The 72,089-nt window shown below is 41.3% G+C and overlaps 2 protein-coding genes across 3 annotated transcripts; one reads left to right on the plus strand and one right to left on the minus strand.

The window, feature by feature from the left end:
• The first annotated feature begins 1,602 nt into the window (after positions 1 to 1,602).
• LOC142151342 (occludin-like) lies at positions 1,603 to 19,482 on the plus strand. The gene is made up of 8 exons (XM_075206881.1): positions 1,603 to 1,890; positions 3,183 to 3,911; positions 4,021 to 4,182; positions 12,868 to 13,022; positions 13,861 to 14,025; positions 14,557 to 14,728; positions 14,842 to 14,883; positions 19,215 to 19,482. Exons 2-8 carry the CDS (start codon positions 3,198 to 3,200, stop codon positions 19,314 to 19,316), a joined length of 1,512 nt encoding a protein of 503 aa, XP_075062982.1. The 5' UTR covers positions 1,603 to 1,890; positions 3,183 to 3,197; the 3' UTR covers positions 19,317 to 19,482.
• Positions 19,483 to 28,683: 9,201 nt separating this feature from the next.
• Positions 28,684 to 43,580, minus strand: NR2F6 (nuclear receptor subfamily 2 group F member 6). Of its 2 annotated transcripts, none has more exons than XM_075206893.1 (4): positions 42,167 to 43,580; positions 38,431 to 38,552; positions 31,216 to 31,743; positions 28,684 to 30,999 (listed from the first exon to the last, which is right to left on the minus strand). In XM_075206893.1, exons 1-4 carry the CDS (start codon positions 42,436 to 42,438, stop codon positions 30,725 to 30,727), a joined length of 1,197 nt encoding a protein of 398 aa, XP_075062994.1. In that variant the 5' UTR covers positions 42,439 to 43,580; the 3' UTR covers positions 28,684 to 30,724. The 2 variants fall into 2 exon arrangements, with proteins under 2 accessions (XP_075062994.1, XP_075063002.1); XM_075206901.1 differs by having other exon boundaries at positions 38,458 to 38,552; positions 42,167 to 43,579.
• Between the last annotated feature and the right edge of the window lie 28,509 nt (positions 43,581 to 72,089).

Genomic DNA, 72,089 nt, shown 5'->3' on the forward strand with positions numbered 1-72,089 from the left:
ACAGGTCACATTATTATTTTCATACACTTTAGGACAAATTCTGCAGCGACCTGGCTGGATGCTAAGCGACAGAGCAATGACTCAAACACAAGGCAGTTCCTACCATATCTAGGACACATTGGCACACAGCAGTGGCAGAAAAGAAAAGTCAGAAGAAAAGCCTGCAAGGCCTAGTATTTGTATTTCGGCAATGATAATTAGCAATGGAGCAATGGAGCTCTTCTCTCTAGGTGTATATAACACCATACACTTTTTTGTGCAAATTTAGAAGAAAAGCCTGCAAAGACTAGTAGTTGTATTTCTGCAATGAGAATTACCAATGGAGGTCTCCTTTCTGTGTGTTACCTATATAACACTGTAGAATTGGACTGCAGAATTACATCAACCCTGTAAGCACTATTATTTGTATTTTTCTGCAATAAGATTTAACACTGGAGCTATGGAGCTCTCCTGAACGTCACTGATAACTTTCTTTAACACTGCTACCCCCTCCTCTTTCAATTCTATTTGCCTGCCCAACTGCTCTACACTCTATGCTACCCCTTCTCTGTCCCTCTCTCAAATGGCGCTAGATCACCGTGGAGGGCGGTATTTATAGAATCCAAAACTCGCGAGATCCGACGACGTCACAATGATGTTTTGCCTCGTTTTCGATTCCGAAATAGTGGGAAAGTACTCGGCTCAGTACTCGGATCCCCGAAGTTCGGGTGGGTTCGGTTTTCAGGAAACCAAGCCTGCCCATCTCTACTATTAACATACAGCATGTAATGTATAGAAAGAGCATACGTACACCCAGATTGGATAATAATCAGGCACGTTGGGTTCAGTTTTTCCTGTGTTTGTGCCTGTGATTTTTTTGTAACGAAATTTAAAAACTACATCTATATTGGCAACACTGAAGACTCTAATGACTAAAAAAACACAGCCTAGAAATAAACACATGAAAAAATTTAATCGGTAGTTAATAAACACAGGTTACAAAAGTAACCAAAAAAGGACAAAACCAAAAGCAACCGAAAATGTGTTTAAAAAAACAAAGCTGTAAATACATTTCAAAAAACGCTCATGTAAATAAATCCTTAGTGTAGTGGCACATTGGTATTTTTACACTAGCACATTTCCAGCTTCAGATGCACTCATGTCTATTATGGCGTTTTTACTGCAGCTGGAAAAGCTGAGCGTTTTTACTGCTTGTACAGAACGCTAAAAACGGTCTATATTCAATTAGAATGGATTGCAAATGGTGTTGCCAGTGATACATTCTCTGCATTATTATTGTTAAAAAAGTAACAATTTTAATTTGGAGCAATTAGACTACTGCGCTTTAGACATGGTGATTAAAGTACCCAAATGGCACCAACGTTTGTGTTTGTATCCCAAGTAAAATAATGCAAACGTTAACAATTGCACCACGCTTTAAGCGTATTTCACTAATATTGCTATAAATGTGACATTTACGAAGAACACCTCTTTTCTGCATGTTGTACCTGTAAGCCCGGCAGCTGGGGAAGTAGAGGTTAAAGTGTGTCAATGCCAGCCCTGCACAATGCACTTGTTCCCAGGGAATTGTGAAGTTATCCAAGGGCTGACCAGCCCTGAAGGGAGGATTTCACAGTGTGAATGTGGGCAGAGCTGGATTCTAATCATTAATCCAGGAGCGCCATTACCAGACAACAAAGAGAGGTGAGAAAGTAAAGACAATTTACACGGGACACGGAAAAGTTATAGAAAGAAACTAACAACAGAACTAAAGGATAAAGGCAAAGAGAGAATCCCAAGAACAAACAGATATGAAACAAACATGTTGGGATGAAAGAAGATAGGTAACGGTATGCGGTAACCAGAGAAAGCCACGAATCAATAGAGGACAGCAGAAGTACAGACGGAGAGGTAAGGAACAGAGGAGGTAGAGTGTACAAGGAAAGGTGAGAGTAGGTGAATTTATCACAAATACATGGGAGAGGGAGAAGTGGTACAGCAGCCACATACATATGCAAAACAGTAATATGGGGGAGGGGAGCAAAAAAAGTGAAGTGGGAGCATTAACAAGTGAGAAAGAACACAGAATATGAGAGTTATACCGAAGTATGTTTGTAAAACTTCAGAGACTGCGATCTGTTTCAGAGATATGTGCACCTGAAGTTACTTTCTAGCAAATGTGTAGTAGCTCTAAGCAACCTATCAGCAATTATATATATGATGTATCTAGTACAAGCAATACAATGAAAGTAAATACCTGATTGGCTGCCATAGGTTACTGCACTTTTGGAATTTTTTAGTAATTAACCCCTTTTATTTAAAACATACTTTGATTAGAAAACCAGGAGAAAATGGATATCCTTATGTTTTATTTATTCTGCATATCATCATTAATTTTTTTTAGAGCCGCTCAAAGCTGGAATCAGCAGCTTTATTTCCACAGTAATTAAAACACTTGAACTTAAGTGTTCTCATTACAGAAAAACCTAATCATTTAAAATTAACTTTTAACAGGCAACTGAATTGTTAGCTTCATTTGTGAGCACCTGTTGTAGAGTGTATTCTCTGCATAAAAACTGTCACAGAGTTCATCAATTATTCAGGACAGAAAGACTAAAGTAGATCAAATTCAACATGAGAAAGGGGTATGCCTTGTGTCTACAAACAGACGGTGACATTATTGTAGATTTATGTAGGTGTAGTAAAGATGGAGAGGTGCAAATAGGTTAAGGCTTTTCAAATTCCTAGCAGGTGAAACAACAAGCTGAATAGCAAACAGGTAAAGAACGTGTGATAAGTGTGATCAGCAAAAAGACTGATATAAAAGGCAATGATGGAGAGAGCAAATAGAAGGGGAGAGGTAGACATATAAAAGTGGAGTAACCAGGGTTCCCCGATGGCCTCTTTTTCGTAGGAGCTCTTACATTCAGTTTGGTTGTTTGTATAGCTTATTCATGCCTGATTATGTTATTTACTGACTGTGTTGCTGTGTACCTCCCCCATTTTGAACCCTCACCGCCCATTAATGCTCCCCTCCTTCCTCTTTTTTTTTGGGGGGGGGGGGGAACGTCGAGTAAGTCATAGGACCAAAATAAGGTTGACGTAACATAGAGGAAGCAAAAGAGAGGCATTTGCATAGAAAAAATAACAAGCAAAAATGTTTTAAGAGGTAAAGAGTGTATATTTTTATTGTTATTCCACAGGATACATATATCAAAATGTACAGCCAGAAACGCAATGACAGCCCCCCAGACTACAGCCCACCAACTTATATTCAACAGAACAGCCATCATCCTGGATCCTATGCTTACCATATTGATGCTGCACAACCTGAATCATTATATCAGGAAGATATCCCACCACAACACTTCTATAAGTGGAACTCTCCTCCTGGCATTATCCGAATTCTGCAGGGTATTGTCATCTTCCTGTGTGTGGCAATCTTTGCCTGTGTAGCCTCAACGCTAGCCTGGGAATACAATTATGGAGGGATGGGATACATGGGTGGTATGGGTGGTATGGGTGGCATGGGTGGGTACATGGGTGGCTATGGAGGAGGATACATGGGTGGCTATGGTTATGGCTATGGGATGACCAATCCTCAAGCTGCAAGTGGATTCATGATGGCCATGTGTGTGCTAACATTTATAGCAGTGCTGGGGCTGTTTATAGCAAGTGTATCTAAAGCCCATGGATCACGCTCACGCAAGTTCTTCATGGCTGTGGTGGTGACAAGTGCTATATTAGCCACCATGGACCTGATTGCCACTATTGTCTATGTTGTTGGGGTGAATCCAAGGGCCCAGATGGGAGGCAACATGTACAATATGCAGATTGCAATGTTGTGTAACCAGGTCTACAGTCCTGTGTCTTCTGGAGCGGGCTTCGTGAATCAGTATCTGTACCACTACTGCATGGTGGACCCCCAGGAGGTGAGACAATATTTATTGTATTGGGATAGGCAAAATTAATCATTGTTTTTAAAATTCTCTCACTGTTATTTTAACTTCAACTATTTTGTTATATGTCTCCCTTTGAAAGGCCATTGCTATAGTATGTGGTTTTGTCATAGTCATTCTTCTGTGCGTCACCTCCTTCTTCGCTCAGAAGACAAGAAGCAAGATTTGGCGTTACGGAGACCCTAACATTTACTGGGAGAAGCCCTTTAGGACGTTTCAAGAAGGTCCCAATGTAGAGGAGTGGGTAAGAACGAAAAATGATTGGCCTTGTCGAGTAGTTGATTGGTTAGTTGTTCCTGACATTTTTATAATCATAGTATTAGAACATTATAATTTCCATATTGATCTTTTACATTTTCATAGTATTACAAGACAGTGATTTGTTTGTTGTATGCTGCAGAATCAGTGGCGCTATATAAATAGCTGATGATGATGATGATGATATAAAAGTAGGTGAATGCGTGGAATAGGACTGTGATAATCTTTTTTGATATTAAGGTATCATAAATTGGAAGAATTATATTGCAATGTACTGTATGCAGGAGCTGTTGACTTGCATATTGGTTAGGCTGGTATATTGTATTGGTGTTATAGGTTTAGATTTGAGCTTGTGAGGTTCACACTGGTAATAGGTGAATGAACTGTAGTATATATAAATGTATAAACAGATGAAAAATGTACCTGAAATGAAGTGTTTGGAAATTTATGACAGAACAAAATGTGTGGAGCAAAAAGCCATTAAATCCTGCTCATATTTTTTGTATTGTTGCACCTATTTAGAGGAGGAATTTGATAAATCTGACCAGACATCGGAGGACCGGGACATTTTCTAGAGAATATAGAATATCTGCAAAGATTTGTCTCATCTGTACATTTATGGATATTATGATTAGCTGCAAGGGCATATTTAGAAGCGTTCACAATTGACCCCACAGGGTTTCTATAGTCTTTAAATTGTATTTAGGGGCTATTTGTGAGGCTCCATCTAAGCACACTTTATAATTAAAGCACACTAATATGGGTGGATAAATCAATCATGGCAACGTGACTGCCTTATACTGTGTTTACCAGAGAGTCTTCCCTCACAGCTAGTAGGTCTGAGGATGTGGCTGTATAGAGGCCTTGCAAACAGCCCCCGTCTTCCACAGCGCAATAGCTTCATTGTGTCACACAGGGCATTGTAGAGACCCCCATCCTACCCACTTCACTTGGAAATGGGCAGTATGCAGAGGATAGAGACTGCTCTCACCTACCCAAAATTTGGGAGGCTCCTAGACATTTCAAGAGAGTAGGCAAGACGTAAGACTAGTGCTAAAATTTGCCAAGGATAAGTTGTCTGTTTTTCTGCGAGTTGTCTGTCTTCCTGACAAATAAAGTAGATAGTGTTGTGAGCATCATCTTGAAGTGTTATAGTCACAAAATCAGAATGTTTAAAGTGATGAAACTTACCCCTTAGGCTGGGTACATAGTACAGGGCTTTCAGCCGATTATTGAGCCAACCACATGATAAACAACCGTTCGACCAGATATTGCATTGGTGTTTACACTCCAATGATGTATAATTATCGTTCCAAAGCACATCATATCGTTTGAATTTTAAACTGAACTGAAAACCTTGTTCAACGATAGAACGATGTTGCTCTAATTCTGCAGTGTCTATGCACTCAGAGCCAGCAGTGTCCATAGATCTCTATGGAGTGTTGTGGGTCACAATCTTTTCATCCGATGGTTATGACAGATAAAGAGCAGATCTGAAGGTAAATCGTGTAAAACGTGTTTAGTCTGCACACATGAATCGGCATGCTGACGGGGACTTTTTTGTTCAGTCGTTGGTACAATCGTTAAGGATATCGCATTGGGAGAAATGTTATATAGTATGTACCCAGCCTTACTGTAGGAGTTGTATAATACTGAAGGACAAAGGAGGAGCATTTTAGAATGTGACAGAAGGCCGTGCTGTAAGGTGATATACGGTACCTATATATGTTCTATGTGACAAAATAGACACAAGTGGACACCCATATTTTTTCCTTCTCATAAATAACCCAATTGTCTCCTATTTACTTTGAACTTTTCAGCTACTGGAACTGTAATTCTGTAATTTGCAGTGTGTACTTTTATACTGTAAACTCAGATTTTCGGTGGTAGTTCTTTATAGGTTTACTGCAATGTACTCACTGGTCTAATTTGTACTAATCTTCCTCTTCCTTTTAATTGAAATTTCAAGCTGCAAATACACCTAGATTTTATTTCTTTACATAGTAATTGAAGTATCTTTTGAACATGTCCTACTGTGAACAATTATCTCCTTTTCAAAAGCTCTCTGGCAGAGAGAAACAGTTTGCTATAGAGACACAGATACACAGCTCTCAGGATGTAATGTGATGGCTGACGGGAGAGAAGGAGGGTGTCACAGTGCAGTCATATGTCATTAGTAGCAGCCTGAAGGAAAAAAAAAACAGGGGGAATTGTAAATACCAACATTCTTTGTATAGATACAGTGATTTATGTAAAAATAAAAAAAATAAAAAACATCTAAATTTATTTTTCATGGGATTGCTGCTTTAAAAAAAAAAAGTAAAAGAAATAACTGTTATAAACATAGGTATATATGGTATGGATTAGTTATTGTGTAGTTCTTTATTGCAGAAAAACTATAAACTAGCTGTGCTGTAGGACGTCTCTAATCATAAACAGGCTGTAAATATTACATTAAAGTGTTGGTAAATAAGATTAAAGTATAAAGGTGTGTAGCTAAATGTCAAGTGCACTGAGCCCTGCGTAACTGCCAGTCTCTATTCATGTGAATATTTACTCATTGATATTACCAGTTTCTGTTTGGTGACTCATTAACACCTATCTTAATAAGAGCCAGTGCAGCATAGAATACTCACCCCTCATATCTGGGTGGAGAAGAATAACCTCCTTCTTAATACAGACCAAATAAATGGACAGCAACATACTTTGCTCCTGACCTTGTATGTCCAGAGATTTAACGGTACACAATGTTCTGTACACTTGGGAAATTTTTGCATCAAAATGTAACAACCATAACCTAAAAAGTAACAAAGCATTTTCCGTTCACGCACGCATCTTATTTATTTTCCTGTGTGATTTGGAGCTGTTCCCAGAGATTACTTTCTTAGCCAAAGTTTGCAAGTTTGGTTCATTTTTAGATTCACGAATACAGTTATCTCACTTGTCTAATGACTCCTGTGATAGTAAGAACGGCAGCAATGTAGAAGCCCAACAAATGGGTCGCACAGTTTGTATATTCAAACATTGAATCAAATGCAAAGCAATGTAAAAATGCATATAAATGCTATGCGTATGCATTTCACATGCCGTATCCCCATGATTGATGTGCAATAGATACAATCGCAGACTCAAGTCTTTGCTGAATAAAACACTGTAGTATGCATAGGGACCCCCTGCTAAAGTGAAATCCAGCACCTGGCTGTATAGGCTTGGCCAGTCAAACTATAACAGGGAGGCCCACTGCATGGGGTTCCACGGACATGGCGTGAACCAGCATTAGCCTGCTTAAAACGGGACTGTAGCCTCTAAGGAGTGAAGATATCTCTAAAAATACCACCTCCAGGCTGAAACACACTTGTGCTCTCCCTTGCGCCGTAAGACTGCTTGTATGGTGGTAATGGGAAAAAAATGGGACCTTTGGAGTGACAATTTTGCCATCCCATTGGTCCCAGTATAATGGGAATGGGGTTCTCAAGACCATTATACAAATATAGTATAAAAAAGTGAATACACACATATTTGTAAAAAAAATTGTTTCATTAAATAAAATACTCCCTGCTACCCTCATTCACCACTCAATGACACTGCCATAATCCAATGGGAAAGCATGCATATTTAATCCAAGAGGGAGTGTCCATATTTTGTAATCCAAAAGAGAAAGTCAAACCAGATATTCTTTTGATCCAAAGAGTAATCTATAGGAAAATCTTCTTCTGGGAACTGTAAAAAAAAAAAATACGATAACAGACGATGCAAACTACTCCTTTCAGAGCCCCATCATAGAATGAGCCACTCAGCCAATCACAAGTAGTGAGTATGTACACAAAATGGTCCCATAGAGATTAATGGACTATTTAAAGGTCAATGCCATGCTTTGAAAGAAAGAAGCAGCGTCCCAAAAATCTTGCTGCAAATTCACACCGACTTGAATGCAAATAGTTATGGACTTTAATTTTTAGATAGCATGCATTGTACTTGCATTAATAGAAAAGTAAAATGTAGCATTTAAACACCAGGGTAATCACTCTATTATGCACCAAATAAGTAGATTAATGAGATTAAAGTATAAAATTTGATACAAGGCAATAATAGTATTAAAATGTGGTTGACATCAATGGTTTAGATTATACTAATGTAACACAGAAAAAAAATAGTGACAAGTTAAGTGTATATTGATTATCTCTCTACAATGGCACCTGTCAAGGGGTTGGATATATTAAGCATCAAGTGAACAGTCAGTTCTTGAAGTTGATATGTTGGAAGCAGGAAAAATGGGCAAACATAAGAATTTGAGTGATTTTGACATGGGCCAAATTGTGATGTTAAGACGACTGGGTCAGAGCATCTTGAAAATGACAGGTCTTGTGGGGTGGGGTGTTCCCGATATGCTGTGGTTAGTACCTACCAGAAGTGATCCAAGGAAGAACAACTGGTGAACCGGTGACAGAGTCATGGGCGCTCAAGGCTCTTTGATTCACTTGGGGAGAGAATGCTAGCCCGTCTGGTACAATTACACAGAAGAGATACTGTAGCACAAGTTGCTGAAAAAGTTAATGCTGGTTATCATAGAAAGATGTCAGAACACACAGTGCATTGGAGCTTGCTGCATATGGGGCTGTGTAGTTGCAGGCCGGTCAGAGTGCCCATGCCGAGCCCCCTCTACCAACGAAAGTGCCTACAATGGGCCTGTGTACCGCCAGAACTGGAGCATGGAGCAATGGAAGAAGGTGGCCTGTTCCAATGAATCACATTTTCTTTTACATCACGTGGACAGCCAGGTGTGTGTGCTTCATCTACCTGCGGAAAAGATGGCACCAGGATGCACTATGGGAAAAAGGAAAGACGGTGGAGGCAGTGTGATGCTCTGGGCAATGTATTGTTGGGAAACCTTGGGTCCTGGCATTCACATGGATGTTACTTTGACACTTACCACCTACCTAAACATTGTTGCAAACCAAGTACACTTATTAATGGCAATGGTGTTCTCTGATGGCAGTGGCCTTTTTCAGCAGGATAATGCGCCCTGACACAAATTTTTCAGGAATGGTTTGAGGAATATGACAAAGAGTTCAAAGTATTGACTTGACTTCCAAATTCCCCAGATCTCAACCCGATTGAACATCTGTGGGATGTGCTGGAAAAACAATTCAGAGCCATGGAGTCCTCACCTCGCAATTTACAGGACTTAAAAGATTTGCACTATGGACAAAATGGCTATTTACTATAAAAGAGCACTGGTGCTTTCGGTACTGGTCTGGGAACACCTGGGCAGGCGGATGGGGGGGGGGGGGGGGGGGGGGGCATTTTATTTTGCAATCCCGATCTCCCTCCTGGTCTGCATTATTGCAGGGTGTCCCTGCTCTAGTGCCACCAGTCCTGGCAGGTGAGGCCTAGTGCAGGTAACAGTAAAATTAGGAAGGGGGGGGCATGCTTTTTATTCCACCAAGTTTGCTAGTACCAGCCTAGGCTGGTAGCACTAGGTTTAGTTTAGCTGTTTGGGGGGTAAGGGTAAAACAGCATTTTATACATTTTTTAATATGTATTGCCTTTTAAATATAGTGCTTTATGTCTACATTTTATCTGTCAAATTTACAACCCTGTCTAACTTTTACATGTCAACCTTTTACCTGTAGAAAAAAACCAAAGAGCACATAAACTTACCAATCAGCGCGGCGCCGGGACCCAGCAGACTCCTCTCTCCCGCAGCTGTCACTGACACCGACGTCGATATTCAGTGACAGCTGCGGGAGAGAGGAGTCTGCTGGGTCCCGGCGCTGCGCTGATTGGTAAGTTTATGTGCTCTTTGGTTTTTTCTATGGCTGGCTCGCCGCACCCCAGTGACGGAGCCGCGGCGCACACTTTGGGAACCGCCGTACTAAAGTACTGTTTGGAGCTGTATGTATCTCTTAGTGTTTGTGAACCACTCTGCTCGTCACATCAGAAGGAGCACAATTTGCAAAGGGTGATGAGTACCTGACCATAGTAAATTGCCCACACTCAACGATTCAAAAAAATATAACTTTATTGGACAAATTAAGTCTGGAACTATCCTAGGAAAACTGGGGCATTACATGTAAAACAGACTATAAGCCGGAGCTGGGTGGGCCGGTCCCATAGTGGGCTACCTTGGGCTGGGTCACTTGCATTTTTTTTCCTTTAAAATGTTCCTACTAGGCTGCTGACTCAAGTCTTGCTCACATTTGCCAGCCCTCCACTGACGATAAGACAGCTACCAACAGTGTCAATTCCTTAAATAGAAAAAAGCCTGTCTACTATAATAACATATACTATATATGGACTTCCATTTCATGCTGTGCCTGTAACTTAATACGATTTGTGTAATATGTAACCATGAGCTATGGACTCTACTCATTCCCAGGGTGTATATGTAACCCAGGAGTTAGCACACAGGTAGTGTGACTAGCACTAACACCAACCTCATTTAACATTTTCACATGCACTTTATCTAATAGAGTTATACAGTTATATGTATATAAAAATTTGTATGGAATAGCTCTTAGTACATTCTGTGACAGTACCTGTTACAAACAACAAACAATACATTTGAAGCACCGCCATTATTTTGTTGTTTTTCCAGATAAGTTCTTCTCCAATATGTGTATATTAAAAACCTTCCTCCCCAATACCTCTATCTGCACTGCTCCCCTTCCCAACGGTATGCAGGATTACTAACAGTCTTCTAAGACATCCGCTAAGAGCAAAGGTGGGTGAGATAGCAGAGGGGTGAGGGACCTCTGAGGACCACTCATGGCTGTCTGCTGTGAGCAAACAAACTCCCACATAAATATCTTTACTAAAAGATCAAATAATAAAAACAAACTTTTTTTCACATTTACATCCCTGTTCAAAACACAAATAGAGGGGAAAGAAAACATTTTGGGGATTAGATTCAATAGTTACCAACATTTTAAAATGATTTCCTGGAACAGTTTTTTTGCTGAGCCAATGCCTCTAAGCACGTCATCCGCAGTACTCTCTAGGTGAACCGTTATGGACTACAGTCCCTATCATATAATCTTTGCTGAACTCGGTAGAAATCTTTTTCTTTCAATAAATATTTACTTAATAAACATAGAATAAGAATAAATAGTGGTAATGGCATCCATTATGCAAAATAAAACAAATAGTACTGTGCAAGTTGATCAATATCGAAAAACCAGGACATTTTCAGGGACATAAATTTCCAGGAACAAATCTTTTAAACCTAACAGAACTCTGAGTAGGGGCAGATGACCACTATGCAGGGGCTGGCTGCTCTGTGGGGGCATGTGGCCCCCAAGCCAGTCCCATAGTGGGCTACTTTGGGCTGGGTCACTGGGCTACATGTATTTATTTTCTTTTAAAAAGCTCCTAATAGGCTCCTGAGCGGAGTCTCCCACCCCCGGGCTAAAGTTTGCTAGCCCTCCCCTGCGACTAGGAGGGTCCCTTTTCTTCAAAGTGTTTGTTCAGTGGTGTAACAGATGTATAGATTGTACAAATTAAATAAATGGTACTAGCATCTTCAGTTTTATCAAAATGATGTGTCAGCTCTCCATACAATAACATTTAGAGACTTAATCTGAATTATTTTAACTATTTAAAACAGGTATATATTATCTGAGCTAAATAAATACTGTATGCTAAGTCCTGGGTCTGCGATATGATCTTCATAATAAGCACAACTACTTTACAATACATTGTGTGGAAAAACAATCAATAAATGGTAATAACAAGTGCTCTACTATTTATTAAACCTGCTCCCATTCCCTTTGCATATCTGCATTTCTTTAATCTACCTTGTATGCCCCTGCATTATATATGTCCCTGCGTTATATATGTCCTGTTATCTGCACTGTACGGTGCTGCAGAGTATTGTGGCGCTATACAATCTGTTAATAACAACAAAACAGTAATTATTAAATTACAATTACTGAATAATTAACCTGTTCTGTTAGTACACTTTTAATATTATTATATTATGAACTGAAGGTTCCAACTAAGCATGTTCTTGCCAACAGCACGGTGAAAAATTAAATCGGATGTGTGTGTAATGGTGAAAAAAGATTTACTTATTGCAGCATGAAAATGAATATTTAGTCAACCCACTATGGTACAAAGGATATACTCTTTTTGCTTGAATGACATAAAAAAATATAATACCATAAGATTCATAATCCCCAGTAGCATTATATGACTGCATATCGCTTCACATGTCATCATATATCCTTGCATGCAAGTATATAGCCCCATATTCCAAATACAGCACATTATAGCCTTACATGCCGTCCTATGGACAATATTCCACCATTTAGTTCCATATAGGCCAACACGAAACCATATGGCCTCATATACTTTCACAATGGCTCAAATGTTCCTGTTTAGCTTAATATGCCCCTGTATAACACTAACTACTCACAGTCTTTACTATTCAATGCAGCCTCCGCCATATTCATAGAACCGGAACAGCATTAACGCACAATGCAACTCGATGTAGTATAATGAGTGGTTTCACAGAGTGCTGGAAGTTGTATGTCTGGTTGACTTACAGATTGTTGGAGTTCTGTAGGAAGTACTTCCGTAGCATTGTGAAGCCATCACAACACTAATTATGGTACTTTCTCAGTTTGCTAAAGCAAATATCTGTGGTTTTAAAAGCTCTGTCTCTCTACAGGTAAAAAGTGTTCCAAATGGCCCTCCTGATGAAACTGCCACCATGATTTACTCAGAGAAGTCACAAAACCCGATACAAGCTCTGAGCAACAGCAGCATCTACAAACCACCCAGGGATGAGATTGAAGAAAGAACCAACAGCCCTGTTACCAGCAGGTGTGTATCTAGTGTGTAAGCAGTCACAGGCCTGGATTATGACCATGTGCAATGCACAGTTATACAACTCTCTGTTAAATAGTTGTCAGCACTTGATTACAGGTTCCAGGCATACTTTGTTGTTGGGGATAGGCATAAACACAGTGCAAATGTGACCTAGTGTGTATATTTCTTATCATTACACAATCTAACACATTGTAAATTACTTGCATTTTTTCCATTGACATAATTATGTACATGAGGGGATAAACAATTAGATGTAGTTGCAGTCATACATAGACATGTAGATAGCAGGCGATACTGTCCCTGCCCTCAAGGACTTACAGTGTTTGAAATAAAGGGCGAGAGAAGACACAGAGAAAGGCGCAACTACCATAACAAAATCTGTTCCAGTAACATTAATTTGTTAGTTAGGAACACAAAATACAGATGTGGTGTCAGGTAGGGAATCGTCATTAAAATGATTGGGGGTGCTCAAGGCCTGCTCCCACCCCACATAATTGAAACATGCCATTCATAGACATGGATAGTAGCAGCACAAATATTGGGTGTGCTCAGAAAATACTTAGATTTTGATTATGGTAGAGTGTCATATTTCGAGATATTCCAGTTAGAGTTGGATGCAAGTCCACAAAAAATGTGCTTTTCTGTATCGCGCATGCGCAGTAAAAAGGGGTATGTCTCAGGCTCTATGCAGACTGAGACATATCTTGACATTGCGCTGTCTGTTTAAATAAAAAAAAGTTTTAGCCATCCAACAATTTACAAATTAAGGCCAAAGAGTTTCACAGTATATTTATTCTTGTATTATATGAATGTCATCCTGTGTTAAAAACAGCCCTACTGTACCGGTCAATGAGACCCAGGAGCAGAGCAGGGGAAGACCAGTCCGCAGGGGTCGGCGATGGAGGAGGAATCCAGAACTAGATGAGTCTCAGTATGAAACGGATTATACAACAGCGGTGGAATCTGGAGATGAAAGAGATCTGGAGGAGTGGGATAGGTAAGTAGTTGGCCTCTGTAGTGAACAATGCAGGAACAAGAATTGTGTAGCAGAGCAGCAAAACAGCATTATTCATTTATTGGAGTAAAGGTGGGTGACTATAGAATATAACTAGTAGAATAGCACAACAAGAGCAGTGGAACATTAAAAGGAAGGGCTACAGAAATAGGATTGTACAAGAAGAACAGGACAGATTTCAGGAAGAAATGATATTAAAAATTAGAAATATGCTATATAAAACTTGTAGAAAAAATGGGGTACAGTACAGCAACTAGAGACAACATGGAAGACTAAAGTCTGGACAGCTGAAAGGAGAGCAAATAGTTGAATAACAGATCAAAGTGCAGGGTAGGGGGGGCAGCTACGGACATAGCAGATAAGGATGCAAAGAGGAAAGAAACTAAAATATCATAGACCTAGGAGGAAAGCGGATGCTTGTATTGAAGTCACACAGTAAACCAAGATTAGCAAACTTGCCAATGACCACAGCAGAGTTATGTTATGTTGGACTTTTTTTTTTTTTCTTTCCAGCCTATACCCACCAATTACTTCAGACACCCAGCGCCAGGATTATAAGCGAGAGTTTGATTCTGACCTCCGAAAGTACAAGACAATGTGTGCAGAAATGGATGATATAAACAACCAGCTGCAGCAGCTCAGCAAACAACTAGATGGACTAACTGAGAACACTGCTAAGTATCAGGTGCTGCACAATATTCACAAAGAATCCCCATACTGCTCTTCACAATAACCATCCAACCCATAGGCTAAGGTGTTGGCTAGTTTACCTTTTTAACTTTGCATTTGTGTTTGCAGGGAGTCGCAGATGAATACAACAGACTGAAGGATCTTAAGAGAGTAAGTGACTATAAACCTCATTGCTGGTGCAATTGATTTGCCTGAAACCTGGTTTATGTTATAATTGTCTGTAATATGGTTTTACATAAAACTTTGTTTACCTGATGACTCTTCAGTCTTTTTGCTTATACATGGACCTAACATTTAAAGTAGGACTTGGTTTAGCGGTGCAATTCTATATTTGAATTATTGATTTTTATACTAGTTTAAAACTTCCCTAATAAAGTGCTGCTACTTTACCTTTTCTGCTCACATTGTGGTTTACCTCTGCATTATTTTAAATGAATCAGTTAGATATCCACTAAGGCAAACAAATAACTCTACCTAAACAAAAAAAAACAAAAGCAAACTAATTTGCTAAAACACAAACTATAGTTCTCATTTATGAAGCACAAAACAGCAGAAGAGCATTGCAATCTCTGTGGGTGATGTCTTGCTTATCAATATTCCTAATTTGCGCCCCCCTTCAGCGTTGCGCCCTGGGCGGTCGCCCCTGTCGCACAGCCCAAGTTACGGCCCTGGTCTCCATAGACCTTAAAGTAGGCATGTACATTCAAGTATGCTGGATGGAAAAAACACACAATGTGGTGGAAACAAAAGCAAATTGTGGTGTGCTTTGTAAATGAAGTCCACGGGGTAAACAGATCGCCAACGGAAATTGAAATATGGTTATGGGTCTGATTGTGGGCTTATTATGAAAACAACATGGACAGAACAGAGTACTGCATGCTCTATTCTGTTTGGATTCTATTAATAGTTTATTTATAGGGATAACTGGTGACCACAACTGCGCTTGGACATGAGTAGAAACGCCCATATGCATGTACTCTAACATTTATGACAAAAAAATACTATTTTATGGATAATGAATGTTTATTTGCACAGGATTATTAACTAAAATATTATATCAGGTTTAGGAATATAGTAATACTGTTATATTTACATTCAATTTGGCACAAACATTCATGGATGTAGTTACTTTGTCATCCCCCACATGTGATTTAGGAGTTCTTTTCAGTAGTGTTACCCACATTTGTCCTCAGATTCCTCATAGCTCAGGACTTTTTTCCCCCCTCACATTTACGCAGTTAAGCGTTCCACTTCTGGCTCTTGATTTTTCTTCCCTCTCTCTTCATTAGCTATTTCACTGTGCACAAGCTTTGCAGAAGCTGGGAAATTACTCATTCTAAAGGTTGAAAATGTTGACACTTCTGCTTTTGCAACATTGGCATATCTTTCTTCCACAACAAATCAGTTCATGCTGCCTATTTGTCATAAAGCATATAGATCTGCATAGGTACACTCAGTTTACCAATACTGGGCAGCACAGTGGCCTAGTGGTTAGCACTTCTGCCTTACAGCATCTGTGTGGAGTTTGTATGTTCTCCCTGTGTTTGCGTGGGTTTCCTCCGGGTGCTCTGGCTTCCTCCCACCATCAAAAACATACTTGTAGGTTAATTGGCTGCTATCAAAATTGACCCTAGTCTCTCCCTCTCTGTCTGTCTCGTTCTCTGTCTGTCTGTGTGAGTGTGTGCCTATATTAGGGAATTTAGACTGTAAGCTCCAATTGGGGCAGGGACTGATGTGAATGAGTTCTCTCTGTACAGCGCTGCGGAATTAGTGGCGCTATATAAATAAATGCTGATGATGATACTGTGTGTTTGGCTAATAAGTTCAACATAAATATACAGGTTCTTTGTATGAACTGCTTTTTGAGGAACTGTATGGAGTCAATATTTAGAAGTATGCATTCATTCAATCATATATACATACAATTTTGATATTCTAAAACACTCCACAATGTTATGCTTAACCTATTATGCTGCCTGCACCACTACCATACATGGCAAGATTGTTGTTGTATGTTAACAATAGCTTCTAGCTGCAATAATGTTTACAGGAATAAATTGGATAAATCTAATTAACATGTAAGCCTTTGTTTGGTCACTTTCAAACTTTATTTAACACATGACATGTGGAATGAAAATTAAGTTATTTGGGAATTCGTACCACTGATCAACACAAAATGCAATGTACTGTCAAATAAAACACAACTATGATGCTTGTTCTTAAAAAAATAAATAAAAAAAGCAGACCATTAATCACTATCAGTAATCATCCCTTTTGCTAAAATACACATAAACTCTGATGCAATCAGTTGTCTTCAGATGTAACAAAATTAATTGATTGAGGTCTGTCTGTGCACAGCAGTGGCAGATCCAGGGGTGGGGGGCGATCGGGGCGATCGCCCCCCTAGCAGGGGCTAGCTGCCGACGGCTGCACACTGTGCAGGTCCTTTCAGAAGGGACAGTGTGCTGCCCGGCTGCTCCGATTGTGTTCAATCAGAGCAGCCGGGCAGCACACTGTCCCTGCTGAAAGGAACTGCACATACTGTGCTGCCGCCGGCAGCCTAAGAAATCAGAAAGGGGGTGGGGCCCAAGAAATCAGAAAGGGGGTGGGGCCCAAGAAATCAGAAAGGGGCGGGGCCTAAGAAATCGGAAAGGGGCGGGGCCTAAGAAATCAGAAAGGGTGGCGGGGCCTAACCCCCCTCTAAAATCGTCCGGGGTAGAATAAATGTCTAGATCCGCCCCTGGTGCACAGTTAAAGTATTTCATTTCCAAGCAAGCATAATCATGATCACAGAACATTCAAAGCAAATCCAAGAAAGATTCTTGAAAATCACCAATTAGAACAAGGAGAATCTGTGGAATTATTTGAAAATTGCTGTTTACTGCTGCATACTATCGGAAAAGTGAAGACAAAAAAAAAACAAGAGACACACAATACAAATGGCTTTGTGTTATTATAGATTATCCAGTGATGTTGAAAATATAGAAGGTGCGAAGTAAAAGTTTTCATCTTATTAGTTCACTGATGACAGAATAGGCTACACATTGTCCTTAATTTGCATGCCTAAATTTGAGGAAGGATGAGGCAAATGTGAAGAACCAACAATAAATATATTACTTCAAAGTCCTGTCTGCTCACTGAAACCTCTTACGTCTTAAACAAATTCACTCATTTGGCCTCCGGTACCACCCCTACACTGATGACAGACTCATCTACCTTTACACTCCTCACCTCTCCTATTCTCTATCTGCTGTAATCAACTGTCTTTCTATTTCCACATCGATGTCCCAATGCTACATACAGCACAAGATGTCCAAAACAGAGTTTATCATTTTCCCTTCTCCCAGTGCCACCAACAACCCCCCAAATTTTCCTCATTGGTAAGACCACAATTTGCTCAATCTTGCATTGGTGTCACCCTTGACTCTGCCCACTGCTTTACTTCTCACAACCAGTCTCTCTTGGAGTCCTGTTGCCTCCACCTTTTAAATATTGATAGAATGTTCCTTTTTGTTCCCAAGGTGCAACTAAAACATTTATTGAGTCTGTCATCATCTCCCTCTTCCTACCTGAAACTCCTATCTGGCATTCTTCTCACCCATCTGTCCCCCTTCAATCCATCCAAGGCAAAACTGGTCTTCCTCTCTTGCCGCTCTACACCCTCACCTACAAAGCCCTCAAGAACACCACCCCTTCTTATATTTGAAACCTCATCTAGAAACACACTTGTTCTATGGTAGCACAAAATCGGGGTGCACAACATTTTTGGTCAGAGGATCTCAGATGGCTCACTTTAAAGGTGGCTACAATCTTAAGTTACTTAAAAATGTAAAATATATAGAATTTACTAAAGCAAAAAGGAACCTCTTTATAATTATGTCATACTTCTCAATACTATTAAAAAGTCCCCATGGAAATGTTTGCATTGCCAGAGGGAACATGACCGATCACAGTGAGCATGATATGGTGGTAGCGATGTACCTATCCTCCCACTCCCCTATACCACATTTCCACCATCAAATACGTCCACTTACCTCTGTAGTTAAATATGCCTTCTCCCCTCCTCTCCCATGGACAACAGATGAATGGCTGGATCTCACTGATGCAGGGGTAGACGACTGAGTCCCCATACTGAGACCTGGTACAATGTGAGACAAGACATATACAAGGGGACTTGGGGTGCTGGAACAGTAATACTACTATAGTACTTCTCCCTCTGAATCTGATTGCTTCATGGAGGAGGCAAAAATTACTTTGTAAGCCCTACGCAACCCACAGGCCATCGATTGTGCATCAGTGAATAGAGATGTGTGTGTGTGTTGTGTATAATAAATATATATATATATATACATATACACACACACACTTTTACTAGCGGTAACAGTATACAAAGTAACTATTAGGTAATTTTTCTTAGATAAGTAAAGTTACTATGCCCCCACATGAAACTTGCTTGCTAATAGTTTCCTTTTCTTTTGTAGACTCCTGATTACCAAATAAAGAAGACTGAAACAAAACAACTTCGGAACAAACTGTTTCATGTCAAGAGGATGGTGAATGCTTATGACAAAGGGAGGGGTTGATATAGCAAGAGGCAGGATGGCAATGCCAAAAACAACCACAAGAGAGCAACCAACACCACCATTTAAAATTACATTGTAAAAGAGACTAATTGAAGTGTGGGGGAAAAACACAAATATTACATTCTAATCCGATTGTTTTATTAAAAGTTGGCTCATTTTTTTTAAATTGCAACTTTTAAATTTGTGGTCTAGTTGGAGACTACCTTGATTTCATCAGATTTGTAAATATGAAAGCTATGACCTACTGGTGCTTGCTGTAGGAATAAGGCAAATATGGTTTCACTTCCTCTATACAGAACCAGACTTGCACACAAGATGCAAGGTCTTCCTCAGCATGCATTATGGCCATGGTAAGTGCATTTTTCTTTGAGAGACTATACCTAAGATTGGCCTTATATTTTTATTTTAATATTATTACCATTATTTTACATTCACTTATAATTGCCTCAAGTTTTTTTTTAGTATTTCCTTAGTATACTAGATCATATCCCTCCAAATTAATATGAATACTTTATTAAATGTTTAATACTTTGCGTTTATTAGCAGTGTACAGAAACTTTTCACATGACGAGTGTGTGTGTAATATACACACACCACACACATCTTTTGGTGTTCCTCTTTAGACATTTAAAATGTTAGTTGGTACGTGATAACACTATATTTTAAATATGTATTTTATGTAAAGTAGAACTGCCCTATTTTTTTTTTTTATCAAACATGCTTTAACTCAGTGCTACCCAACATTTTTTAGTCTAGGCCCGCCTAAAACAAAGTTTCTGGAACCACCCCCCCATCGCATAAATATGCAGGAAAGCAAAATACAGCAAAATCACAATAATTAAAACGTGTCATAATCACTACCCATATGGTTACTACAGTTAAAAAAAAAAAAAATCCTCCATCCCAGCCTCCTCCACCCATATAATTTCATCCCTCCCTCCAGTCATACTTCATCCTTTCCTATCATCCATCCTCCTCAGGGGCGGGCTGGACTGGGGGGCAGCGGGCACCCGGGCCGCTCAGTCTAGTGGCTGTTCGGGCCAGCCGCCTCCCCCCCGTCCCCCGCTGTGGATGCAATAATTTGTTTTATATTACCGGCGGCCGCATCACGTGACTCACGATGCGGCCGCGTCATTATGACACGGTCGCATCGCGTGTCATGTGATGCGGCCGCCTGTGCGCCGCCCGGGCTGATACCTCCCAGCCCGCGCCTGATCCTCGTCCAGCCATATTATTCCATTCCTTCCTTTTATCCTCCTCCAGAGCCGTAACTTAGAATTCTAGTGCCCTGGGCGAGAAAGACAAATGCCGCCCCCCTAGCCCTCAATTTTAACCAAATTAACCTAAAATATTCCTAAATTGCTCCCCCCTTCAGCATTGCGCCCTGGGCGGTCGCCCCTGTCGCACAGCCCTAGTTACGGCCCTGCCTCCAGCCATATAATTTAATTCCTTCATCCCATCCTTACAGTCATTTAATTTCTTCCCTCCCTCAAAATCCTAATTTCACCATCACATTTCATTCCCATCCTCCTCCACACATACCAAATCCTTTCATATCCCCTTCTCCTACACCATCACCACTGCCTACTTGCTGTTCATTGCTCCAGTAACATGCCCTTTCTTTTCCTTCAAGTGTTGGTCACCACAGGGAATGGAAAGGAGAGCTCACTCATCCCCCTATATTACTCCACCACAAGAGGCTGGCTACTTGGGGGGGGGGGGGGGGGGCAGGAGAGATATTGCACTTGTGTTAAATAAACACTGATTTAATTAATATCTTTCTGGAACCATGTTTAAAGTACGAATGAAAAAAGTAAAATGTAGTGTCATCCTCCAAGTAGTACTGAAGCAGGGCTTTATAAAAGTTTACAATATATTGTATTGTACATATATACATATACTGTTGGCAATGCCCCCATAACCATTTAATTCAATCACTCCAGGTTAATGGCCTAGGCAAATAGTAAATTCACAAACATTTTTTTTCCCCACCAGATTCCGATTTTGCAATATAGTGGACATTATATTAATAGTATATTATTATTATTATTATTATTATTATTATTAATAATATTATTAAAGGGGTGGAAGATTTGAGTATAAAGGGTCTACTATAAAATAGACAGAGGCCTACTGCTGATTCCTATACAAGCACAAGCACAAATATTTTATACTGTAAGAAATAATGAATAACCTTTACTACAATGAGATGATTTTGGAATGTTTTGCTTATGCTAAATCAAGTAATTTTGTGTGAGGTATGTGACTGTCCATAAGGGTTGGAAGACTCGGTGGATTCTGGTAACTTTAATGGCCAACAAAGCCTGGTGCTAGAAAAAATTAAGTGGGTTATTTGTGTAAAAGCCAAAAATAATAAATATAATAAAAATGTGATATTATTTATTTACTTTCTCTTATTTTCAAAGTATCACAGTGACCACAAGTGCAACATCAAACACTGTCCTTATAATCTAGTCACAAGGTCATTCTATAGAAACCCAGCACCATCTCATCCTGTCTTCTTAAACTGAAGTAAAAAAAAAAATCACATTATATAGAAACCCAACACTGTCTGATAATCTGTGATCAGTTTCTGTCTTACAGCATCTGCACAACATCATATACTAAAATTTGATCTCAGCGGGAATTAAAAACAAAAACTTGTTTATAAATGTGATTGGCTTACTGTGCCATCAAGATAATTGGTGTTACCACCAAGGTTCTTCTGTCATCTGGAACCGCTTACGCATATCAGGCAGTGTATAATTGCTGCAGCAACTGGTTCTCTGACTAAAACCTTTCTGACCACTTACTATGGATGAGGACTGCTAGTTAGTAGGGAGAGTGGTGCCGCCAAACAATGGACTCAATGCAGTTGCGTGTCCTTTAATCTATTGGGCACAGGAAAAAGTAGTATCTTAGTAGTAATAGTGTTTGTTTATTGGCTCATATAACTGCTGTTATTTTAAGATATACCATATATATTTATTAAACACACACCCCATTAGAAAGTGGTTTTGTTAAACAACTTTCAATTGGTTACGAATACCTTCTTTTATACAGTGTTTGCTGGGTTTTTTTTAACACAGGACAGGAGTTGGGTAAACCCTGTGTGTTTAACAGAAAAGATGGTAGATCAAATATAGTTATCCAACATCATTGCCATCTATCAGAGTGTTTATGCAAAACTGTGCGTGTGTCCGACTTGGAGGGGAAAATGTGTGCACGCCACCACTAGAGGTCAGTGGAACATATATATATTCGACTAAGTGCTAAAGGAGAAGGAGATTGCAGGTTTCCAGCCCTTTTACACCAAACTCTCAACAGGAGAAACGGATGTGACTGTCTTGTCAAAGTAAAATAGGGACAGTGGGGCATGACACAGCCCAATAGTATCTCCGACTACAGCCCATACAGCAGTATAGAGGATTATGGCCCTAACACTTTAGACAAGAGTGGTTCAGACACCAGCAGTGATGGGCCACTGCACAGCAGTGGATCAAAGTGTAGGTAAACGAATGTGTTCTATGCACAACAATTCACGAGCAGATGGCAGCGGTGGTTGAAACACAGAAGGCCAGAAAGGTGATGTGGAGTCCATCCACACAATGTGTCCAAAAACAGTAAAGCCTGTACTGTGAGCACCTCTCAAAAATAGCCTGGCACATGGAGCATGTTCACCATAATAAGATTGAAGTAACCGGGCCATGAAATTTCCAAGCACTCGAAAGAACGGTGCATGCAATTGGTATATCTTCCTAATAGAGGCAACTTTGCACACAAAGTTGAGGTAATTAAAGGACAGAACACGGCATTCTAATACCATGCAATCTTCCAGAGAAAGAGATGGTTGCCGAAGGCATCAAGCACTGTGCAGTCTACCAAGGCTTGTTTGCAAGAAAATATCTGTGGAAACACATGAATAGATGTAAGCTAAACTGAAGGGGCAATATGCCCACAACTAGCAGGAACAGAACCCAGTCTGTGTGTGCGTTTGCTCAGCCTGTTCCACCTGACATCAGTGGTGGCTTTTGGAAGCTTTTGAGCGAAATTTCCCCCCCGCAGCAGCTCCATTTCTTCAGCGCTGTCCTATACAGTAACCGCGGCGCTGTCTAAGAAGCGCCCGCGGCGGTGTATACACTACGCTTCTTTGACAGCGCCGCGGCTGCTGTATAGGACAGTGAAGCTATAGCGGCCACTTAGCGCAGGGGGGGGGTTCTGAAGACTCAGAAACCCCCCCTGTGTGCGCCACTGTCCCGTCCCCCCCCCCATTTGTTCCCAAGTTGTACTGTCTCACATTTTTCTAGTTTGTAAAAGTGTCATTTAGGGTTTAAATTAACAATAAATAATTTACAAACATTTTACAAGTTCATTGAAGAAAAACCGCACGTGATATAACCATTACTAACCGATACAAAAATCAACTTTCCTACGCTCTGCCTGAAGCTGCTCTTATTGACTAGTAGATGTCCTTCGCATTAGGACGCTACAAAGAGCAACTATTAATCATGTTTATTTTATTTTTATTTTTTTTCCCCCAAAAAGTATTAAAAGTAGGAAGATCCTTCTGGAGTTAGGTGACTAATAAATTGGTAAAAAGTGTGTGGGGAAGTATTTATTGTAATAACAGATATTGAGGTGCCTTTTAATACCTGACTGCCCAGGTATTCAAAGACATGTAAAAGAGCTCTTGCACACCTTGGATTTAATAATGCAAAATCCATGCAGGTGGACTTTCACAAACAGACAAAGCCTAAATTATGTAATCACAATAACTCCCAATTCTCAAGGTATGGAGATTCAGCCTAGAAACACCTGAGGCCTTCCTCCTTGGTCTGAAAATTCAAGCTCAATTTTAAAACCTCATCTGCGACCTTAAACAATAATTTGAAGTTTGAGTTACAAAAAGCTGTCACATCAATAAAATCAGAATACTTACCTGGCGGCTCGAACAACCTAGTTTGGAACAAGGCAGGGTTTCCAGAGACTTCTACAGGATTCTAATAAAGAACTGGACCACACTGTTACGAAGTGGAAAATTTTAGAACCAAGATTGAGAAGCTCATGAAAAAGTAACAGAATAACATCAGAATAAAAAACTTACCAAAGAGGGTCACTCAAGACAGGCTTGAGCCCTACCTGCAAAGCATATTCATCTCCCCGCACATTTTGCATGATAACATCAAGCTTCAATTCTTTCAGCAGCTATCCCCAGTGACCACTGCATAAAGACGTAAGCTTAGGGACCTATCTAAAGCCTCCCAAGAGAGATTCGTTATAGATATGGATATGAAGCCAAGTCTGAACCTTGGCTGAAAAACTGTCCTAATCAGGGTCCCCAGAGCAGAAAAAGACATGCCGACGCACCTGCACGAGTTAAGGCCCAATTCAAGGCATTCTCTGCATCTCCTCATTCTTCCAGGTTGCGCTCTCCAACCCTCTACATCACCAAAACATCAAGGTGTAGTGTGAACATCATCCTTTGATTTGATGCTGTACCTCTGCAGAACTTCATGGCCCCTTTTTTCATTCACCTTTGCTTTCATTCTCTCTCTTCTTCATTTCTCAGTTGTATAGTCCCTGATGGGGTGATGGACTTGTCACCTTCCACATCTGGACAATTAAGTCATATAGACAGTCGCAAATTATACAACGTTCATTACACCCGCTTACTTGACCCTGTTTGTCTGTTTGACAGAGATGGGTGAGGGAGAGGGGTTAGGAGAAATCACCCTTTCACCCCAGTTTACACCTTACGAATATAATTATTGATTATAGCTAGGATCTTATTTCTGCACCTTCTAAAATAGTCTCATAAACGAGAAAACATCCTTCTGACTATGTGATTATATATAAAGTCATAAGTTCTACTATCATCATTCATTCGCCAATAACATCAACAATACACCATCCGCTTGATTAATCCCAACCACACATAACATGCGCAGCACCACACATCTTGAATGCTACCGCTCAAAAACATAGGAATGCCCCACCCATTGTATGGCCCGAACCATGACCCTCCCCTACCCCACCTTACTCACCATATTCTCGCAATAACTCCCCGATTGGATTTCTCTGTTACCCATCTTTCACCCCCCCCCCCATTCAAAAGTCGCAAGTTCAATTATTGAGTAAAATATGTTTGTCAAATACCCCAGGAACAAGAGAACATTCTCGACTCATAATACTCACTTCATCCATAGCATAAGTTCCCTAAAGTACATTCATCCACTCACACGTCCAACTTCTAAGTCCTCTGACATTTCCCTCCAATCCTACACCCCATAATTATAGGGTATGTTTACATATGTTTGGACCCCAAAAGTCTTAAACACTCATCACCACCTTCCGCTCTACCTCATGGGAAACTGTGCCTGACCCTTCTCCCACTGTTCTCTCCTTGAGCCAGGGAAAAGCACCCCCCAAGTCTGTTAAGCCTGTACATTCCACACCTTTAACAAAATAAATCAACAATCTTTCTCCAGGAAACCCATTTTAAAGACCCCAAGCACCCATCACTGACCACCAGAAGATATCCAAACGTATTCCACTCCTCCAGCGCAACCAAATGCAATGGAGTGGTAGTCCTCTTATGAACTAACCGCTGAGCATAAAGATAAAGACAATGGTTACATTCTCTTAACATGTATACTCGGATCAACACAGAAATAACTCTAGCCAATGTATATGCTTCTCCCCCATCCTGGTTTCAATAAACACAGGGGAATCTTCATATGAAAGAGGGTAGTTTATTTCTTTTTCGTGACAGTGCAGACTAATGGCATTTCCGGAAAACTCAAAGTCTTCAGAAAAAAAAGCAGGGTAGAATTTATGTGGGCTTTGCATAAACAAATTACTGATATTGATGTTGGAATGTTACCAGCCTAAAAAGTGCTAAATTAGACTCAACAGAAAGGCCTAAGCTGCTAACTGGTTAGAAACCAGCCTGTGTACCACTCTAAATGAATCCCATAGTCATAGGTAAAAGAGAAATTTTGACGCTCTCTTTGGAATTAACAAATGGGGCACAGAGTCCCTGACTACACCACAGACAACTTTGCCCTGCTAAATATCTATAAAATATTCAGTGAGGCTTCCTTGCTTACATTGTTCCACATTTGCATTGTTTGCCAGTTGGGAAAATAAACAGGCAAAGTGGTCCAGATTACCAAAACGTATCTACAAAATGGTTGCATAACAAATTTAGCCCAATTCTCTCCAAGGCCAAGACTTAAAGTAACACAGGATACTGATTGATGTCTATTTGCTGGAAATACAAATTGGTTTTTATTGAGGCATATTTGATGCCATGATCTTCCTGCATCAGGATCTAGCTCTGTACTGTTGGGAGGGCACCGATACTTATGGGCATATTCAATTGTGCACTATTACAATAATAGTGCGCGTAATTACAGTTATTACGGTACCTTTAACGCCAACTTTCAGCTAGCAGCTCAGGGAGAAATCCAGGTAAGAATTACCGTAATAACGGTAATACTTTTAACGCGTCGTTACTTTTGTGAGTAACGTGGCTAATTGAATATGTCCCTTACACTTTTTAGCTCTACATATAGGACTTCCTAATTCTCTGCATTCCCACCTTACATCATGCCAGCAGTACTGCCCTCACTTATATAATCATACGAGTATACAGATGACTGTCTCCCATAAAGTCAGCACACTCCTATCTTAAAACAATCTGTGCAGTGTCCATGGTCAGATTGGTTATTGGTTATATCATCCCCATCTAGTTCAAAACTGGCAACATGAAAGACAAACAGGAGATGAAGAATGAACATTAAAAACACGTTTAAAATACCTACCTTGTGTTTAAATTTACTTAATATTTTGCAGACAAAATGTCAAGTGACATAGTGGAGTAAGCATTGCCAAAGGCAATCCTAGAAATATATTTACTCAGAATTGCCCTGCATGGATGCTAGACATTTATCCTTTATGTCTATACTGCAGAAAAGCATTTTATATTGCAAAACAAGGTGAGGGAATGGTAGATAACTTTTTATCAAATACCCAAATAGACTCAAGATTTATTTGGAAAACCTTGAAATAATTTTAAATGGAATACACAATTGGCAAAATTGGAATACTTGATGAACCAGCTTTGGTAACATAAGTCACTTTGGCAAGTTATAAGAAGCAGCTTGGTAAATACCATTTTCGTTTTCAGGCTGCTATTATTTATTTACAATTCAGCACAATTTCCACACTGTCATGTGACTACAATCATGGCACATGATGTAGGGAGTAGGAAGGCTTTGGAATGTAAATAAATGATGATGAATGTCCCTCTGAGCTGGGTCTGCACTAGAAAATCCCCTGCTTTCTGCAATCACATGACGTGCTGAGATTCTGAGTCCATGTGTAACTAACAGCCATACTTATCTGCCCTTCAGCAAAAAAAATTAAAACTAGAGATCATGATTTGAGAAGGACAGCTAAGAAAACATAAAAAATGCTTAATAGGTACTTAAATTGCTATTAAAACAATAAAAAAAAAATGTATATGTGAGATTTCTGCTTTAGACACAATTTACTCTAATAAAGCAGGAAAGTATGGCTACTGGATATATGGTATACCAAAGCCTTATCTGTTGCTTCCTCTGCTGAAAAAACACCAGCTCGATGCAATCAGCTCATTATGCGGCTGGATTTTCTGTACACCGATTGGAAACAAGCCATACTTACTTGCTTTTGGAATAAATCATCTTTACTGAACATTTTATATAATACTGAATTTTGTTCCATTTATGCTCCAAGAGACTTATGTTCCATTTGTTACTGCTAGTGAACAGTAGGTGTACACAGGTGAAGCTATGAACAAAGTCTACTACACAGTGGATTATCCCTGTTCGTATTTATAATCATTTTTTTTCGTTTTCTGTAGTGAGGCAGAATAAGAGTACAGGCAAATTCCTACATCCTGAAGGGTACACATTCAGGTATGAGGATTTTACATACATATCTATGTTACAAGATGACTTCATAGTGAATCAATTTGTGCTTAAGGGTAATGACTTATAAAAAGCACTAATAATGTTAAACATGATACATTTCTGTTCTGAAATGTGCCCCCTTCTGTAGAGCATAGCATTGCTTTCAGTTGATAGGTATGACGGTACAGTCAGAAACACAGTTCCAATGATTGCTAATGTAGCTCATAATGGAACACTTTCATTCCAAACCCTTACATCCAGTTTTTTGTTTGTTTGTTTTTTTACACAGCTGTCAGATGTTTTAACTATCAGCATTCAATCCATGAATAAGTAGCTAAAAGTGTGGTTTACTCCTCACCACACCAACAATCATCCACCGATATTAATGCAACAAAAGAGAAAATGAAAAATCAAGTGAACTTCACACCTTGTGTATTTTGGTGTATTTTTTTATTTTATTTTGACATTCCTTCTTTGGCAATATTCCCTTCCACCCATTTTTGGCATTAGCAGAATGTTTATACATACAAAATTAAGAGTAGAAACACACAAAAGAACATTGGCTTTGCTAAACCACAATAGTCTCTTTGCTTGTCTGAGCAAACTGTAGTTCTTCAGTTCAGTCAACCAAACACAATTTATCAACTTGTGTTCTGGATCTTTGGTGCCAAAAGGGCCAACTCAAGGGATTCAAAACTGAAGCAATAGACAAGCTGGGACTTAATTTTCAAGATATACATATACATGATTAAAAAAACAGAAAGAAATAAACATTTTTAAAAGGTATATACAACAATGAACAGTGGTCATCCACAGTACCATTAAGAGCATTTGGAAGAGGAATAATATTTAACTTTGAGGCAGAGAGTTGCTAAGATTACTTTTTTTTTTAGCTAGTATCTTTTTATCTCTTCAAAATATTAGCAATTGATTTTTCAATTAGCATCTAGGACCATGGAAAATCAGGCAAAAATCATTATTCCCACTGGAACGCACCAGTTACATGAAAATACACTTTAGATTTGTAAATCACATCACAGAGCCTATGTGAACGTGTGCTTTATAAGCACTTTTAAGGACAGCACAGACTTAGCACACCAAAAAATGATGACGACATCTTACTTTCATCATCTTTTTGCATGTGCATCTCTAACCTGCAATATATCACTCACAAACACACTTGTTTGGAAAAGTAACACAAGTAAATTCGATTTAAAAAAAAAAAAAAAAAAAAAAAAAGTGCTCGCCTAGATGAGCCCTTAAAAAGAAAGTACTTGAAATGTTTAAACCAAGCTGTGACTTTTGGCTTCAGTTATTGTATTGTGTTCATTAAAGGTCAGGCTTGTTCTATGTATTCTCTCTCACTAGGTCATCTGATCAACAAAACAAAACAAGCCTTTTTCTCCACGATAAATGAGGGTGTGAGAAACAAAAGTACATAAACAACCACCAACGTGGATCTCCCCCTTCTATCCATTTCAGCCTTACAGAACAAAACCAGCTTAGGGGACAAAATGATTATATATTTTTCAGTTTATATATGTGGTACTTCATAAATAGATGTCGTGCTGTATTGTATTATTTTGTATAGCACCATAAACCACGTGAGTCATATGATTAAGAACTTAACTTTACATTATTCTTAAAAAGTAAAATAATAAAAACACAGTAAAATGAAGGAGCAGACAACCATATGGCAACATTTGTAAGGTACATTTAACAGCCTAAAGATTTATTTTAAGAGGACAAATGATTGTGGCTGATTTGTTAATCGGGTATTAAGAGGAGTAAGAGCGTAGAAAAAAAATACGAAAAGAAAATAATCATTAAAACTGTCATAATGAAAAGATTCAGCCAATTCCTTTAAAGGGAAAAATACATTTTCAACCAACTTATGTGTAGAGAGAATCCTACTCTTGACATACAGAGTTCACAGCCTCTGCTATAGGACAGGTTGCAATGAGCTCCATTTAAAATATTAAGTAGACCAAAGAAAACAGCATTTCCTTTCCATCCTTGGAGCAGCTTTCTTCTAGGACATTAAATGTGGACATTCAGGAGGTAGAGAGGATGTAGACTACGCTATGTAGTCAAAATTAAGTGACTCTCCTAGGGCCTTCATTGGAACAGTGATAAGGATGTGTTCTAGAGTGTCACTATAACTGCTAGAAGCCTATTTAGTGCTTTCATTATTAGCTACAAGCCCAGGAATATAAGAGACTGCCTTTCAAAATAGTTACCAACACCTGACAGTAACCAATATCCTATTTGTTTTATGGACAACAAAACCATCCTGGGGAAACTGTAAAACCATTTCTCCATTAATTTTGGAAGTGCCTTAGTATTTTGCAGCAGGGGAAAGGAGCATACACTCAGAAAGGTACAGTAAGCTGTCCCTATGTAGTGTACATAACGCAGCTAGATTAGGAACCAACCTCATTACAGCTGCTGCTACTGACCAGTTGAATAGGGCCAATTGAAACTGCTCCCAGAAAGGAGCATGTCCCGAATAAGTGTCTCTATGGGAGTTTTGCCCACAAGCCTCATAAAGAAGAGCTGGGAGATGAGGGATGCAGGCACAGCTCTGAGAGCAGGCAGCCGCAAGAGAAGTCGTCCAAAACGTTGGGGCTGAGAGGGGTACTGAGCACGGACATACTCGGTGAGTGCCACTTGGGCTTTCTCCTGTAAGCTCTCTACGTGGGCTGGGTCAGTGAGGTTTCTGGCATCTGAGGGGATACAAAACACAGATTTAGAACATAAGGCTATAAAAAGTTTAATAAGAATCACAACAAAAAGTATTACGATAAATTATATTGGCACCACTACAGCTCTAAATAATCTGCAAGACAAAATAAAAGGCCAAAAAAGTAAAACAAGGAGGAAAACATTAACTTTAATATGGATTACAATCCTTCCAATTAAAATAAAAACTCCAACATTACCTGAAGTAAAGAGTGCAATTGCTTTCAGACAGGCATACTCCGCTGAGTCCACCTGAAGACGATTAAGCTTCTCCACTTGATCCTGGAACACCCGTATCTGGTCCATGAAGGAGACCACCCTCTCAGCAGACATAGGGGAGGCATGGAAGCCAGCAGCAGCCAATAACGGAGCCATGTGCAGTGGGAGGGCTGATTGGGCTGCATTTAGTACAAACAGTTCACTCCAACTCAGACGAAGCAGGGAAACTTGGTCTGCCATAGCAAGCTCTGGGAAGTAGGGTATGTTTCTGGACCATTCCACAGTGCTGAAAAGGAGCCTGGCAGCCAACTCACAGATGTTATCAATGCCCATAACACTGCCCTGCTGAGCATACTGCGATCCATAACGTGATGCTGGGTAAGGTTCTGCCCGGAGGAGTTGGGAGATAAGTTCAGAAACTGGCTGTCCATTAAAATACTCGCCACTTCCTGGTGCGGTAGTGGGGCTTGCACTGGAGTGAGCAGGAGGGATCCTTCCTCGCTGGACAGCTAAAAAACAACAAAGTATGAAGTAAGCCAAGTTATAAAGCAAAGCATGAACTGTATTACACCAGCACTAAAGGTCATGTGCAGCAACACACAGTGACTCACTGCGATTTGTGTTTACATCTCAAATATGTTTGAGTATGCTTAACAACTTTAAATAAGAGATTTACATGGACCCTAAAGTTTGTATTTGCTTAATTGCGCCTAATACAAGGAATGCGTATGCTAGAGATATAGCTTTATGTTGTATATCTGTACAAGCCATGATGAAGCTGGATTGTATCTGTCTCCTCGTTACCCGCTATTTTTCATGTTGTGTCTGTTTGAGCATAAGCACGCCCCACTAATGTCATGCCACACACCAATGACATCAAACAGCCCACGATTATTAGGCCACAGGCGTAACCTGTTGTATTGTGAGAGGATTATCACAAATTATTAAAATTGAGAGGATGGCTTTGTTGGAGATAAGAGGATTATGGTCAGGGACCACAATAATGGCTCTCTAAGAGATCTGGCAATACCTTCGTTTAAGATATGCACAGTTTTGCGATTTGCGATAGGCATAACATACATTAATCTCTGAAATTTACAACTGAGAAAAAATAATAAGTGTCTTTAAATTAGGTTTCATTTTATTTAGCTTTTTAAGTAATTGTCAAGATATTTTATTTTACTAGCCATCAGATATGGACTATCTAGGGAAAGAACTACCAACTACACCTCTCTTCAAGTAGGCAAATGATAGGAGACGAGGCTGGTAAACAGTATAGTTTTATCTGTTTTCTCTCTTGTCTAGTCTATCAGAGCCCAAATCAAGGGCAGGGGACAACTAATAAATGGATTAAAAGAATTGTTATCCTTACCTCCATTAATAAACTTTCAATAAGTTACAAATGTTATATATATATACATATATATATATATATATATATATATATATATATATATATAATTTGTAAAAATTAGAAAAATGCATTGAGATGGAAAATGCATCATTAACTTCTGGTGAAATGAAAGAAACAGCCATCATACGGACTCTTCTACAATACCTAGAAGCGTTACCAGGGCTGGTTAACTCCCGGCTGCCAGGTCACTATGGCGACAAAAAATATGCCTCCCTTTATTTCATCTATCGGAGAACCATTACAGCTAGCTCCCAGCATGCAGAGCTGCCAGGTAAAGCACTCGGAGACACACGTCTACATTCAATGTAAAGCCAACAAAACATGCAAATGTATTACTGTTTCTTTGTAGAAACTTATTTTATATTATGTGCGGGGAGGGGTCACACGCGTGTGCCATGGTGCAAAGGGGCACAACACTGATGTTGTGAATACTGGATATAGGTAAGGATAATTAAAATGCAATAATATATTTTGCATTGCCACATTTTATGTTACAATATTACTAGCTCCTAATGTCCAGTCCTAGCTTCTACCTTTTGAAGAAATTTGCCAGAACTGAGCATTAAATACACTTTCCACTAGGATGATTTACCTTTCAGATACAGTCCAAAGCCTATTTATTTGTTGGTTGATCTTTAGTAAATGAGTATTTTGTTCACTTTGTGCAATAGAATATTTTAATAAAGTAGACTTTTAGAAAGCAGAGGACAATCCTCACAAGAGGCAGCTGTGGCCTTTAACCCCCTCTAATTTTCTGTTTACAGAGTTGACCTTCCACCCCCTTGTCTTTGTGCGGATAGAAACAGTGCTGATGTGTCTCATTCCTCTCTATGGAGACAGAAGCTGTGCTTCCCCCATATTCTCTGCTGTATACAAGCCATAATGCCTCCTCTGCATACAGAAATGGAACTCATCTCTTGAACAGAAACAATTAGTGCTGATCTCTCGGAGCTTCACCCCTCTCCTATAAATACAAAAAGTGTAGTCTTCCTTCCATTCAGAGTTAAGCAATACTGACCCCTCCCCTCTGCACACACACATGAGCTGTGCTGATCTTCCCCCTCCTCTCTGCACAAATACAAACAGTGCTGACCCTTTCTACCCACTCTTTTGAGCAGATAAAAGCAGCCAGGACCTCTTGGACTCTATGAACACATGCACACAATATTTACCACCCACTACCTTTCTCTGCAGAGATACACAGTACTGATCCCTACCTCTTTCCTGCACAAATACAGTGGTATAGTACAAATCACCATTCCTGTATAGATAAAAGCTGTGCCTATATCTCTACTGCCTCTGGATACATACATACCCTGCTCACTCCCTATTCTCTGCACAGAAACACAACAGCACTGGTTTCTGTACAAAATAATATAGGAATACATACATACAGCTAACAGCCTGGCAGGCCATACTCGGACTAGTGTGCTGAACTCCCTAACTTATTTTTCTCTATGCTTAGCTATACAAATAAATATATGCATTTAATAGTGCTACCATCTGATACAATCCCTTCTCTCTATAACCAAACAGTGTTGGTATCGCTATTTACCCAATTATTTTAAATACTGTTGTATCTCTCCACAACATGCAAATGTATTACGGCTATCTCTGCTCTAGGCACAGTGAAGAGATCATATTCTGCATAGGGATGTGGTTAATGTCAGCAATATTGGTGTCTCATATCTCATTTTAGAAAGAGCTGATCTACCACACATCCCTCACGGGTACTAGGATCACATCATTTCCCCTGCCTCTGTAGGCAACACTGTTCCCTGTATCTCTTATGTACATTCAGGTCTTTGGTATCTCCCCCCAACTCTGTACTTGGTTCACTCCATGTTTGCTGAGCCCTGCGAGGAATGTGCTGAACTGAGGAAGTGGCAGCAGAATGAGGGAGGAGAGGGGGAAAGAAAGAGCTTTTATTTACTTTCTAATGCCTGAATGAGCGCTTAGGATTCACTGAAGCAGGGAAAGGGCACAGAGCTCTAAGCTCATCAAAAGAAGGGCAGAGTGAAGAGTAACAGAAAAGAAGGGGAGAGTGACTGGGGGGGGGGAAAGGAGAGGAGAGGAGGAAGGCTGAAAGATAGAGATACACAGGGGAGAAGGGTCAGGATGGGACATAACTGAAACCAGGTTATATGACAAAGGGAGACCCAAAAGGAATTACATGTTTGAAGTATGAAAGAGGAAACAATAGGAAGGACAGAACTAGTTGCTATAGATCTTAAACCCATCACCTTCAAATTAAAATGATTTTAGAGCCCAATCAGTTGCTCTTTTAAAGCTCTCTGCAAACCCCTTTACTCAGCTCACATAAATGCTTTGTTGTCCTCTACTTCACTGCCAAAGTTGGAAGCTTATGCACAGTATTCACATGTGATTCACAGCTCTGACCTTTATCTACCAGAAGGTCATGTGGTCACATGATAAGGTGTTGTTCCTGGACGTCACCTGCCCTGTACTCATGCACCATGTCCCTGGCGGTTTATCTACATTCATAGATTATCATAGCTGCTATCTTTAACCTGAAAACAACAAAACTAACATAGAAGGTAAAAGATGTAGGTTAACAGGTACATATAATCATGCAAGGGATAATAAACACACAGTTACTTGCAATGAGAGACTTGTTGCAACTGAGGAGACATTGGCAGGGTACTCCATTGACTAAGAACAGAAAGAGCTATTACTGAATTTATTTTTTGTTTTACAAAAAGTAGAGAGATAGTATTTGTGATGGTGTGCTTTGTGGGAGGAATTGGATAGGATAATTAACAATTTCTCAGCTTCCTGAATTTGTGACTGGAAATCAAGATATCAGACACCAAACTTGAAGGATGCCTATGTAATAATTAAAACAATATTGCTTATTTAACATTAAAACAAAACAATTGTAAAGCCTAGTTGCTATTGTGTCTTAAATGAGACGTCGAGACTGGAAAAAGGTTACTTAAATCACTTTGAATGTACACTACAAGGCCAAAACAATGTGGACACCTGAACATCACATATATACACTATATGGACAAAAGTATTGGGACGCTTGACCATTACACCATCAGGGACTATAATGACATTTTATTCAAATACATATACTTTAATATGGAGTTGGCCCCCCTTTTGCAGCAATAACAGCTTCCACCCTTCTTGGAAGGCTTTCCACAAGATGTTGGAGTGTTTCTGTGTGAATTTGTACCCATTCATTCTGTAGTGCATTTATGAGGTCAAACACTGATGTTGGATAAGAAGGCCTGATTCGCAATCTCCGTTTCATTTCATCCCAAAGGTTTTCAATGGGGTTAAAGTCAGGGGTCTGTGCGGGCCTGTCAAGTTCTTCCACACCAAACTCATCAAACCATGTATTTGTAGTCCGTGCTTTGTGCACTGGGGCACAGTCATGTTGGAATAGAAAAGGGCCACAAAGTTGAAAGCATAGCACTGTTCAAAATGACTTGGTATTCTGAAGCATTAAGATTTCCCTTCACTGGAGATAAGGGGCCTAACCCAAACCCTGAAAGACAGCCCCATACCATTATCCCTCCTTCACGAAACTCAACAATTCGCATAATGCAGTCAAACAGGCAACATTCTCCAGGCATCTGCCAAACCCAGACCCACCCATCTGACTGCCAAACAGAGAAGCGCGATTCATCACTCCATATAACACATTTTCACTGCTCCACAGTCCAGTGTCAGTGTGTGCTTTACACCACTTCACCCGACGCTTGTCATTGGTCTTATTGATGTGTGGCTCCTATGCAGCTGCTGGGCCATGGAAACCCATTCCATTAAGCTCCTGCCGCACAGTTTTTGTGCTTACATTAATGCCAGTGGAAGTTCGGAACTCTTCAGCTATGGAATCAGCAGAGCATTGGCGACTTTTAAACACCGTTCGCCTTAGCAGTCGTTGACCCTGCTCTGTGATTTTACATGGTCTTCCGCTCGTGGCCAAGTTGCTGTTGTTCCTAAACGCTTCCACTCAGTTATAATATCACTTACAGTTGACCGTGAAATTTTATGTCTGCTGAATATTGCACGAACATTGCAAAGGTAGTATCCTACCATAGTACTACGCTTGAAGTCACTGAGCTCTTCAGAACGACCCATTTTGTATCACAAATGTTTGCAAATGCAGACTGCATGGCTAGGTGCTTGATTTTATACACCTCTGGCAACGGGTCTGATTGAAACACCCTCAATTCAATAAATAACAGGTGTGGCCAAATCCTTTTGTTCATATAGTGTATATGCTTGCTGAACATTTCATGGGTATTACCATCCATTCAGGCACAAGAGCACTAGTGATGCCAGGCACTGATGTTGGGCGGTAAGATTTTCCAATTCTTCCCAAATACATTTGATGGGTTCAAGTCAAGATGCTATGCAGGTCAGTCAAATCAATCCATACCAAACTCGGGATTCCATTTTTGGATGGACCTTGCTTTGTGCATGGGAGTATTGTCATGTGAAACAGGAAAGGGCCTTCCCCAATCTGTTGCCACAAAGTTGGAAACAAAATAATTCTTTACAATGTCTCTGTATGCTGTAGCATTGAAATTTCCCTTTACTGAAATTATAGGGCCTGGGACAAACCACAAAACACAGCACTAGACCATTATTCCTCCTCCACCAAGCTTTACATTTGACAATACACATTTGGGTAGGAAGCGATCTTTTGCCATTTGCCAAACCCAGATTCATCCGTCAAGAGTGCCAGAGAGTGAAGCATGATTTGTCCCTCCAGAGAACACGTTTCCACTGCTTCAGTCAATGTTTGGCATTGTGCATGGTGATCTGAAGCTTTTGTGTAGCTGCTCGGCCAAGGAAACCAAATCTATGAAGCTTCCAATGAACAGTTTTGTGTTGACGTTGTTTTCAGTGCCAGTTTGGAAATCGATAGTGAGTTTGCAAACAAGGGCAGGCAATTTATACGTGCTACATGCTGTAGCAATCGGTAGACGCTCTCTGTGAGCTTGTGTAGCTTATTGCTTCTTGGTTGAGTTGGTGGTGCTCCTAGACGTTTCACGTTTCTACTTCAAAGTAACAGTACTTACAGCTATAGCAGGCCAGAAATTTGACAAACTGACTTATTGCAAAGGTGGCATTCTACAACAGCGCCACGTTAAAAAACACTGAGCTCTTCAGTACAACCATTCTACTGCTAATGTTTGACTATGGAGATTGCATGAATGTATGCTTGATTTTATGAAGGGGTGTCCACATAGTTTTGGCCTTGTAGTTTATCTTACTTCTGGGCAATGCCATTTACATTACACTCTGCAAATCAATGCCTCACCTAATGGACCTTTTAGAGCATTACATTGGCTTGTATGTCACAGAACATGCACCATGCTCTAAACATTCAGAGGGTTTGGGATAGTGTTATAGGACTGCCATGTAAATTGCATTGCTCAGAAGTCTGTTCTGTTTTTGAAGTGGCATATTTGCATATTGTTCCTACGAAGTGTAATTCAGAAATCTCTCCAATTCTTCTACTTGGTTTAGTAAGATATGATGCACAATCCAGTGTGATCAAATACAACCTAGACCTAAACCTAAACAAATAAAATGTGATATTAGAAGCTGCAAAATAGTTGTGTGTCCATCTAAAGGCACAATATTGCAGGCAGTGCTCTTATATAGATTAACGGACTATCCTTTTTATTTTAAAGTAAGGAGATACACAGGTTTTAGTTAGAAACAACGGTATAGTGTACAATGGAAAGAATAAGCAAGTCTGAGCACAGTACGATGAGTAAAATATGGCATAAATGACCTTGTCTGAAGGTTGCATGTACAGTACCTTCCTTCCTCATGCCCACACGGAAGCATTTCTTTAGTCGGCAGTACTGACATTGGTTGCGGTGATGCTGGTCAATCTGACAGTCACGATTTGACCTGTAGATAGACATAATGCAAGGTAAATGAAGAGTATGAATAGATTTGCAATCAGAATATATACTTCCTCATTGACATACACTACCCTATCTAATAATGAAAATATAATATAATCAATGTTATACAAACACCAAGCTAAAAACATAAAGCGCTAAATACAGATACATACATGTGTACTAATACACACATTCATATTCAAAATTCTGATCCCTCACAGCTGTTGAGCGATAAATAAATTACATTGTTGCTTATTAAAATTTCATAAGAATCACTTGCATGAAAATGTCCCAATTTCACACTGCGCCATTCCCAGCACACCCTGCTACTAATTTAGTGCACAGGAATAGAACTGCACCCATGTAACACCTTCTGAATTCACACTCATTCAATATTTTCTCCATAGAGCAGATGAACATCCCTTTAATGATATTCAAAAAGGTATTTCCCCCTGTTCTTTTTGTTTAAGGTGCAGAACATAACTATCCTGGTCAGCAGACCTCAGCTACAGTAGCTTATTTGTAAAGTATTCTCAGGACTATTATATCATCATCACCATTTATTTATATAGCGCCACTAATTCCGCAGCGCTGTACAGAGAACTCACTCACATCAGTCCCTGCCCCATTGGAGCTTACAGTCTAAATTCCCTAACACACACAGACACACACACACACACACAGACACACACAGACTAGGGTCAATTTTGATAGCAGCCAATTAACCTAACAGTATGTTTTTGGAGTGTGGGAGGAAACCCACGCAAACACAGGGAGAACATGCAAACTCCACACAGATAAGGCCATGGTTGAGAATCGAACTCATGACCCCAGTGATGTGAGGCAGAAGTGCTAACCACTAGGCCACTGTGCTGCCCATAATACATGCCTTATTCTATTGTGAGCTATGTAATTGCTTAATTTAATGTTTTGATGGGAATTACACAGAGAAAAAAATTCATGGAAACTAATATTTTGAATACTTCATAATACTTACTAAATAAATAATTAATTTAAATACCTCTTGGTAATGCCATTTCCCCTTTACTCTGGAGCACTATAGCAAGTTAATGTATTTTTTTGGTATTAAATCTTCACATAAATGATATTATCAAGATTGCATATTAAACATAAAAGACACAGCATACACCCACATTGGTGATATTATAGTCCTATTTTAGTTCTTCAAGTAGTTAGCAGCCACTAAACGAGCATTTGTAAAGAATCAATTGGTTTTTGTTTTCAAAAGTGTCTTCTGAGCGCAACGTCGGTACCGATACAAAGCGAAGCAATCATTAGTTAGAATGTGTGCGTACCAGTTCATTCAGCTTACATTCTTTCAAAGACTATCAGAGTCATGGTGCATTTTACAGTGTTTTGACAACATGAACATGCCCAGTGAATGTCCCAAACGGAAAAAAGTCATATGTATGTAACCTAAATATTCCTCTCCTACTCCCTGCCTGATGCCAGTGACACGGTTACGAGTGTTTACGTGTTGTATCAATTGCTGCCTCAAAGAGCATGCTGGGACTTGCTGTTCAACAACAAAGGAGTAGCATAGGTTGCTTAGGGTGCATTCAACACGCTTCCATGTTTTAGTAGCCAACTGAAAACAGACGTACACACTGAAACATGTTTGCTTTAAGATAATTTAAAAACCTTATACAACTAAAAGCCCTGTGACATTGCTCATAAGAGTTAATTCAGTCTTCCATGTGAGTTTAGGTAAATAAAACTGTAGAGGAAAAGAAGGGTGGGGCTACATCTTAAATAAACACAATGCAAAGGTCAAGAGTAATAATGTTTCTCTTAACTGGGGCCAGGCCTGCACGGAGATTACACAGATAAGTGTTGGATTCTGGAGGCACCCTTTCTGTAGAGTTGCATTTTTGTTCAATGAAACATTCTACACTATTTTAATATGTATATATAAATGTATATACTATTTTAGAGCACCGAGAGAGGAAATAGATACTGTTAGGCAAAAAAAAAATGGTTGCTTGGCCAAAGCAAGGGAGGGGGGGGGGGGGGTCTGGGGGAGCGGGCGTGCTTGGGGGCTGTAGCTACATCTTTTCCAAATAACCATCTTCAATATTCACACTAGAGGCTCATAACTAGAAAAAAATGTTCCCTGGCAGGCCCCAGATTCATCAGAGAATAGACATTTTTCAGAGAGATAAATTTAATAGTAATATTTTATAGAAAATTGTCATCCATGCTAATTACCTGAAAAATAGCTAAATGAGGATGTTCTCCATTTTATTTACTTACAAAATGATATCTCCATAGTCCACTACCCAATGGCATCAAAATACTTTTTTATTTATTTATTGCTTTTAACATTACACCTCTAGTGTTTGTTAACCACCACATGACAAGCACAATCACACTTGACATGTGGTGTCTCTGGCATTTAATGCAATGCCAGTTGGCAAGGGTCCTTGTGATGAAAAGATTACTAAGAATGGAGCCAATGTATAGGATTCTAAGTTCCATTGCACATGGCTTCTAGAGATTTTACTGCATATCTGTCTATCTTCTGACTCCAGTGTGAAACTAGAGGACAAATACAATATTCAAACTTTGCAACAGAATACATTTTCTGTAAAATGAGAACATTTTATAAACATGAGCAATGTCTGTATGGAACTACAAACACAAAAATATGTAGAACTTCAAGAATACAAACACAGTGTTTGAGTGGAGGACCTTATGAACTTATTACAATATGATAACATATGGTAATATGATCGCAAGTGATACTACATTACCAGGCACAAAATATAAAACTTAGTTAGGACTCATATTTTTAATTGAGTACACACACTACTGTACATTATTGTATGTTAAAAAGCATCAAAAGGTTTGCTGACCATAAATACTTCTCCCTCTTTATAACACCAGCTTAAAATACAGGCCAGCTTAAAATACAGGCCATGACTGGTATCATAGAGTGTTGTTTTAAATAGGGTGATATATGATGGAATTCACACATTGTTATGCATAAGAGCAGAGAATACATGTTGTGTTGAAGGTGAAATGGTATTAAGTACCTTCACATTTCTTAGGCGTTATGTGATCCTACATACCATACACACTAATTCTACATTAGAGTCAATAGAACATGTCCTTAGTTTTGTGCTGAAAATGTTGTGGAAGAGAAATGTAATTACAGTAGTGTTCATGCAGAGGTCAATAAATCTAGATATTTCAGATGGTTTTGCAGAGGTGCTGGAAGTCACTTTCTACACACTAATAAATATATATATATGTATATATATTACACACATACACGGACATCTTATTGATAATTGCTGCCCCTGTTGCACCAGTTCGTTATCAACAACAGATCACCGACAGCCAGGTAACATAACTTTGCAATCTGGCTGGACCACTGTGCAATATATAGCACTTAACCTCATGTATCAAACTCCTTTGTCCTATAGATTGTTAGCTTACGAGCAGGGCCCTCTTATCTCTCTTATCTCTCTGTCGGTCTGTAATACCCAATATTGTTATTACTGTTTGTTAAGCACACAAAGATATTTTCATAGATACGATTTCACTTAAATTTATACAACATAGCCTTCAAATACATAGGACAGTGGTACATACCTGCAGGTGTAACTGAGGTTTCTACGTATACTCCTTTTAAAGAAACTTTTGCATCCTTCACAGGTAAACACCCCATAATGCTTGCCACTGGACTTATCACCGCACACTACGCAATCCACCTGAATTCCAGGCCGTTCCTCATCACCCTGCTCCGGGTCACTCATGCCTCCAGGAGGTGAAGCCTCATCTTCCTCTGAGTTTCTGGGGTAACCCTTCCCCATCCCATTAGTTTCACCGTTGGGGTCTCCCCAGCCCCCAGACACCATGGCCATAACAGCACCAAAATCAATAAAACTTATAAAATGAGCGCTCAGAATATAAGCCCTTGAATGTAAATATTAAAGGGTACTGTAATTTTAGCCAATTATATCATTTTCTTTACAAGTCCATTTTTTGAGTGTAAAAAAAACCTAAAATAGACAATGTAAATTGTTGTATGTCAGGATCTTTGTAATGCAACAATTCATTCAATTTAAAATGTAATAAAAGTGAATTTTAAGGTGAATTGCTGGGGAAATATATTAACTTTAAACACCAACTGTCACAAGCGTCTTACAGTAGTAAAGGTGATTTTTTAGAATTACCAAAAGTGGGAAAAGTTATGGCTTCTTTTTAATGTTAAAAGAGTGAGCAGGTGGTTACAGAGGTCATAGTTGTATCAGCACTTTTACCCTTCTTGTTTGGCCTGCCAGGGTTATAGAAACAGGACAGACAGGTTATGTGGGATCTAACAGGATGGAATGAAATACAGCAGCCCTGAGGGATGTTATGGAATATGACAGAGCTGCTGCTATACGACACAATTGTATGAGAAGAGAAATAAAGGTTAAATATAAATAACAGAGATTAGCAAATGTAGTGGCAAGGTGTGGAGATTAGTTTTGTGGGGTACTGGCAGATTGTTTAGTCAATAAGTTAAAGTGTAAAGAAGTGAATAGAGAACTAATCATCAGCATGAAAGCAAAATGCTTTGCTTATGTAGTTTGTACGACTAATAATATGGTTTATCTGTGTAATATTTGCATTATAGCACAGCTTGTGGGTTCCCTGCTGTAAGATGAGTGTCTGGGATGATTTAGGAGAGACTTTAAGATCGTGTGCTGTTCCTATAGTGTCTAATGTGTGCGGTCTAGGAGTTACGGGATGTGTCTATAGTGGGAGTTTAGTGGTCTCTGTGGGGTTGGTTGTAGTGGAAGGATTCCTGCAGGGCGAGACGTGTGCGGCTATCTAACGCGTCCAATGGAATAATAGGTTTCTATGGGACAAGTGGATAGTCTAGGACCTAAATCGGGAGTATGTGAAGCCCCCCTGCGGGGTGCAGTTACCCGGTGAAGCCCATCTCTGCTCGCCCCATGCCCGGTCCGGAGTGCGGCCGATGGGAGCGGAGAGGGTGGAGAGCTGGAGCCCCTCCTACCATGTGACACCCGAGAGGAGGGTCCTGGCCAGAGGAAGGATCCGGCATCCTGGGGAGGGGGCCGTCTTGTGTGTGTTGTGGGTGTCTGTTCTGCGAAAGAGCAGGGATAAGGGTGCTTGTCTCCATATGGGGCTGCATCACGTCTCCATTTAAACACAGTGGACCACGTCAATGAATATTACATTATACAGCACCACAAATAAGAACAATTACTGTGAATTGTATTTGGCACACAGTCCAAGAGCTGTCGTACTGTGTAATTGGCCAGGGACATTGACAGGACACAAAATTCCAGCGACAACTCTTCAAAACCTGGGAGTGTCTGTGGAAATTTGGGACAGTGGACACGTATTATACAGGTCTGAGCTAACCAAACAAGCAACATTAAAATGCATAGCGGGGAAGTTTTCCCCAAATAACACATCCTGTGACATCACCTTTTACCAAACCAAATAAAGACACGGACACCAAATTAAAGTTGGAATGAATGACGGTATTTATTAATATTTAAACTATTAGGACTGTAAGGCGGACGAGAGCAGGGCAGTCAGGAACGCAAAACCAATAAAGGTGGAAAGGTCAGACCATAGTACCACCAACCCAGGATCATACCTTATCTATTGGCCGGTGCTAAGATCAAGTCCAACGGCAAGACTACGCCCCCTATTAACTCCGCCAGTATAAACATACAAAACTGGCCCAATGGTTCTACTAACATATGGACCAACCATGGTATGACACCATAACCACAGAGGGGTAGTGACCTATGACAAGATCACCCGAGCACCATATGCACAGTTACCGACTGCACTGCTCTCCTACACTAATCAGATACAACTAAAAAGAACCCAAGAAATTGCAGGGAGGGCGGGAGAAATCTGGAAGCAGGAAGAACTAAATCCTGTCTACACTGACTTATAACTGTGTATAAGTCCCAACCTCTTCCTGCTCCCATTGGCTGAAATTCCAGGAATCCACAGATCATAGGTTCTTTGGCAAGTCACTCACCCGCATGATTTTAACTACGTTTAGTCTAATGGACACACTTCTCTTGTGAGAAAATAATCTGTCTGAATATTTGAGAATTGAGTTATGATTGCTCAGTCTACTCTCACAGAAATACAGTTAATTTTCATGTGGTGGCCAATTAGACTTATAGAAAGATTATGTAGGATTACATCATTGGGCCACTGACATTGCTATGATTGTACAGCTGGCTATATAAGCAGGTTGTCACACTCAGCCTGAGCAGCCAGCAGCAGGATTAATGTTAATATTGGCCATACAAGTGGGAGATGGAATTGGGCAATATCTGTCATTCAGCTCTTGGGCTGAGGGGTTAGATTACACAGGCAGATAGTCACCATCTTAAGATACATGCAACTCAAAATACACTAAATATGAACATGATGATGATGACTGCCGTATTAAAAATAAAATACATAAATAATGCTGCAACCCACCCACAAAGTAAGTGACCAGCACCAAAGTATAGCCTGCACTGATTACCGCTAAAAGCATGGGGATAACCCGACTTTATTTTTCTACACATGCCCTGTATAATAAAGCAAATTTTTGTGGCCCATTTTTAGATTTACATCAAACTATAAATCAGGCACTTAGCTGTGAAATGACTCCGCTTCCCTTTAGGTTAGAGCAAAAGGTTAACAGTGCAAATAATACCCTTTTCACACAGAGATATGGACCAGGGAATAACCCATGTCGTGTGAATGGGGTGACCTGGGTCCACAACCCTGGTCATGAACAGGGTTGTTCCCGGGTGAAGCTGGATACGCTGCTGTCTGAAAGGTGTTCCCAGGTTATTTGACCAGGGTTCAGTTAACAGCATCTCATCGGAGGAACTCAACTTGATAATACAGGGTAGACATGGGTCCAGTGTGAAAGGTGGAGACCTGGGATATACCGAGGACCAAAGTGCAGTGTGAATGGTTGAAACCGTGTTCATTATCCTGTGTCTGACCCGGGATTTTGGTGAGAAAGGAGTAGAAGGTTGTTTTCTCTGACTGCAATTACATTTTTTCTGAGGAAAATTGCTACGTGATTGTAGCTTTGCCTGTTCTGTAAAGATGTTGGGCAGTGATCCTATTTTTCAGATATGCACTAAAAAAAATAAGTGCTCCAGAATGCTGTACACTATTGAAATCTGGGTTTGAAGGGATTATATGAGTAGAATGTGCCAAAATAGCTTGGTGAGCTCAAATGTGCACATGTAATGGATCTATAATATATGATGTTAACAGATATGGAGGGTATCTCTAATACCTGTGTATATTGCTTTCTAAAAAGAAAGTTAAGTGCAAAGGCAGACATTAAAGCAGCAAATGACCTTACTTAACTTTTCCCCTGATCACATGCATCTATGCTTATCATTTGTTGTGCTCTCCCAGAGGCCATAGGGCGCCACATTGCACATTGTTACATGGCCCCTAAACAAAATCAGAATGCTATTCTATTGGCTTTAACATATTTTAAGTACAGGAGATCTGTAGACCTTTTGTCACTTGTGAAATCAGGGATAACTATTTAACTTACATATAGGCACAATTCATGTGGACACATTTTACAGATTAGTAAATATTGTGTTTTTTTAAAGACACGTTAACCTCAGTTTATTTTTCTAAAAGTCAAAATCTCCAAAGTACGTTAATACAGTATATGTACATTTTCTTTAGCCAAAATACACATTTAACAAAATACAATACTGTTTTAATAAATCAGTTTGGCCAACAGAAATCATATGAACTCATTGGGAGAAGTGATCACCTATATTTGGAGGACATATTATACATATTCATCAAATAAAAGGGTGAGACCAGTTAAATTAAGTTTTCATTGATTGAGGAAAGGATGTATAATGAAATTTGGGGTCCCTGGTCTGTAAGTCTTTATTTTATTAATATTGAATTATATATTTGCATATTTATTGTAGGTATAAGTTTAAAGTACACATTGTAAATGATTTTATGATTGCAGCCATGATTTTTTTTGGTAACAATAGTTGTGCTTGCATATCCCTGTGTAAATGCTGTTACTTAATGTTTATTACAGATTAAGGTTATTGAGCTACCCTGAGACACATTTAGCAACCTTTATTTAAAAATGATACTGTTGCTCTCCATTTGACAGTAGTGCCTCAAGTATTGTGTTCACCATAACTTCCTCAACTACTTACCACCATTCTCATAACATTGCCATCTTTATACTAGGGGGTAAATGTATGAATATCCGATTTCTGCAAGCCGCCAGAAATCGGCGACTTTGCAGTGAAAATTTAAAGGGGCGATGGCTTGTAAAGGCAAACTTGCCTTTACAAGCCATCGCCGCTTTAAATTTTACCTGCAAAGTCGCAGATTTCCGGCAACTTGCAGAAATCGAACATTCATACATTAACCCCTAGATCTCTAACAATGCATGATTAATTTGCATAAAATAGCTGGTAGGAACTTGTAGGGGCATCACCTTAGGATAGAAGTTTGTTGTGGCAGTAATTGAAGGAATAAAGTCTGTAAAGTTTTAGTAACTGGGGACATACTATCATTCCACCTTGATTAAATTATAATTTGTTAAATAGCATCCAAGGTAGAGGTATTTGCTCAGTTCTCTATATAGATGAACAGAGTAGTAGCAGCAGCAGCAATGGAATGATACAAACTATGATTCTATAAGTGAAGTAAGTAACTTTATTGCTGTATGCAAAGAAAAGGCATTAGAGCCAATCAAGAGACAGCTTAAAGCCAGGAAAGAAACGTAATGCATAGTAGTGGGCAGCACGGTGGCTTAGTGGTTCGCACTTCTGCCTCACAGCACTGGGGTCATGAGTCCGATTCCCGTCCATGGCCTAATCTGTGTGAAGTTTTTGTGTTCTCTCAGTGTTTGCGTGGGTTTCCTCAGGGTGCTCCGGTTTCCTCCCACACTCCAAAAACATACTAGAAGGTTAATTGGCTGCTATCAAATTGACCCTAGTCTTTCTCTCTCTGTCTGTCTTTGTGTGTGTGTGTGTGTGTGTGTTAGGGAATTTAGATTGTAAGCTCCAATGGGGCAGGGACTGATGTGAGTGAGTTCTCTGTACAGCGCTGCGGAATTAGTGACGCTATATAAATAGCTGATGATGGTAATTAAGGCTCTATATAATAATCCCCTTCCCTATCCAACCTTTTGGAGACACTCAATGTTACTGCTTTTTTATATGGTTATATATTTACAAACAACAAATCTTTTAGAGTAGCACCATATTGTATGCAGCTTCTATTCTAACGTTTATTGCTAAATAGTTTAGCTACTTCCTGACTGATTTCAGTTTTCACATTTTGGTGATATCTCTCCTGCATAAGGAATAGCTTTATTTTTTAGTCCACATAAATCAATGTCATATAATTTTTATTGTGACAGACGGGCGGATTGGTAATAGGCCTTTCCGGGAATTTTCCTGGTAGGCCGGTGGCCTAATGAGGCCGCCTGATGTTTTTTGTTTTTTTTTAAATTAAAGTGATTTATTTTTTATTTTTTTTCCCCAGTGGTGCGAGCAGGGGTTCTGGCGCGGGGGCAGGATGGTGGCTGGCCCCTCCTCCAGGACAAAACCAAACAACTGGATGCACTGCCAACTTTGACCACAAATTAATTGGCTATCTGGGTCTCTTTCTTCCCTCTGAGCCTCCAGCCTAGCTCTAGATCTTGTAAGCAAGATCAAACCTAGGCCAATCACGGCCAGAACACTAAGACTTCCTCAGTTCTACTGCAGTTGTTTTCGGTACTGCAGGACTTGAAGGTGTAGATGGCGAGGACTGTCCCCAGGCAAAACAGCATCTCTACAAATATATATGGGCAGCATATGAGTCTGTTTATTCTCTTAGGAGTCCAGGGCACACGTAGGAAGCAGAAAGAAGGCATTCTCTAGGTTCAGCTCAATTAAATTAATATGAGGCTGAATTTAGGTAACAGGGCTATTTATTAAATGTGAATATGAATTATTTAATGCCAGGGATGGTTGTGGAAAATGGTTATATTTATTAAACGTAAGCAACATTCATTTATTGCTAGTGCTGTTTGGAGTGAGATATGTTTATGTATTAAATGGGAATACTATTAATTTAATATTGGAGCTGGTTGGAGGGAAATAGATCTATTTATCAAATGTGAGTACTATTATTTTAATTTTGGGGCTGGAGGAAGGCCTAATTTTTGAACGTGGGAGTAATTGATTTAATGCCGAGGCTGGTTGGAGTATGCTAAATTTCATGTACCCATTCTTTTTTCCAAATAGAGCCCCCAACATTCCAGGATCCAGAAAAGCAATAACTGAGCTAAGTACACCAGTAGCTACAAGTGGTGAAAGTGACAAGAACAAGTAGGAGAGAGCAGGACAGTCTGCTAACTGTTCTGAATCTGGAGGGGCAGTTCAGAATCATCATCATCAACATTTATTTATATATTGCCAGCAAACTCCGTAGCGCTTTACAATTGGGAACGAACATTAATAAAACAATACTGGGTAATACAAACAGACAGAAGGGTAAGAAGGCCCTGCTCGCAAACTTACAATCTAAGGGATAATGGGAGTTTGAAACACAAGGGCACGTGCTACATCATATTGCACATTGGACCAGCTAGAATATAAAGGTAAAAAGTATTGAGTGGGCTGTGTGATCAGTCACATAGTAATGTTGGTCAGAGGGTTGTTGTCTTGTGTTAGCTGTGTAGAGGGTGATAATAGGGAGGTAACCTATGGAGATTAAGATGCTGGTTGAGGAATATTATAAGCTTGCCTCAAGAGGTGGCTTTTCAGAGAACGTTTGAAGACTAGAGGAAAGTCTTATTGTGCGAGGGAGGGAATTCCACAAAGTGGCTGCAGCCCGAAAACAGTCCTGTAACCGAGAATGGGAGGATGTGACGAGAGTGGAAGAGGGACGCAGATCTTGTGCAGAATGTAGGTGTCGAGTTGGGAGATATTTTGAAACCAGTGAGGAGTTGTATGTCTGTGCAATTTTGTTGACGGCCTCATATGTTAGTAGAAGAATTTTTTATTGGATTCGTTGAATAACAGGTAACCAGTGTAGAGACTGACAGAGTAGCTCAGCAGAGAAAGAATGGTTTGCGAGTAAAATCAATCTAGCCGCTGCGTGCAAAATAGATTGTAGGGGTTCAAATCTGATTTTAGGAAGACCAGTAAGAAGGGAATTGAAATAGTCGATAGCGGGAGATGAGTGCATGAATTAAGGTGTTTACAGTGTCTTGTATGAGATAAGTGCATATTCTGGAAATGTTCTTTAGATGTATGTAACATGATTTAGATATTAAGTCAATGTGGGGAACACAGGATAGTTGTGAGTCAAGGATTACACCTAGGCAGCAAGCTTGCGGGGTGGGATTTACGGTCATGTTATCAACAGCAATGACAGGCTGGAAGCTTCTGTTTTTGGTTGAGAATATTATTAATTCAGTTTTTGAGTTGGCAAGAAGACATCCAAGATGAAATGGCAGTAACGCGAGACTACACAGATGGTGAGAGATCAGGAGAGGATAGATAGATTGGTGTATCATCCAAGATGATATTGAAATCTAAAGGAGCTTATTAGTTTTCCAAGAGAAGTGGTGTAGATAGAGAATAGCAGAGGACCTAGGACTGAGCCTTGTGGTACTCCAACTGATAAAGGAAGTGGAGCAGAAGTGGATCCAGAGAAATTAACACTGAAAGAGCGATTTAGATAGGTAGGATGAACCAGGATAGGACAGTGCCTTCAAGACCTAGGGATTGTAGCATTTGTATGAAGAGATAGTGGTCAACAGTGTCAAATGCAGCAGAGAGATCCAGGAAAATTATAAGAGGGTAATGGCCTTCGGTTTTTGCTGTGATCAAATCATTGACAACCTTGGTCAGTGCAGTCTTTGTGGAGTGTTGAGAGCGAAAGCCTGACTGGAGAGAATCCAGTAGGTTGTTTGCTGTAAGAAAGTGTGTGAGGCGAGTGTAGGCTATTCTCTCTAGAAGCTTGGAGAGGCATGGGAGCTGAGAGATGAGGCAGTAATTTTAGCGAGAGTTTGGGTCCGAATTTTATTTGTTCAAAATAGGAATAATCACTGCATGCTTGAATAGTGATTGAAAGATACCAGTAGAGAGAGAGAGATTACAGATTTTAGTTAGAGGTGGAATGAGCACAGGAGACAGGGACCTACCAAATTGTGAGGGTATGGGATCAAGAGGACAGGAGTTAGAGTAGGAAGATGAGAAGAGAGTAGAAACTTCCTCTTCATTTGTGGGATCAAATGCGGAGAACGTGTCAGAGGGTGCTACAAAAGAATAGAGCTATCTGCTTGTCAAGGGAGATGATACCATTTCAAGTTTGATCTTATCTATTTTGTCCTTGAAATAGGAAGCAAGATCCTGGGCACTGATGGTAGTCGGAGGGTTTGGGGTGGGAGGGTTTAGAAGAGATTTAAATGTGTTGCCTACACTCGCCTCACACGCTTCCTTTCCGCAAACAACCTCTTCAGTCTGGCTTTCATTCTCAACACTCCACAGAGACTGCGTTGACTAAGGTTGTCAATGATCTGATCACTGCTAAAACTAAACGCCATTACTCTCTCCTAATTCTCCAGGATCTCTCGGCTGCATTTGACACCGTTGACCACTCTCTTCTCATACAAACGCTGCAATCCCTAGGGCTTCAAGACACTGTTCTATCCTGGTTCTCATCCTACCTTTCTAATCGCTCTTTCACTGTTAATTTCTCTGGGGCCACCTCTGCTCCGCTTCCTTTATCAGTTGGAGTACCACAAGGCTCAGTGCTAGGTCCTCTGCTGTTCTCTATCTATACCGTTTCTATTGGAAATCTAATAAGTTCCTTTGGATTTCAGTGTCATCTCTATGCGGATGATACCCAAATCTATCTATCCTCTCCTGATTTCTCGACATCTGTGTTGTCCCGTGTAACTGACTGTCTTTCTCAAATATCATTCTGGATGTCCTCTCGCCAACTCAAACTTAATCTTTCTAAAACAGAGATAATAATATTCTCACCCACCAACAAGAGCATACCTGACATTTCTATTCCTGTTGATGACATGACCATAAATCCCACCCCACAAGCTCGCTGCCTAGGTGTAATCCTTTACTCACACTTATCCTTTGTTCCCCACATTGACTCTATATCTAAATCATGTTACAAACATCTAAAAAACATTTCCATAATTTGCACAAATCTCACACAAGACACTGCTAAAACCTTAATTCATGCATTTATCATCTCCCGCATTGACTATTACAATTCCTTCCTTACTGGCCTTCCCAAAAACAGACTCAAACCCCTACAATCTATTTTGCGCGCTGCGGCAAGATTGATTTTCCTTGCAAATTGTTATTCCTCTGTCGAATCACTCTGTATGTCTCTATACTGGTTGCCTGTTTTCTACCGAATCCAATATAAAATACTCTTACTAACCTACAAGGCCATCAACAAAGCTGCACCAACATACATCTCCTCTCTTGTCACAAAATATCTCCCAACTCAGCAACTCCGTTCTGCACAAGATCTGTGTCTCTCATCCACACTCATTACATCCTCCCATTCCTAATTACAGGACTTTTTCCGGGCTGCACCCACTCTATGGAATTCTCTCCCTCGCACAATAAAACTCTCCTCTAGTTTGCAAGCTTTCAAGCGTTCTCTGAAAACCCACTTCTTCAGACAAGCTTATAATATTCCTCAACACCCTCTTAACCTCACTACATTACCCTATTACCACCTGTTATACAACTATCCCTTGACCAACATTGTTGTGTGACAGGATCATTTAGCTTATGAGTCACTTTTACCTTTGCAGTCTGGCTGGGTCAACTGCAAATGTAGACTTAACCTCATGTGTTAAACTCCCATTGTCCCATAGATTGTAAGCTTGCAAGCAGGGACTTCTCACCTCTTTGTCTGTTTTACCCAGTTTGTTTATTTAGTTTACTATGTTTGTCCCCAATTGTAAAGCGCTACGGAATATGTTGGCGCTATATAAATAAATGATGATAATGATGAATGTGTTAATAAGACGTTTGGGGTTAGAAGCCTGAGCATAGATGAGAGATTGGAAGTATGTTTGTTTTGCAGTGTCCAGAACATTGCGATAGGAGTGGTAGATACCAGTATATGTGATGAAATCATTAGAGGTACAAGATTTATGCCAGTAACGTTCTGCTTTACGAGAATTTGGTTTGATTGCAAGGACTGTTGGGAGGTATCTACCACTTTACACTGTACTGCTCATGAAGGCAGAGCTATGTAACACTGTATTAGAGATGAACAAGAGGGTGGGTTGCGCTATCTTGATATGTGTAAAGCAGCCAAAGATTAGAACCTGCAAATGGACAGGAGGGAATCCCTACCCTCCCAAAATGGATTAATACGTAGTATATCAGGTTCTGGGCGCTAAAAGTAAAACTTGTGTGGCGAAAAGGAGAGTTATTGTTATTTATTAAACATTGTAAAAAATGATTGGTCCGGCCGGAGCCAATGTTGATGCAGCAAAGACAATATGGTAACAGTACAGAGATCAAACAGGTACATACATATATGGACAAATGGTGAAATGAAATTAGTCCATGCACATAAATGTCCACTGGGTTTGTGAACCAGTGTTGCAGATTGTCCAATTACTCAGTAAACAGATGCCCTTTCAGCCCTGTTAAGGGTGATATTGGGTCAATTGTCCCAAGAAGGTACTGACATTAATGGAGTGCACTAAACGGACCTGGAGGTCATATCCATGGAAGTTTGAATGAAAAAAGAAAAATGTCCCAAAAACAATATATGTGAAAATCCAGGGTAACTTACTTGATGTCGCTCGGTGGAAGATGTATGCTGAGCGGGGGTCCCTCCTATGGACTTGCAGTGTCTCCTGTCTATAGTATGTACAGCAGTACAAAGTGCAGACACAAGTCCTGTGTTTAACCAGAGGTAGCGTATACACGCTGGATGTATCCCTCGCAAACAGCTGTTCTGCGGGTTGAGGTTGATGTTGCTTAGTAGTTGATGTGCGCTGAGCGGGGGTCCCTCCTGCAGACTGATAGCGTCTCCTGCTTTGAGTTTGTGTGATAATGCAGGGCACAAGCACACAGCCTGTGTGTAACGGAGGTGGCGTGTGAACGCTCTAGATATCCCTCGCGGACAGCGGTTCGGCAGGGTGAAATAAGCAATCCAGGGTGCTGGAAATGTGGAGATTGAATAAGTAGGCACTTGACAGTGCTATATGGTTCCGTGTGAATGTAAATACCAACGCGTTTCGCTCGTAGCCAAAAAGGCAGTGAGCTTCCTCAGGGTTTGTTATAATGGAACTGGTCTTCCTTCCAGTTTTTATAGTTTCCAGATTTTTTCAAATTTGGCGGCAGCAATCTCAATTAGCTGGGCGGCGGCTCAGCTGATGACATGGAAGTGTGAACACCTGATAATTGGATTGTGCACAAACAAAAGATAGAATGCTGCCAAATGTTTAAGGTTTGAATGGAATGGAGTATAATACACCACTAATTGAAGGTGTCTATAAATGATCTTACATATTATACAATTTATGGACAGTGCATGGCTGTCAGTTGTATACAATGAAATATATACTGAATTATATACTGATAATAAGGAGTAAGCAATAATAAAACGATTGAAAGAAGTGGTCTGTTGTTAGCAATGTATCTGATGTATTACAAGCAATGGTCCCTGGTTTAAAACATCTTGATATGTTAAGCATCTAATATATTTAAAATATTTAAAAATCTGATATATTCAAAAAACAGATTCAGTTTTTGGGACAGTACGCTATCCCAGACAGTTTTGGATAGTATCAATGAACAATGTAATGTACGAAAGATTCGTACACAGACAGGGATTAAGATAACAGTATAGGAAAACTAATGATGCTATTACTAAAAAGTAATATTGATATTACTGAAAATGCTTGTAGCAAAAGATGCTAGTTACTAAAAAAAGGGGGGGGGGGTACGATAAGCCCTGAAAAGGTGACTAACTCATCCCGATGGGGTGAAATGGGAGGCAAGGGGGAGGAAGGGTGGGAATTTCAGGATTTTAAGAAATAGCCCAAATCAAAATCTATATTGAGTCCCTTTGGAGTCAGGGTTTTCAGGTAAAATATCCACCTGGCTTCCTCCTTTGAAATAAGGGATACATAGTCTCCGCCCCTCCAGGGTTTGGTGACTTTACAGATCCCTATATATTTTAAAGCAGTATGATCATGGTTGTGGTATTTGAGAAAATGAGCAGATACGGTGTGGTTCTCTGACTTATTTTTAATGTTCCGTATGTGTTCAGAGATACGAATGTGCAATTTCCGGATGGTGCGTCCCACATACTGGAGGCCGCAGGGGCACTCCAGTAAGTAGACTACACCTATGGTGTCGCATGTAACCTTGGTTTTGATTTGGAATGACTCCCCCGTAACATGGGATCTAAAAAAGGTAATGGGTTTTAGTCCCCTCTGGTTAGTCATAGTGCAAGCCTGGCACCTATGGCAAAAGTAGAAGCCCCCATTATTCTCTTTAAGCCAGCTCTGTTTCTGTTTATGCTCTAGCTCCCCCTTTGCAGTGGGGATACAGCATTTAACTAGCTTAGTGTTGAGAGAGTCAGATTTCCTATAGATGATCCTTGGATGTTCTGGAAGGATATCCCTCAGGCGGTCATCCATTTGTAGTATATGCCAGTGTCTCCGTATGATTTTTTCAAAGTCCCTATGATTGGAGCTGTACTGGGTAATGAGTGCTGGTGGTAATGTGCCATCTGCATCCGTGGTGATTGTTTTGGACAAGAGAAGAGTTTCCCTATCTGATTCTTTAACTTGTTCAAAAGCCACGTTAATGATATCCTTGTCATAGTTCCGTTCAAGGAACCTCTTGGTCAGGATTTTGGACTGATCCTCATAGGACGCTAGGTTAGAGCAATTTCGTCTAATGCGAGTGAACTGGCCTTTTGGTATGTTGGTAAGCCATCTTTTCAGGTGGCCACTCGTTGCTGGAATATAGGAGTTACAGTCCACTGGTTTGAGGAAAGTCTTAGTCTGAATATGGTTGTCTACGATGGCTATGTCCAGATCTAAGAATTCCACCCTGGTGTCGCTGATCTGGGCAGTGAACCGGAGGTTAATGTCATTATTGTTGAGATAGCCCAAGAACTCTTTGAGCATGTCCATGGTGCCCGTCCATATGCATAGCACGTCATCTATGTATCTATGCCATTTTAGAATGTGTGGACTGTATGGGTTATTTTGCCAAATGGTTGTGTTTTCCCAATGTGCCATGAACAGGTTCGCGTAACTAGGCGCGAATTTTGCGCCCATAGCGGTTCCGCGAACCTGTTCATAGTAGCCTCCACCAAACCAAAAGTAATTGTGGTGTAGGGTGAAATCTATGGCTTGCATGATAAAATGAATTTGCTCCGAGGGGATGCTTGTCTCTGTAGAAAGGATTTGCTGAACGTACTCACAACCTACTTTGTGGTCTATGATGGTATACAAGGAACATACATCGCATGTCATGAGTAGGTATCCATCCTTCCAATCTATGTTCTGTAAGACTTGTAGGACATGTCCAGTATCTTTTAGATAACTCCTTTGGTTGATCACTGCTGGTTGCAGGAAGTTATCAATGTAACTAGAAAGGTGTGTAGTAAGTGATTCTATGCCAGAAATGATGGGTCGGCCCGGTGGGTTGGTGAGAGACTTGTGTATCTTAGGTAAACAGTAAATGACCGGTAACCTTGGATATGGATTTAATAAATATTGGTATTCTAATTTGGTGAGTATACCCTTCTCTAATGCTCTGTTTAGAAGGGTAGTAAGTTCTTGTTGATATTGTTGTGTTGGGTTTCCAGGCAGGGTTTTGTACGTGGAGGTGTCTTGTAATTGAGTCTCCAATTCAGTGAGGTATGTAGTTCGATCGAGGAGGGTTATGCCACCCCCTTTGTCGGCTGGTTTGATAACCAAACTTTTGTTGCACTGAAGGTCTTTCAGAGCCTTCCTCTCTAATTTGGTGATATTATGTGAATTATACTTAGGTTTGGTGTTGAGCTTGTCTAGATCACTCTCCACCAATTTCTGGAAAGTTTCCAGATAGGGGCCTTTGCAATGTGTAGGAAAAAAGGTTGACTTGTTTTTGAGTTTGGTGTGTTGGAATTCCTCGACCTGTTTAGGTACATCTATTGGCGGGGTGGGTTTATGATTGAGAAAAAACTTCTTAAGGGTCAGGTTTCTGATAAATTTATGCAGATCTATATAAGTCTCAAACTTATTAAGTGGCCTGTTAGGTGCAAATTTCAGGCCTTTACTTAAAAGATCCGTTTCAGGTTGGGTGAGTTCTTTACTGCTTAGGTTGAATATACCAGCATTGCCTATTTCCATTTTGGTTTTGTTGTTTATTTCTTGGCTTTGGTTCTGGGCCTTGCGCCTTCTCTCTCTATGTCCCTTTGTTCCTCCCCTTGTTCCTCTTGAGATGGGGATCTTTCTTTTCTTTTTCTGATGCTCATTGGGCTCATCGGTTTCTGAGTGGTGCCCTGGGCAAGTGTTAAAAAATGATCGATCAAATCATCTGCGTCTGGCTCTTCTAGTTCGGTGTTGACCTGATGCGGCTCAATGTGTTTGAGTTTGTCCAATAATGTTGACTGGTCTTGGGAGAGGAGGTTGCGTGCTTCCTCAATACCTCTCCTATACCCCTCTTTCACAGTCTCCTTGTGATTGGGTTTCGCCTTCTTAGGAGGCTCTGTGAAAGGGCCCCTAATTGGTCCCAAATTTCGTTGGTCTAGTGGTGGGTATACCCTATCCGTGTCTATGTACCTCGGTGGATGCTTGATGAGTGGAGACTTTTTGGACTGCACGTAGTAAGGTCTCCTTAAGGGCGTATGCGAAAGTTGTGCATTCGGATAGCGTGATTTGGGTTTCTTCTGCAATGAATTGGATACTGGTAGCCTAATTATTGGAGGGGTATGGTAACCATGTTCTAGATCCTTGAGATCTCTCTGAAACTTCTTCTCCTTAATTTTAATTATATCCTCCTCAATGCTTAATAATTTATTAGTAGTAAGTCTCTCTAAATTAGTGAAATCCTCAAGATGTTCAATAGGTTTCAGTTTCTCCCGTATAAGGTTCAATTCCTCATCTATTCGTTGGAGAGAGGAGGTTCTATTGTTGATGATTAGGTGCATAAGTGAAACAGAACATGTGTCTAATATGCTGTTCCATTGTTTAAGGAATTCCTTGTCATCAGGCACAAAAGTGGGGATCTTTTTAATTCTTAAACCCCTGGGGATGATGTTGTTCTCAATGTATTTGGTGAGTGTGGTGGACTCCCACCAATATTTTATTTCTGATGTGAGAAGCTTTTCATAGCGAATGTAATAGGAGCAGAAATTGTTGTCATCCACTTGGGGAGCTAAAACTTTTTCTTTTTTGGAGAAAATATCCTCCGCCCTAATGAGTCTATTGACTCTAGTGTTGTTTATCATGCCTGGTGTAGATGGATGGTATGGGTCGTGTAAGATGCTGCTAACCGCTACCCAGGGATTAACAATAACAATAGAGATGAACAAGAGGGTGGGTTGCGCTATCTTGATATGTGTAAAGCAGCCAAAGATTAGAACCTGCAAATGGACAGGAGGGAATCCCTACCCTCCCAAAATGGATTAATACGTAGTATATCAGGTTCTGGGCGCTAAAAGTAAAACTTGTGTGGCGAAAAGGAGAGTTATTGTTATTTATTAAACATTGTAAAAAATGATTGGTCCGGCCGGAGCCAATGTTGATGCAGCAAAGACAATATGGTAACAGTACAGAGATCAAACAGGTACATACATATATGGACAAATGGTGAAATGAAATTAGTCCATGCACATAAATGTCCACTGGGTTTGTGAACCAGTGTTGCAGATTGTCCAATTACTCAGTAAACAGATGCCCTTTCAGCCCTGTTAAGGGTGATATTGGGTCAATTGTCCCAAGAAGGTACTGACATTAATGGAGTGCACTAAACGGACCTGGAGGTCATATCCATGGAAGTTTGAATGAAAAAAGAAAAATGTCCCAAAAACAATATATGTGAAAATCCAGGGTAACTTACTTGATGTCGCTCGGTGGAAGATGTATGCTGAGCGGGGGTCCCTCCTATGGACTTGCAGTGTCTCCTGTCTATAGTATGTACAGCAGTACAAAGTGCAGACACAAGTCCTGTGTTTAACCAGAGGTAGCGTATACACGCTGGATGTATCCCTCGCAAACAGCTGTTCTGCGGGTTGAGGTTGATGTTGCTTAGTAGTTGATGTGCGCTGAGCGGGGGTCCCTCCTGCAGACTGATAGCGTCTCCTGCTTTGAGTTTGTGTGATAATGCAGGGCACAAGCACACAGCCTGTGTGTAACGGAGGTGGCGTGTGAACGCTCTAGATATCCCTCGCGGACAGCGGTTCGGCAGGGTGAAATAAGCAATCCAGGGTGCTGGAAATGTGGAGATTGAATAAGTAGGCACTTGACAGTGCTATATGGTTCCGTGTGAATGTAAATACCAACGCGTTTCGCTCGTAGCCAAAAAGGCAGTGAGCTTCCTCAGGGTTTGTTATAATGGAACTGGTCTTCCTTCCAGTTTTTAGATCCCCATCTCAAGAGGAACAAGGGGAGGAACAAAGGGACATAGAGAGAGAAGGCGCAAGGCCCAGAACCAAAGCCAAGAAATAAACAACAAAACCAAAATGGAAATAGGCAATGCTGGTATATTCAACCTAAGCAGTAAAGAACTCACCCAACCTGAAACGGATCTTTTAAGTAAAGGCCTGAAATTTGCACCTAACAGGCCACTTAATAAGTTTGAGACTTATATAGATCTGCATAAATTTATCAGAAACCTGACCCTTAAGAAGTTTTTTCTCAATCATAAACCCACCCCGCCAATAGATGTACCTAAACAGGTCGAGGAATTCCAACACACCAAACTCAAAAACAAGTCAACCTTTTTTCCTACACATTGCAAAGGCCCCTATCTGGAAACTTTCCAGAAATTGGTGGAGAGTGATCTAGACAAGCTCAACACCAAACCTAAGTATAATTCACATAATATCACCAAATTAGAGAGGAAGGCTCTGAAAGACCTTCAGTGCAACAAAAGTTTGGTTATCAAACCAGCCGACAAAGGGGGTGGCATAACCCTCCTCGATCGAACTACATACCTCACTGAATTGGAGACTCAATTACAAGACACCTCCACGTACAAAACCCTGCCTGGAAACCCAACACAACAATATCAACAAGAACTTACTACCCTTCTAAACAGAGCATTAGAGAAGGGTATACTCACCAAATTAGAATACCAATATTTATTAAATCCATATCCAAGGTTACCGGTCATTTACTGTTTACCTAAGATACACAAGTCTCTCACCAACCCACCGGGCCGACCCATCATTTCTGGCATAGAATCACTTACTACACACCTTTCTAGTTACATTGATAACTTCCTGCAACCAGCAGTGATCAACCAAAGGAGTTATCTAAAAGATACTAGACATGTCCTACAAGTCTTACAGAACATAGATTGGAAGGATGGATACCTACTCATGACATGCGATGTATGTTCCTTGTATACCATCATAGACCACAAAGTAGGTTGTGAGTACGTTCAGCAAATCCTTTCTACAGAGACAAGCATCCCCTCGGAGCAAATTCATTTTATCATGCAAGCCATAGATTTCACCCTACACCACAATTACTTTTGGTTTGGTGGAGGCTACTATGAACAGGTTCGCGGAACCGCTATGGGCGCAAAATTCGCGCCTAGTTACGCGAACCTGTTCATGGCACATTGGGAAAACACAACCATTTGGCAAAATAACCCATACAGTCCACACATTCTAAAATGGCATAGATACATAGATGACGTGCTATGCATATGGACGGGCACCATGGACATGCTCAAAGAGTTCTTGGGCTATCTCAACAATAATGACATTAACCTCCGGTTCACTGCCCAGATCAGCGACACCAGGGTGGAATTCTTAGATCTGGACATAGCCATCGTAGACAACCATATTCAGACTAAGACTTTCCTCAAACCAGTGGACTGTAACTCCTATATTCCAGCAACGAGTGGCCACCTGAAAAGATGGCTTACCAACATACCAAAAGGCCAGTTCACTCGCATTAGACGAAATTGCTCTAACCTAGCGTCCTATGAGGATCAGTCCAAAATCCTGACCAAGAGGTTCCTTGAACGGAACTATGACAAGGATATCATTAACGTGGCTTTTGAACAAGTTAAAGAATCAGATAGGGAAACTCTTCTCTTGTCCAAAACAATCACCACGGATGCAGATGGCACATTACCACCAGCACTCATTACCCAGTACAGCTCCAATCATAGGGACTTTGAAAAAATCATACGGAGACACTGGCATATACTACAAATGGATGACCGCCTGAGGGATATCCTTCCAGAACATCCAAGGATCATCTATAGGAAATCTGACTCTCTCAACACTAAGCTAGTTAAATGCTGTATCCCCACTGCAAAGGGGGAGCTAGAGCATAAACAGAAACAGAGCTGGCTTAAAGAGAATAATGGGGGCTTCTACTTTTGCCATAGGTGCCAGGCTTGCACTATGACTAACCAGAGGGGACTAAAACCCATTACCTTTTTTAGATCCCATGTTACGGGGGAGTCATTCCAAATCAAAACCAAGGTTACATGCGACACCATAGGTGTAGTCTACTTACTGGAGTGCCCCTGCGGCCTCCAGTATGTGGGACGCACCATCCGGAAATTGCACATTCGTATCTCTGAACACATACGGAACATTAAAAATAAGTCAGAGAACCACACCGTATCTGCTCATTTTCTCAAATACCACAACCATGATCATACTGCTTTAAAATATATATGGATCTGTAAAGTCACCAAACCCTGGAGGGGCGGAGACTATGTATCCCTTATTTCAAAGGAGGAAGCCAGGTGGATATTTTACCTGAAAACCCTGACTCCAAAGGGACTCAATATAGATTTTGATTTGGGCTATTTCTTAAAATCCTGAAATTCCCACCCTTCCTCCCCCTTGCCTCCCATTTCACCCCATCGGGATGAGTTAGTCACCTTTTCAGGGCTTATCGTACCCCCCCCCCTTTTTTTAGTAACTAGCATCTTTTGCTACAAGCATTTTCAGTAATATCAATATTACTTTTTAGTAATAGCATCATTAGTTTTCCTATACTGTTATCTTAATCCCTGTCTGTGTACGAATCTTTCGTACATTACATTGTTCATTGATACTATCCAAAACTGTCTGGGATAGCGTACTGTCCCAAAAACTGAATCTGTTTTTTGAATATATCAGATTTTTAAATATTTTAAATATATTAGATGCTTAACATATCAAGATGTTTTAAACCAGGGACCATTGCTTGTAATACATCAGATACATTGCTAACAACAGACCACTTCTTTCAATCGTTTTATTATTGCTTACTCCTTATTATCAGTATATATTTCAGTATATATTTCATTGTATACAACTGACAGCCATGCACTGTCCATAAATTGTATAATATGTAAGATCATTTATAGACACCTTCAATTAGTGGTGTATTATACTCCATTCCATTCAAACCTTAAACATTTGGCAGCATTCTATCTTTTGTTTGTGCACAATCCAATTATCAGGTGTTCACACTTCCATGTCATCAGCTGAGCCGCCGCCCAGCTAATTGAGATTGCTGCCGCCAAATTTGAAAAAATCTGGAAACTATAAAAACTGGAAGGAAGACCAGTTCCATTATAACAAACCCTGAGGAAGCTCACTGCCTTTTTGGCTACGAGCGAAACGCGTTGGTATTTACATTCACACGGAACCATATAGCACTGTCAAGTGCCTACTTATTCAATCTCCACATTTCCAGCACCCTGGATTGCTTATTTCACCCTGCCGAACCGCTGTCCGCGAGGGATATCTAGAGCGTTCACACGCCACCTCCGTTACACACAGGCTGTGTGCTTGTGCCCTGCATTATCACACAAACTCAAAGCAGGAGACGCTATCAGTCTGCAGGAGGGACCCCCGCTCAGCGCACATCAACTACTAAGCAACATCAACCTCAACCCGCAGAACAGCTGTTTGCGAGGGATACATCCAGCGTGTATACGCTACCTCTGGTTAAACACAGGACTTGTGTCTGCACTTTGTACTGCTGTACATACTATAGACAGGAGACACTGCAAGTCCATAGGAGGGACCCCCGCTCAGCATACATCTTCCACCGAGCGACATCAAGTAAGTTACCCTGGATTTTCACATATATTGTTTTTGGGACATTTTTCTTTTTTCATTCAAACTTCCATGGATATGACCTCCAGGTCCGTTTAGTGCACTCCATTAATGTCAGTACCTTCTTGGGACAATTGACCCAATATCACCCTTAACAGGGCTGAAAGGGCATCTGTTTACTGAGTAATTGGACAATCTGCAACACTGGTTCACAAACCCAGTGGACATTTATGTGCATGGACTAATTTCATTTCACCATTTGTCCATATATGTATGTACCTGTTTGATCTCTGTACTGTTACCATGTAACACTGTATTGCCTGTGTATTTATCTACACTGACAATATCACCTATCCTGCCTTCTTTGCGTTTACTGTATCACCAGCAATCCCTTGGAATAGCTCTCCCCTTCACTTATGCCATACTGAGCCCCAGGGCTTTACTGGGACTAAAAATCAGCCCTGGCATTTAAAGCACACAGGCCCACGTGTTGTGGGCTCCATGCACTATATTGTTGCACACTGATGCTGGCGCAGTACAACATGATGTAGTATGAGTGTGTGTGTGTGTGTGTGTGGGGGGGGGGTATTTATTTCTCCTAATGACCCTCAACATTACATTATTAGCACCCCAATTACATAAATAAATACCATGACAATACATTATTAGTACCCAAATTACAGCAATAAATAACCCCCCACACACACTCATACTACATCAATCACCCCCACATTACAGCAACCGGCATCACCCCCCACATTACAGCAACCGGCATCACCCCCCACATTACAGCGTCCAGCATCACCCCCCACATTACAGCCTCCAGGATCACCTCCCACATTACAGCGTCCAGCATGACCCCCCACATTACAGCAACCGGCATCACCCCCCACATTATAGCAATACCCTCTCCTACTTATTAGCAATACTAAGCACCAAACACACTACAACATTGCCACCACCACGCCACCCCATACTACAGCAATACCACCAATTATACAGACGCCACTGTAGGAAACAATGTTTTGCTTTTTTCAAATCTCCCACAAAATAGCAACAACGAACAGAGTACTTACACACACATATAGGTAACAGGTACCCTTTTTCCCTCAATTAAATAGTAATGGAGAATTTTCCTGAATCATTCCACATGAAATAAAACTAACATATATCTAAAAAAAACATAACTATTGAATGATCAGTTGAACCCACACGGCCGCATGAAAAGTATTTCCATCTACAGCAAAATGTCAGAGAAAAATATTTTTGTTTTACTACAGTAATTGGATATGCGTCTTTTCTATTCATTTTAAATAACACAGTATATGAATTAAGGGGGATAGAGGAGGTGGGTGAGAAATAATTGGATGTGATCCATCAGTTTGATTAGATAGGAAACATTTAGATTATTTACCTGGAGACGTCTACCCCCTTGACTCACAGGCAGGGCTGACAAGAGGAATTTTGGGCCCCAATACAGCAACTTCTTTGGGCTCCCATCATATTCAACAATGAAAGACTTGCCTTTGGCAGAAGTTCATATGATGCCACAACGTAGTGTGCCCAGTTCATATTATCATCATCATCATCATCATCATCATTTATTTATATAGCGCCAACATATTCCGTAGCACTTTACAATTGGGGACAAACGTAATAAACTAATAAACAAACTGGGTAAAACAGACAAAGAGGTAAAAAGGCCCTGCTCGCAAGCTTACAATCTATGGGACAATGGGAGATTGACACATGAGGTTAAGTATACATTTTGCATCTTGGCCCAGCCAGACTGCAAAGGTAAGGTGACTCATAAGCTAAATGATCCTGTCACACAACAACGTACTTGTCTTGTGTGAAATTGTGTAACAGGCTAAAGGTAGTGAGGTTAAGATGGTGGTTGAGGAATATTATAAGCTTGTCTGAATAGGTAGGTTTTCAGAGAACGCTTGAAAGTTTGTAGAACAGAGGAGAGTCTTATTGTGCGAGGGAGAGATTTCCATAGAGTGGGTGCAGCCCGAAAAAAGTCCTGTAACCGGGAATGGGAGGATGTAATGAGGGTGGATGAGAGACGCAGATCTTTTGCAGAACGGAGTTGCCGAGTTGGGAGATATTTTGAGACAAGAGAGGAGATGTATGTTGGTGCAGCTTTGTTGATGGCCTTGTAGGTTAGTAAAAGTATTTTATATTGGATTCGGTAGAAGACAGGCAGCCAGTGTAGAGACATACAGAGTGATTCAACAGAGGAATAGCTATTTGCAAGGAAAATCAGTCTTGCCGAAGCATGCAAAATAGATTTTAGGGGTTTGAGTCTGTTTTTGGGAAGACCAGTAAGGAGGGAATTGCAATAGTCAATGCGGGAGATGATTAGTGCATGAATTAAGGTTTTAGCAGTGTCTTGTGTGAGATATGTGCGGATTCTGGAAATGTTCTTTAGATGTATGTAACATGATTTAGATATAGAGTCAATGTGGGGAACAAAGGATAGGCGTGAATCAAGGATTACACCTAGGCAGCGAGCTTGTGGGGTGGGATTTATGGTCATGTTATCAACAGAGATAGAAATGTCAGGTATGCTCTTGTTGGCGGGTGGGAATATTATTAACTCTGTTTTAGAAAGATTAAGTTTGAGTTGACGAGAGGACATCCAAGATGAAATGGCAGAAAGACAGTCAGTTACACGGGACAACACAGATGTCGAGATATCAGGAGAGGATAGATAGATTTGGGTATCATCCGCATAGAGATGATACTGAAAGCCAAAGGAACTTATTAGATTTCCAAGAGAAGCGGTATAGATAGAGAACAGCAGAGGACCTAGCACGGAGCCTTGTGGTACTCCAACTGATAGGGGAAGTGGAGCAGAGGTGGCTCCAGAGAAATTAACAGTGAAAGAGCGATTAGAGAGGTAAGATGAGAACCAGGATAGAACTGTGTCTTGAAGACCTAGGGATTGCAGCGTTTGTATGAGAAGAGAGTGGTCAACGGTGTCAAATGCAGCCGAGAGATCCAGGAGAATTAGGAGAGAGTAATGGCGTTCAGTCTTAGCAGTGATCAGATCATTAACAACCTTGGTCAGCGCAGTCTCTGTGGAGTGTTGAGAACGAAAGCCAGACTGAAGAGGATCCAACAGGTTGTTTGCGGAAAGAAAGCGTGTGAGGCGAGTGTAGGCAAGTCTCTCTAGAAGCTTGGAGGGGCAAGGGAGCTGAGAGATAGGACGGTAATTTGAGAGAGAGTTTGGGTCGGAGTTTTGTTTTTTTAGAATAGGAGTAATCACTGCATGCTTGTATAGTGATGGAAAGATGCCAGTAGAGAGTGAGAGATTACAGATTTGAGTTAGAGGTGAAATGAGCACAGAAGACAGGGATCTACCAATTTGCGAGGGAATAGGATCAAGAGGACAGGAGGTAGAGTAGGAAGATAAGAAGAGCGTAGAAATTTCCTCTTCATTTGTGGGGTCAAATGAAGAAAGGGTGTCAGAGGGTAGTGGGAAGGAAATGAGCTGATGGCTTGTTGAGGAAGAGGATACCATTTCTAGTCTGATCTTGTCAATCTTGTCCTTGAAGTAGGAAGCAAGATCCTGAGCACTGATAGTAGATGGAGGGTTCGGGGTGGGAGGATTGAGAAGATGATTAAATGTATTGAAAAGGCGTTTGGGGTTAGAAGCCTGAGCATAGATAAGAGATTGAAAGTATGTTTGTTTTGCAGTGTCCAGAGCATTTCGATAGGAGTGGTAGACAGAAGTATATGTGAAGAAGTCATTAGAGCTTCGAGATTTACGCCAGTGACGTTCTGCTTTACGGGACAGTTTTTGAAGATTTCGTGTTGCTTTGGTGTGCCACGGTTGACATCGAAGTCGACGTGTAGTATGAAGTGTCGCTGGAGCCACTTGATCAAGGGCCGTTGCTAAGGTTAGGTGAAAATGAGGTACTGCCATCTCAGGGGATGAGAATGTAGAGATAGGGGAGAGAAGGTGTTGGAGAGAGGTGGAAAATTGTTGAAGATTAATAGAATTAAGATTTCTACGAGTATGAGGAGGCTTGGTTGAGTTAGACAGTAGAGAGGTTGGAGCAGTGGGGGTGAGAGTGTAGCTGATAAGGTGATGATCCGAGAGGGGGAAGGGTGTATTAATAAAATTAGAAACTGAGCATAGTCTAGAGAAAACAAGATCAAGGCAGTGGCCATCCTTATTATGCCACATCGTAGTGCCCCAAGGTCATATTATGCCACATAGTATTACCCTCAATTCATATTTGGTCATGCAGAAGTGCCCACAAATCATATTATGGCATAGTAGTGCCCCCAAAACATATACCATACAGTAGTGCCCCCAAATCATATTATGTCACAACAGTGCCTCCAAATCATATTATGCCACAATAGTGACGCCAAATAACATTATGCCATAGTAGTGCCCCCAAATCATTAGTAAAGCCCAGACAAAAACTCATTCACAAATAAAAATTGGTACAGCATATCAGATACTGAGTGTGAGTCCCAAGAGCAGCTTAATACATCATTTACAATGCAAACAAAAATAGATATATTGACACAATTACAGATAAAATTTATGACAAGCAATGTTTTTTCCTCTTAATTAAAAATCTCTGTACAGATAAATATGCAAAAAACATTACAGCGCAATAATGAGCAATACATAGTGTTAAACATTATTGGATACGCTGTAGAGTCCCCAGTTCAAGAAAGGGTGGTTAAAAACATATTGCACACGAGAAAATATATAAACTTACCTAATTATGGCATCCTGTGTTCTGCTCTCCTACTGGGCGCGCTGGGCGAGGAGGGATCAGCAGCTGTCAGCTCACACAGGCAGTCGGGAGCAGGAATAGAGAGCAGTGGTCGAAGCAGAAATTTAGGAGTGGGGGTATAGAAAATATAAGTGAATGGAATATGAAGGCTTGATTTTTAATTTTTTTTTAACACTTGTCCCCGTCTGTGCATTTCCATTCTTCATTACTACTTGTGTTTTATGATAGCTGCATCCCTGACATTCGAATTCTTAAGTTGTCTCTCCCTTTACACTTTCTTTTACCTATGCCCCTGCACCATCTTCTCCTTTGTCCCTCTCACTTAATCCCCTGCACCACCTTCTCAGCTGGCTCTCACACATCTTCCTGTACAACCTACTCCCCTGACTCTCTCACACGTCTTCCTGCACCTTCTACCCCCCGGCTCTCTCACTCATCTTCCTGCACCCCCTACCACCCTGGCTTTCTCACCCCCTCTCCCAGTGCACCCTTCCCCCTGGCTCTCTCACCCCCTCTCCCAGTGCCCCCTTCCCCTTTGGCTCTCTTACCCCCTCTCCCAGTGCCCCCTTCCCATTTGGCTCTCTCACCCCCTCTCCCAGCGCCCCCTTCCCCTTTGGCTCTCTCACCACCTCTCCCAGCGCCCCCTTCCCCTTTGGCTCTCTCACCCCCTCTCCCAGCACCCCCTTCCACTTTGGCTCTCTCACCCCCTTTTCCAGCACCCCCTTCGGCTCTCTCACCCCCTCTCCCAGCACCCCCTGGCTCTCTCACCCCTTCTCCCAGCACCCCCTTTCCCTTTGGCTCTCTCACCCCCTTTCCCAGCACCCCTGGCTCTCTCACCCCTTCTCCTAGCACCCCCTGGCTCTCTCACCCCTCTCACAGCACCTCTTCCCCTTTGGCTCTCTCACACCGTTTCCCAGCACCCCCTTCGGCTCTCTCACCCCCTTTCCCAGTACCCCCTTCGGCTCTCTCACCCCCTCTCCCAGCACCCCCTGGCTTTCACCCCCTCTCCCAGCACCCCCTGGCTCTCACCCCCTCTCCCAGCACCCCCTGGCTCTCTTACCCCCTCTCCCAGCACCCCCTGGCTCTCTCACCCCCTCTCCCAACACCCCCTGGCTCTCTCACCCCTTCTCCTAGCACCCCCTGGCTCTCTCACCCCTTTTCCCAGCACCCCCTTCGGCTCTCTCTCCCCCTTTCCCAGCACCCCCTTCGGCTCTCTCACCCCCTTTCTCAGCACCCAATTCGGCTCTCTCGCACCCCCTGGCTCTCACCCCCTCTCCCAGCACCCCCATCGGCTTTCTCACCCCCTTTCCCAGCACCCCCTTCGGCTCGCTCACCCCCTTTCCCAGCACCCCCTGGCTATCTCACCCCCTCCCAGCACCCCCTGGCTCTCACCACCTCTCCCAGCACCCCCTGGCTCTCACCCCCTCTCCCAGAACCCCCTGGCTCTCACCCCCTCTCCCAGCACCCCCTGGCTATCTCACCCCCTCTCCCAGCACCCCCTGTCTCTCACCCCCTCTCCCAGCACCCCCTGGCTATCTCACCCCCTCTCCCAGCACCCCCTGGCTCTCACCCCCTCTCCCAGTGCCACCTTCCCCTTTGGCTCTCTCACCCCCTCTCCCAGTGCTCCCTTCCCATTTGGCTTTCTCACCCCCACTCCCAGCGCCCCCTTCCCCTTTGGCTCTCTCACCCCCTTTCCCAGTGCCCCCTTCCCCTTTGGCTCTCTCACCCCCTCTCCCAGCATCCCCTTCCACTTTGGCTCACTCACCCCCTTTTCCAGCACCCCCTTCGGCTCTCTCACCCCCTCTCCCAGCACCCCCTGGCTCTCTTACCCCCTCTCCCAGCACCCCCTTTCCCTTTGGCTCTCTCACCCCCTTTCCCAGCACCCTTGGCTCTCTCACCCCTTCTCCTAGCACCCCCTGGCTCTCTCACCCCTCTCACAGCACCTCTTCCCCTTTGGCTCTCTCACACCCTTTCCCAGCACCCCCTTCGGCTCTCCTACCCCCTTTCCCAGTACCCCCTTCGGCTCTCTCACCCCCTCTCCCAGCACCCCCTGGCTTTCACCCCCTCTCCCAGCACCCCCTGACTCTCACCCCCTCTCCCAGCGCCCCCTGGCTCTCTCACCCCCTCTCCCAACACCCCCTGGCTCTCTAACCCCTTCTAGCACCCCCTGGCTCTCTCACCCCCTTTCCCAGCACCCCCTTCGGCTCTCTCTCCCCCTTTCCCAGCACCCCCTTTGGCTCTCTCACCCCCTTTCTCAGCACCCAATTTGGCTCTCTCTCTCACCCCCTTTTCCAGCACCCCCTGGCTCTCACCCCCTCTCCCAGCACCCCCTTCGGCTTTCTCACCCCCTTTCCCAGCACCCCCTTCGGCTCGCTCACCCCCTTTCCCAGCACCCCCTGGCTATCTCACCCCCTCTCCCAGCACCCCCTGGCTCTCACCCCCTCTCCCAGCACCCCCTGGCTCTCACCCCCTCTCCCAGCACCCCCTGGCTATCTCACCCCCTCTCCCAGCACCCCCTGGCTCTCACCCCCTCTCCCAGCACCCCCTGGCTATCACCCCCTCTCCCAGCACCCCCTGGCTATCTCACCCCCTTTCCCAGCACCCCATGGCTCTTCCACACTCTTGCCCCCCCCCGGGCAAGAATGAGGGCACCCCCGCGACGGCCCCCCCCCAAAAAAAATTGCGGCACCCCCACGACCCCCCCCGAAAATTCGGCACCCCCGCGACCCCCCCCCTAAAATCGCGGCACCCCCGTGACCCCCCCGAGAATCACGGCACCCCCGCAGCCCCCCGAAAATCACGGCACCCCCGCGACACCCCCCCCCCCCGAAAATCGGCACCCGCGCGAAAAAACCCCCCAAAAAAAACAGGAAACTCACCAGTGTAACAGTGCACCAGTGCACAGCATAACGGGGGAGGGAGCTGAGGAGCGCGCAGCAGAGCCACCAAGAGGACGGGAGGCGTCGGGCCAGCCCATCCAGCCATAGGCCCTTCTGGCATTTGCCAGAAGTGCCAAATGGCCAGTCCGGCCCTGCTCAGCCCCCACTGTACTGATCTCATTGCCAACCCTACGTCAGGGAAAAATGCAACAGTGGGTTAAGGTGCTCATATGCTGCTCTGGCAGACTGATAAAATACAATTGAGCCAACATGTTTTGTAATAGTTAAACTTATTAAACAAAGTTAGATATGTTTCTATGAAGGACATTTTGGAAGGATGTGTTAGTAGCCAACTAAAGTTAGAGCATAGAGGCATTAGCCAGTCTCAGACAATGCAAAAGCTTTCATGCATTTGCCTAACACAGGACTGGTAACTTTGCCCTGCATTGCTTTAGAAATGACCCACTGTGTCTTAAGTCATCACATCTAGGTTTTCCTAAATGTTACTACAATCAAAGCCCAGTAGTTCTACACTTTTTTATTGGCCCCACCTACAGTTGATTTGTTTCCGCCCATATTAAGCCACTTCAATAATTTTTTCCAGGGCCACTTTAAGTTCCCAATTCGCCCCTGGTGTCAGATAAGGTAGTATAGATGGATAAAGTATGCAGAGAAACACAAACAAATTAGGAAAAAAATCCATTTTCCATGATTTTCCTCAAAGTTGCTCTTTTAAGATTTTACTACCACAAATATTTATCTTAAAATGTATATTCAGCATAGGGATGCTAAATATCTCTTAAATCATTATAATGTTCAGGGACAAATTATACAATTTAAATGAAAGGTTTACTTATGTACTAATGTGCACTAATCATAAGGAAGGAAGTGGGAACAGGGCTAGGAGGGCTTCTTGACAAGTAGTGGGGTGTCAGTCATTCTGTGTAACATGCATTTTTTTGCATGAGTGTGTAGTATTATCCTTGATTTTTATAGCGTCAACATATTATATTACCTCATGACTGTTTTGATTTAGCCGGTAAAGTCCCCATTTGAGGGTTCTGTCCCTCCATCTCGATATGGACAGCTTTGTCCCACTATCTACATAACACTAGATCTAATAGTGTGGATGTCTGGACTTCTCCATCACTTCTAAAGACATTTCAGTGATCTCCCAATGATGCCACTGAGTACCCTAGCAACCTCCATTCATTGAATGCAAAAGTGTTTCGGTGATTGAGAGGGCAAACACCAAATCAATTGGTTCATGCTCACTCACTGGACCTTTGGAGTATCAGTGACAGCCCTGATCCGTTAATGGGTCCTTGTTTGGGTTTATAGCATTTTCATTGTAGTATCCAGGTTTAGCTGATACAGACATAAACTGCTAATAACGACATTACCTTGTTTACGAAATGTATTCACATTAATGCTGAAAGATGCAAATCTTAACTAAAACCATAGCATCCACTTTCCAATTAGATTTCTGACAAATTAGACAAGGCAAACATTTGATCGGTTATTTTGTTTTATGAAAATTTACAATTTTCAGCGATGTTAACAAATAACCACCTG

This window comes from Mixophyes fleayi, chromosome 1, assembly GCF_038048845.1.
Source record: "Mixophyes fleayi isolate aMixFle1 chromosome 1, aMixFle1.hap1, whole genome shotgun sequence".
Classification (NCBI taxonomy): domain Eukaryota; kingdom Metazoa; phylum Chordata; class Amphibia; order Anura; family Limnodynastidae; genus Mixophyes; species Mixophyes fleayi.

Excerpts from the sequence above, each read along its gene's own strand:
- LOC142151342 (XM_075206881.1), top strand. The coding sequence starts at position 3,198 with ATGTACAGCCAGAAACGCAATGACAGCCCCCCAGACTACAGCCCACCA. Across the intron at positions 14,729-14,841 it reads AGAACACTGCTAAGTATCAG|GGAGTCGCAGATGAATACAA; the intron begins GTGCTGCACAAT and ends TTGTGTTTGCAG. Across the intron at positions 14,884-19,214 it reads GACTGAAGGATCTTAAGAGA|ACTCCTGATTACCAAATAAA; the intron begins GTAAGTGACTAT and ends TTTCTTTTGTAG.
- NR2F6 (XM_075206893.1), bottom strand. The coding sequence starts at position 42,438 with ATGGCCATGGTGTCTGGGGGCTGGGGAGACCCCAACGGTGAAACTAAT. Across the intron at positions 31,744-38,430 it reads ACATGCAACCTTCAGACAAG|CTGTCCAGCGAGGAAGGATC; the intron begins GTCATTTATGCC and ends GTTGTTTTTTAG. Across the intron at positions 31,000-31,215 it reads AATTGCACTCTTTACTTCAG|ATGCCAGAAACCTCACTGAC; the intron begins GTAATGTTGGAG and ends GTATCCCCTCAG.